General features: G+C 34.0%; 1 protein-coding gene across 1 annotated transcript; it reads left to right on the top strand.

Moving 5' to 3' along the window:
* Positions 1-55,825: 55,825 nt before the first annotated feature.
* LOC131065403 (wall-associated receptor kinase 17-like) lies at positions 55,826-58,271 on the top strand. The gene is made up of 4 exons (XM_057999900.2): positions 55,826-56,384; positions 56,512-56,702; positions 56,759-56,975; positions 57,070-58,271. Exons 1-4 carry the CDS (start codon positions 55,826-55,828, stop codon positions 58,269-58,271), a joined length of 2,169 nt encoding a protein of 722 aa, XP_057855883.2.
* Positions 58,272-72,089: the final 13,818 nt, after the last annotated feature.

The raw sequence follows: 72,089 nt of genomic DNA, 5'->3' as shown, positions 1-72,089 counted from the left end.
TTGTAATGCCAAATTTTGTATAAAATCCCATGAGATGATTTGTAAGACATTTTTTTTGTATATTCAAATAGCCAAGAGTTGATTTGACCATATTTAGAGGCAAAATTTTGAATAATATGTGACAATGTTTTGTGACTATGTTTTGCGTCTATCTTTTGTGACTATGTTTTGAGTTTATGTGATGTGATAATGTCAATCATGACCATTATTGATAAATTCAATCATGAGCATTCTTGATTCTTGTATAATCATTGAGAATTATTTGAGTCATTATCCGGTCATAGGAGTCATAGATTGAGTCTAGATATAATTTGAGCAAAAATTGTCATTATTGGGTATAACTCTCAACATTCTGACGCTTTGGGATGTAGGAGAGGAGCATCCCTAATGTAAACCTACCCACCCGAACACGCTTGTGATGTCAGTTTGTGCACATGATGAACAAAATCAATTCTAGTCTATCTTGCAATTTTGCATTGCATGCAACTGACGATTTTTGCAGCAGGCGAAAACATGCCACCAATTGAAAATGCCTTCGAGTCATCAAAAATAGAGATAGGACATTGTAGAGGAGCCTCACCTGACCCCATAGGTTCAAAATGATTGGTCATATATGTTGTGGATTAGAAGAAACAATCCATCAAACTTTGACAATTTTTTGGACTCGGGGCACTTGAGAGATCACGTCGGTAGGGTATGACTCTCAACGTTCCAATGCTTTGGGATGCAAAAGAGGAGCATACCTAGTGTAAAACTAACCACCTAGATGCACTTGTGATATCAGTTTGTGCACATGATAAATCAAATCAATTCTAGCCTATCTTGCAACTTTGCATTGCATGCAACTGACGGTTTTGCAGGAGGCAAAAAAATGCTACCAATTGAAAATGGCTCCAAGTTATCAAAAAATGAGATAGGACATTGTAGAGGAGCCTTATGTGACCTCACAAGTTTGAAAGGATCAGTCATATGTCTCCTAGATTGGAAGAAATAGTCCGTCAAATTTTGACAATTTGTTTGGACTCAGGGCACTTGAGAGATCGCACCGGTAGGTTATGACTCTTGATGTTATGGCGCTTTCGGATGCATGAGAGGAGCATGAATAGCATGAACCTTCCCACCTAGATGTGCTTGTGATCTCGGTTTGTGCACACGTTGAACTGAATCAATTCTAGCCTATTTTACAACTTTGCATTGCATGCAACTGACGATTTTTGCAGCAGGCAAAAAAATGCTACTAATTGAAAATGGCTTCGATTTGTAAAAAACTGAGATAGGACATTTTAGAGAAGCCTCATGCAACTCCACAGGTTCAAATGGATCAATCATATATTTTATAGATTAGAAGAAACAATCCGTCAAATTTTACCATTTTTTTGGACTTGGGGCACTTGAGAGATCGCGCAAGTAGGGTATGACTCTCGACGTTCTGACACTTTGGGATGTATGAGAGGAGAATGCCTAGCATAAAACTACCCACCCAAACACACTCGTGATGTCAGTTTGTGCAGACGACAAACCAAATCAATTTTAGCATATCTTGCAACTTTGCATTGTATGCAACTGATGGTTTTTTCAGCAGGCGAAAAAATTACCAATTGAAAATGGCTTCGATTCATCAAAAACCAAGATAGGCCATTGTAGAGGAGCTTAACACAACCCCATAGGTTCAAATGGATTGATCATATGTGTCATGGATTAGAAGAAACAATTTGTCAAAGTTTGACAATTTTTTGGACTCAAGGCACTTGAGAGATCACGTCGGTAGGGTATGACTCTTGATGTTCCGATGCTTTGGGATGCACAAGAGGAGAATTCCTATGATAAAAATGCCCACCTAGACATTCTCATGCTGTCGGTTTGTGCAAACGACGAACCAAATCAATTCTATCCTATCTTGCAACTTTTTATTGCATGCAACTGATGGTTTTTGCAGCAGGTGAAAAAATGCTACCAATTGAAAATGGCTCTAAGTCCTCAAAAACTGAGATAGGCCATTCTAGAGGAGCCTCACATGAACCCACATGTTCAAATGGATTGATAATATGTATCCTGGATTGGAAGAAACAATCCATCAAATTTTGACAATTTTTTGGATTCGAGGCACTTGAGAGATCGTGCCAGTAGGGTATGACTCTTGACATTTTGTTGCTTTGGGATGCATGAGAGGAGTATGCCAAGCATAAACCAACCCACCCAAACATGCTTGTGATGTCAATTTGTTCACATGAGAACCAAAATTTGACCATTGCGAGCATGAGGGTGCTCTCGCACCACACACATTGTTTTTTATATTCATATTGTTGATTACATAGGCAAATATTCATTTAAATTTATAAAAGGGAAACCACCAAATAAATTGAATGCACAATAATGAACTGAATACAAGGAGTTTTGTAGGGTTAATTCAACATTTTAGAAATTTTATCAAATCATATTCCATGATTGCAATGTTTTATATCATAGATTTTTGTTGTTTATATTCATATTGTTGATTACTTAGGAAAATGATCAATTAAGTTTATAAAAGGACAACCATGAAATACAACGAATACACAATAATGAAATCCATACAGATTTATTGGATCGAATATCAACATTTATATATATATATATTGAAAAAAGGCATGTCTGCCAAGTCAATACAAGTATTACAAAAATGTGGCATATGCCATGTCCAAACCAATATACAATAAAAATGTAGAATATATCTACATGTATTGGTCATTCTATGACCACAACTAACACTATATGATCCTAAACTTATGGTGGATCATCAAAATCTAGCCTCTTTGATGCAGTACGCGACTCTGTAGATGGCTGCAAAACTAGAATTCAAAAGCCAAGTTAGAATTCTTTTGTAGAAAATAGTTAACAATTAACAACATAACTATGCATTTAACTATAATTCCTTTGCAATTTCAATGTATATTACCTCATCAGCTGATCTCGGAGCTAATGTCTTCGCTTTCCTCTCCTTGTCACTCTTAGGAGTTTTCTTGAAGACAAACTTAAAAGGGTCCACGTTATGGCCGAACTATGAAGGGGCCTATTGTAGATTAAATGTACAATTAATACAATGTACTAACATAAATACATAAAAAACACTTAAAAGCTATAATATAGAGAACAATGATGTACCGGTGCCTGAGATGCTTCTTCAATGGACTGTGGATGGCTCACCATTGATGGAGAAACTGTCGCTATTACCTATACAAAAAATTATAAAATATTAAATATAATTAATATAATGATAAGTATTGTAGGTTAAAAACAATTAATGTAATATATGAAACAAAAGTGTACCAGATCCAAAGATGCTTCTCTAGTGCATGGAGGAGGGCTCACCATTGATGAAGCAGCTATGGATATTTCCTGTATGAAAAAATACAAGATTATAATTTATCACAAGTTCACATGTACACGTGCATATAATCATGAAATCAAGAAAGTAAAGTAGAGATACATACCTCTGCCCTCTCTTGATCCACGGGCGAATCAGGTCCATTCAACAAATCCACATAGCTCAATGGCCACTGTACATGTAAAATAAACAAAAAATACTAATCAATCTCCAAACTCGAACTAAGACTTGATTTCAACATTTTCAAACAATTGTACAACTAAAAATGTGTTCAATTACCTTCTTCCCACATTTTGGCATCTTCGAGGAATTCTTTTTCTTAGGACGAAGCCTAGATGCAGAGGGGGTACCCTAAAAAAAAATTAACATGAGATATTAGTACAAATAATATATTAAACATAATTTAAAAAATCTAAAATGAAATGACTTTCATATTCCATCAAAACAATACATAAAAAAGGTTGTACAAAATATGATACTGTATACCTTTGTAGGCCAAAATTGATCACTGAGAGCGTGATGTCATCAATCTAGCACATTTGGTCCCCTATCAACACCTACAAACCAGAAATTAGACCAAGCATTAAAGATAGTTAGTATATCTTGTAATTTTTTTGAATTCAAAGTGTACTATTCTATTTTAACATGTTACAAAATTTATACCTCAGGCATCAAAGTTGTAGCTATAGTAACTGTATGAGGAGTATGGGATACCACTTCTGCATCTTGAAATACATATTATTTGTCTCAATTTAAATCAATGTATAAATGAAAATTTATTTATGTAATTACAAATTTAAAATGATTGATAAATAAAATGCTATGAATTCAAATCAACTTACCTGTGTTTGTCACTGATGGGCAAACACCATGTTCATCAACTCCTCTATCAGCACCAAATCCTCAGTTGTGCAGGCCTAACATCCACTCCCAAAAATTGTGCACAAATGAGATGTGGATTCATTTGCAACAGCCGTGTCATCTGTCCCTGAGCATATCCCCAAGCAACTGACACACATATGTTGAATGGGCTCTCTCTCGCCACATAGAGAAACTAATGGCTCATTATCTAGTATAAGAGGGTGTGCTAACAATGTCCCATGCTAGATGATGGCATCACTCAATGTTGTGGCAGTCTGAAGAGTCTGTAGCTCCATCGACTCTTTCAGCTCTAGTGGGACTACCTGATGCACCTTGGGTTTGGGTGCTAGGGAGCGACGACTCTCCAAGGCTACTCGCCTATGGGCTCCATGTCTATCTTGCGCAGGGCTGCCACCTCTACCATGGAACTCTCTCATGTCAAAATAGTTTGGCCACACATTGAGGACAAACTCATAGTATACTTTTCTCAAAAATGCAATGGCATATCATAATTATTCCAAGGTGGATCATCAAAGACCATCCACCACCTCTACCAAAAAAGATTCTTCATCTACACATTGGTACACCAATGTATGGGAAACTTCTTTGCATTAAGAGGTAACGACTCACCAGTTTTAGGATCAACAAAAAGGGCACATATTTGCTGTTTACTAATATTTTTGTTTTTCACTCCCTTGTATGATAACCCATCAGCATAGTATTCACGACACCTATCCCTAAAGTTTCCCCATTTTGTAATTTGTGTGGAAACGGTTGTGGCACCATTAGCTAATGTTTCTAGGCTAGTGGCGAGGGGTTTATGATGCTCAAGATCAAATGTTTTCAATTTATTAATCAATTTATTTATTTTCGACATGTTTTACCCTAACTGATTAATCAATTGCTCCTGTGTTTTAGGTGTGCGGTCAAAAGGAGGAACTGGAGGTGTATCTTGTGGGTTTTTTTCCATGATTTTTAGGAGGTGCATTTTGTTGTTCTTGTTGTGGATTATCAAAATCGGGTTTTTGAAACAAAAAAATGAAAAATCTACTCAAAATTAACGAAATTAAATTCAAAACGTAAAACAAATTGAATAAATGGGAAAGAAAGACAAAAATTAAGAAAAACTAACCTTGATCCATATTGTGTAGAGGAGAAATGAGGCAACCCATTTGTGGTTTCATGGAGGAAATGGAGGAAAAAATGTCATGGTCATAGGAAAATAAGACCCAGTTTTTTTTTTTAAATTTTTTTTGATAGGTACCACATACGCAGTTCTTTAGGGCTTATGAGCACATACGCACTCACTTTTCTAAAAATAGTGCACACACGCTTGCTTTCCTAAAATTAGTGTGTACGCGCTCACTTTCCTAAAAGCATCGCATACGCGCTACCTTTTTAGGCTCGGGAACAACGGACCTAAGCACGTATGGGGTGATTTCAAATTTTATAACCGCGTATGCGCTACTTGTTTTTTCATTTTTTTTTGGGTGGTGTCCACTTTTCTGACCACCATTTTTGTTCACATACCCTGTTTCCTTAATCATTGTTCAGTCCTGTGTATGAGTGGGAAGGATTTTATCCTTATCCGATCCTGCTCATCTTGATTCTAGTCAATTTCCAAAATTAGGGTCCCCTAAATGGTCTATGTATACTGAGGGTCCAGCAAATCCTCTCCCCTATCTTTGACTTCTAAGATGTTCATCTACAATCCAAAAGAAATTATCAAATGAATAGTGAACCGAGAGAAGATTATTTTACGCACTTCAAATTCATCAGCACAATCTGCGTAGAAATCCTCCAGTTGAGGTACATGAAGAACCCATCCCTAAGAACCAAATGCTCTTGTGCATATCCTTTACCATCAAAGTTTTTTTAGAGAGCATAATATTTGAGGTTTAACTTTTTAAAATCAACCTCCAAAATTACTGCATTTGACATAGTTTTGCAAATGTAATGTCTTAGCTCCATCGGGAATACAACTCTAGAATTCCTCTTTCCTACAGTCTTTTTGTTAATATGGGTTAATTGTCGGCAGATTTCTATCAACATGAACTGGTTCAATGCATATCTGGGAAGTCTCATGGATTCACCTTTGAAGCCACCAACACTAACATTAGTGAACCAGGAAAACTAAATGAAGTAACTCCCATAAGAGCTAACCAATTGCTTTACTTCCTCAGACATTCATTGGTTCACATTTCCTTGCAGCTGGACAATCAGTCTACCAACAAAATAATCATGAACTTGTCTATAACTTTCATGACATTTGTTCACCTATAAATGCGAGTAATAATCATAAATGATCATGTTGTCAACAAAAGTTTCATGATATAGTCCAGGCCATGGCCTAATGAAGGCTGGGTAGTAAAACATATATGAAGACATGTAAAAATTCTTGCTTCTAAAAATATTGCTCAAACCTTCATGTAGCCCATCTGCAATCATACTTGCCTAGTAAATTTACTTGTTCTGATCTAAAATTACTTGGATAAAGAAATACATCCAATCCTCCCAAAAGAAGGCTTGTTGGCTACCTTTAACCCTATGTAACAAAATTACAATTTCTCTAACGTCCTCTATCAAATGTTCTTGGGTTAAGGGTTTCAGAAGGCTTGAACCACCCTTTTGAAATTTTAACAACCAATTCCTAGCTATAACACTTTTGTACTGGGGTTTCTTTTCATTAAAATGGCTATAGGAAGAGGTGATTGTCTAGTTCTCATAGGCTTCACCAGTAGGAATTTTAAATATGGCCATAATGGTTTCTCTATCAACATTTAATAAGACCCCACCATTAGCATCCCTAATGTACCTGCACTTTGTATCCTACTGATTCATACACTCCAAAACCAGTTATGGACATTGTAAAACATGCAGGATGATGATGGCTTCTATGAGACCACTATCTACAATTCTTTGTATCATGGGATAATCGACACGATTTTTAGCTAGAGATGTATCCCCAAACTCCAAAAGAGAACTAATTAGACAAGCCTCAACGACCATTTTGGGAGGTGTCGGCCTCAATCTGACAACTCTACTACTTCAACACTATACAAAGGCAAGAAAATAAACCCAGAACCAGTACAACAAGAAATTGAGTAAACCCTCTTTTCAATGTGAAAGAAAGAGATAGCCAAGACTGAAATCACTTGTCATACACTGCATCATTACTGAGCTTGAGAAGCAGAGAATTACCTTCTTTCCTTGAGCTGCTTGTTTACTAATTTGGCTTCTCAATCAAGATTTAAAGTACATTGATATGATTAACATGAAATTCGGTGACACAATCTCCATACTTGTCATGCATGTGAGGTAACTTTTTAAAAGACAATCCTTGACGCATGCATTAATTACACATCACCTCGTAATATTACCCATCAGAGTAATGATTACCTTTTAGGCTTAACTAGAGTTGTAAACATAACCCCTTTTATTTCCATTTGGGAAATGATAGAAGGGATTTATGTTTCTTTATCTTCTCTCATAAATTTATCTTTAACATAAAATTCGGTGACACAATCTCCATACTTGTCATGCATGTGAGGTAACTTTTTAAAAGACAATCGTTGATGCATGCATTAATTACACATCACCTCGTAATAGTACCCATCAGAGTAATGATTACCTTTTAGGCTTAACTAGAGTTGTAAACATAACCCCTTTTATTTCCATTTGGGAAATGATAGAAGGGATTTATGTTTCTTTATCTTCTCTATCGACATTTAATAAGACCCCACCATTAGCATCCCTAATGTACCTGTACTTTGTATCCTACTGATTCATACACTCCAAAACCAGTTATGGACATTGTAAAACATACAGGATGATGATGCCTTCTATGAGACCACTATCTACAATTCTTTGTATCATGGGATAATCGACACGATTTTTAGCTAGAGATGTATCCCCAAACTCCAAAAGAGAACTAATTAGACAAGCCTCGACGACCATTTTGGGAGGTGTCGGCCTCAATCTGACAACTCTACTACTTCAACACTATACAAAGGCAAGAAAATAAACCCAGAACCAGTACAACAAGAAATTGAGTAAACCCTCTTTTCAATGTGAAAGAAATAGATAGCCAAGACTGAAATCACTTGTCATACACTACGTCATTACTGAGCTTGAGAAGCAGAGAATTACCTTCTTTACTTGAGCTGCTTGTTTACTAATTTGGCTTCTCAATCAAGATTTAAAGTACATTGATATGATTAACATGAAATTCAGTGACACAATCTCCATACTTGTCATGCATGTGAGGTAACTTTTTAAAAGATAATCATTGACGCATGCATTAATTACACATCACCTCGTAATATTACCCATCAGAGTAATGATTACCTTTTAGGCTTAACTAGAGTTGTAAACATAACCCCTTTTATTTCCATTTGGGAAATGATAGAAGGGATTTATGTTTCTTTATCTTCTCTCATAAATTTATCTTTAACATGAAATTCGGTGACACAATCTCCATACTTGTCATGCATGTGAGGTAACTTTTTAAAAGACAATCGTTGACGCATGCACTAATTACACATCACCTCGTAATATTACCCATCAGAGTAATGATTACCTTTTAGGCTTAACTAGAGTTGTAAACATAACCCCTTTTATTTCCATTTGGGAAATGATAGAAGGGATTTATGTTTCTTTATCTTCTCTCATAAATTTATCTTTAATATAAATTCTTTCTCTAGCTTTTGTTTTGTTCTCCTTATCTCTAATATAAGTTCTTTCTGTTATTTTTCTTCATAACTCCATAATTTCTGATTGTCAACAATTGAGATACTATTTTTGTCATAAGGATTGATTTAATTATTTGGTATTGCATTACTAATATCCCTTTTCTTTCTAGGCTCCAACTCCACTCTATTCAATTCTTTTATTTTGACACTTTTGCATATTCTTGCGTTGGAAAGCAAGTTCACCTCTGTATTTATTTCTTGTTTACCATTTGTGAGGCCTCACCTCGACTCAGTCTGACATTCAGTGGATTTTATATTTTAGACTGTTATGGATACTTTATTTTGATGCATTTTGAGACTTAGAACTTATATGATTTCAGGATTTGGATAACATTGCTATGATTTGTTGATTTACTTACATGCTTTATGAGATAGAACACTACATGATTATTAGATAGAATGATATTGCAATGATAGATGTCGTTATTGAATTTGCAGGACTTTACTTTGAATATAGAACTATGATGTATGTTTAGTTTTTGTGAATTCGGATGAAATTTGCTTATGTGAATTTGCTTGATAAAGATGTATTCAATCTGTGCAGATGAAAATTGTATGCAAGTAATGATGTGTATTGTTATATTACTGAATTATATTATATTTGGATATTTGGAAGTACTAATGTGTAAATTGAGATGCGCAGGAAATTTACCATGTGACCATGGAAAATTACGGAGAATCAAACCTAGACTTATGTATGTTCGTAAGCCAGGGTTTGTCTATTTGGAGAGACAACACCCCATTTGTGTTGTATTTTATTCGTATCAGTATATGCTACATGAGTGTTAAGTGTTAATTAAATTTAATGTGTAAAAACCACGAGAGACAATCTCATGTTTTATTTTTGTAAAAGTGTTTTATTAGTGTCACTTGACACATGTGTATTTAAATTTAAATGTTTTATTTTGTCTCTTGGTGGGAAAGTGTTTAATTATAGTTTTCTTAAATAAATTAATGTGTTGTCATAAATACTTTGGGAATATAATATTTGGAGTGGTCAACTTATGTTTGACCCGAAAATAAACTTCAGAGGGGTTTAAAATGGGTTAAATGAACACCTAGGGGTAGTTTAATAGGGTTTCCTAAAGCCCATAAGGTATACCTAGGGGTTAGGGGTAATTTTAGGCAAGTTTCTACTTTATAATGATCTTTTTAATGCTTTAAAAATTGGTTTTTTTGAGTTGAGCGAAAATTGAAAATTGAAGTTAAATCAAATCAAGATTTTTCCTTTTGGAAGGAGAGTCTTTTTGCATTTTGCTTTCTTTCTTCTTTTTGTTTTTTTTTAGAATCCTGTGAGAACTCAGAGAGTGAGCTTCTTAAGGAAGATTTTTGGGAATAGCAGGGTAATCACCCACTCTCCATTTTTGGAGACAGAAGAAAATTTGGAAAGAAAATAATGTTATGGAATAGAGAAATTGAATAAGGGTAGAAGGAAAAAGATTTGTGGATTGGGCAGCTCTTCATCAGATATCATAATAACCTTTGGGCAGATTAAGGTTGGTTTCAATTATTATTTGTAATGTCTTCTTCTTGTTTATGTATGGAAGTTGTTTGTATAAGAAATCTGTGTTCTTGAAAGTTTATGTTTGAAAATCTCTTGGTATTTTTGCTTTATGAAAATGTTGTGTTTTGGGAGTTTTCTCAAGATCTCTTACTCTTGGGAGAGAAGAGGATCTTGAGGGTGGTAGCAGTGACAGCCCTCGAGTGAGAGAATCTCTTTTGAGAGCGATCACAAGGGATCTTTGTGTGACCCTTGCTGCATGGCCTGTTTGTGCAATGGGGGTCATAAGGAGGGATATAAGGCTAGAATGCCTTTGGGGGGCATAAGGAATAAGGGGTTGATATTCTTGATATTTTTATTGTGCAATGAGGTGGCTTCTTGTTTATTTCATACTTACAGTTCTCCTCAGGGTATTGGTCCACTACCACCCTTTGAAAATGTTCATCACTAGAGTGTGGTGTTGTGAAAGCCTAGTTGGGAATGTGTCTGAAAAGAATCTGTATGCAATGCTTTCTATGTGTTTGCCTGTTTGTTACCCGTCTAGGAATTGGTTCTCCGAGCTCGGGGGTGGCTACTAGTTAGCCTAGGCTGGGAGGTGAGCACTCCGTGGTCATATTTGTGTTTTCTATTATGCAGGAAAATCAGATGAAAGAGAATAGGAACCATGAAAAGACACTGAAGATTATTATGGAAGATATTTAAATTCAGTTGCAGATGTTTGTTTAAAGTTGTTATACAAATATGCCTCATTCATAGTAAAGAGAAGCAAGTTGTAATTTGTGAAAGTAGACTTGAAGTTTTATTGTTGTGACTATTCAGAGAAACATCCTGTAAATTGGTAGAATATCTTAGAGTTGTTTTTTAAAAAAAAGAAAAGCTTGTTTATTTCTACTTCTGGTTGATGGTAAAATTTAAAGTTATTTTGTGTTGCATGCAAAAGCTTCTTGTATTTTGGAAAGAAATAAAAGAATAGATTTCAATTAAATTTTATCTGTATTTTTACTTGTGGCAAAATAGAAGTTTATTTATGCTGAAAGATTTTAAGTAATTTAATGGAAAAAGATGTTTTATGTAAATATTTTATTAGAAAAAAAAAATCAATGAAATTCTTTTTATTCCAGAAAAGTATATTGTATCTTTTTAAAAAGTATTCTAAATTGTTTTTTCAGTTATCATTGATTTAAAAAGCTTATTTTATATATATATATATATTTCTGATTAAACTTAATGTTTTTCCCTTTATTATAATAGTTTTAAAAAAAAATTCGCATGTAAATCTCTTTTAAAAAAATATATATATATTCATATTGAAATATTTTCACCATTTTTAACTATGGATATAAATTTATATAAATATAAATATATATATATATATATATATAAATTTATATATATATATATTTATATATTATATATTTTAAAAAAAAAAAAATTAAAAATAAAAGGGGGAGAATGTGTGAGGGTCCTCGCGGACTCCACTGTGTGTACGCATAGTGGAGGGCCACGCGGCACCCACTGTGTGCACACATAGTGGAGCCGCTTTCGGCTCCCACTGTGTGGGCACATAATGGACGGCCACGGCCGCCACTGTGTGGCTACACAGTGGGGAGCCGCTAGCGGTGCCCACTGTGTGGGCACACAGTGGTGCCGCGGCGCCCACTGTGCGCTCACACAATGGCGCACGGCTCTCTCCCACCTTCAATCTCCCGTGACCTGCACAAAAAAAAAGATTTCATGGCCGCCAAGGGTTTCGGCCCAGCAAGTTAATTCCCTGTTAAAAAAAATATATATGGATTAAACCCTAGCCCGGATGGGGCTAGGGCAATTTGGTTTTAAAAATAAATATGTTAATTAGTTTAGATAATATATGTGTGAGAAATTAGAACCCTAATTAGGGTTGGGGGGAAAAATGGATTAAATTTAGGAGGTTAAAATGGTTTTTGAATTAGAATTAAAATATTTAACATATATGTAAAATATATATATATATATATATGTATCCATATATATACATATGGGTATATATATATGTATATATATGAATTTTGATCATAATTTTGGATAAGTATTTAAATTATATATATATATATATATATATATATATATATATATATATAAAATCCTGGTTTTTATTTGGAATAAATAATAAAGAGAAATTTATAAATGGTTGATTAGGCTATATAGACATATTGGAGATTAAATTAAATTTCCCCTCCTATTTCCTTTAGCTTGATTAATTTAATAAACCTATTGACTAGGTATCTCTTGGAGATAGAATTATACCAGTTAGTTTTTCCGCAATTAAAATTAAACAATTTATCGATGCTTAGTTCATTTCAGAATTAGCTCGAATTTAATAATGGAAATTTCATTAACGCTTGTTGCAAGAGGGAACTTGTTAATTAAATTAGTATGTTTTAAAAAAAAATTTGTTCCGTTTTTGCCCTAAATTTTGGGCATGACACCATTCAAAAACATCTACTTTTTTAGATGCTAGTCTTGACTCCCAGACATTCCTTCAAACATACTTATGCCTCCTTGATCCTCATCTGAAGTCTCTTTTCTTTTAGAAATGTCAAATAAATATTTTGATGAGAATTTTTTGGTCCTATTTCCACCTTTCATCCATAATTTTTCCCCATTTTATGCTTAGGCGAGTAAATCAGTTTGGCATCCCTCCATAAATCTATGAAATTGATGGTAAAAAGATTCTCCTCCCAATTCCATGGCATTTTTTGGTCCAAGAAAGAAAAATCCTCGAAAGAAAACTATAACCTTTTTGCTTCTACTATTTGGACCCTGTCACATCCCTTATTATTTTTAATATTTATTTAATATATATTTATTAATTTTTCCTCTAGATTCTAGTTTTAAAATAAAATAAGAAATTATACTTATCTGATTTATGATTTTCCTTTAAATTTAAAAAAAACAAAATAAAATAAAGATTTTTATTTAAATTATTATTGTTAAAAACTTTATTATTATGTATTAATTATTTTAAGAAGATTCTATAATACACATCAATATCGGTCTGCTTCTAAAACGGTGATCACCCCCTTTGTGTCAAAGAATCATAAACTTTCTGAAAGATATGAAATACGTAAGTGAATAAATTAATATCAAGTCTGTAGTAGTATGTTAGCATATTAAGTTTCACTCCTTTTTAACGGAAGTCAAAAGAACAAAAAAATATAGTGAATAGATTTTATTTAACGAATTATTGTTTGATACTTTAAAATTTAAAGAATGTTCTATCATGCATTTCTGAAGTCTATGTGGAAGTAATAAGAGGTCTGCAATTGTATTGCATCTTTCTTTTTAAACACGAGAGAAAAAAAAGGGCTTTAGTAATATGCTTTTAGCTTTTCATGCAAAACTAATAAATAAGCAAATCTTTAAACATTTACTTTTAAAAAATAATGCTTTTAGTTACTTAACAAGTAAAATATTTAAGAACAACATGCTCTCTTTAAAATAATGATTTACTTTTTTAAAAAAACAATAATAATAAAGGAATGCATTAGATGGTTAAGTTTTTTGTTTTTTTAAATTAGTAAATATGTAATTTTAACTCAAAATTCACTTTCAATATTTTTAAGTTGTGAATTAGTTTTTCTCTGTGAATGTTAATGGTTTCTTTTAGAAAATGGATATTTTAAAAAGGTCTTATATGGAATTAATTTTTGTTTTAGTTCTTTATTTGGAGTATTTTTAAACATATGTGATATTATTAATATGCATTAGTAATTTATGAATAATGGAAAGTAATATGGAACAATTCTTATGATGATTGACTAATGGATATGGAGACTGTAGGTGAAGAGTTGAAGTCTTAAACTAGTATCTTTTAGCATTGATAAGATGCTAAATTTTGCTTCCCTTACTAATGACATTTGACTCCCTAAATTTAGTCTATAATATCTTTTATTAAACAATGTGATTGAATTAGATTTCAAATCTTTAAGGGGATATCAAGTAGATATTGTTGTCCATAATTCACTTGAATACCTTTGAGTGCTTTGTTTACTTAATGTTTGAATATCTCTAGTTTGAAGAAAGATGAAACTAACTTATGATTATGTGTACAATATATACTGAAGTGTGATCTTTTGTGATTTTTTTATGATTGATTAAAAGGTATGTTGAAGTTACGTCTCAGAATCACTAGCCATGATGTTCTCTCCATAGAAGTCTCATGTAATTAATTAATATTTGTAAAATGATGTGAGTGTATTGATTTTATGTGAGAGAAAATCATCAATTAGAAAAGAATGGATGCATTTTTTTGTTTCTTGTTTGTTTGAGATGGCACTAAGATCTTGGAAATAATTTTGGATAGTTAAGCAAGGATTGTTGATCCTGTCTTTACATGTGCGTTATATGCATCTTGTGTGTCATGCCATCCTTACATTAGTGTAGAATATAGATATATCATGTTAGTCACACAATTCCATTACTCCTACCAGTATCATATTGCTAGTCTTCTTCGTGTTGGGATAGGTATCTTTCATGTCATGAAATATTTCAGAGAAGTGTAACTAGTTCGTGGTAGGGTGGAAATGCACTCCGGCAATGTTCTCGCTCATGATGTGTTTGAGGGATCTACGGATGTCAAAATTTCTTGTCAGTGTGGTCATCATGATTTGATCCTTGTTCATTTATTGTATTTTACCTCACGGTATATTGCAAAGGTGTATGTTTCCTTATGTTTTATCTTGTAACAACTTATGTACTTCAAATTTAATATGTCAAAATATGTAATTTCATGTCTCTAACCTTGTATATCTAGACACGTGGCAATGATATATTCTTAATTATGTGTATTTTGTGAACTATGTTATTTTAAAATTTGGTGGTCTTTACATTTGGTATCAGAGCTCTAGGTTCCATACTAGGGCCATGAGTTCACTATGTTAAAAGTTGCGACAGTTGATCACATAACCCTCTAGTTAAATTTCTTAGCGTATTTATGTGTAATTCCTAGAGATTGAGTCAATAGTTGAATCACTATGTATCAATTTGAGTAGTGTGGGAGATAGCATCCTACATGTTCTTGTCCCTAACAAGAAGGGAAGGTGTCCCTTGCTTGAAACCCCTTACAGTAACCACTTTCATGGGCGAAACCCTTTTTGCATATAAGTTCTAGCTAAGATTTTATAGGTATATGTATAATGTGATTATTTGATTTCTCTTATTTGATTTACAAAGGTTAGATAGAACCTTTAAATTCTTGTTATACTTGTGCACTTTATTAATTATTGTGATTGTGCAATTTCTTTGCTTAAATAACACATCTCTCAATGATGATTGAAAACATGAATTGCATTGTGTGAGGGATGCATTTGTGGTGAAGAGTAATGATTGTACTTTTGCAAGATATGACAATTAAGATGTTTTATTCATGCTTGTATTAATACTAATGTGGAAGCATATTGCCTGTGTGATGCAAGAAAACTGTGACTTTCTGTGATTAATCATTGAAGAAAATATTTATGATATCAAATCTGCATTAGTTTCTGTGGAAAAGAAATTGGCATATCAAATTCATGAGATTGAAACTCATTGGGAAAATTTGTGAAGTTATTTGCATGATTCATTTTACAAAGGTGTATGAAATTTTAGAAGGCAATAAATGAAAATGATAGACATATAAAGGATTAGGATGCATGATCAAATGATGGATGATTGTTGCATAAAAAATATTTGTGGAATGACCATGTTCTCTAGTGCATCTTGGATGCAAGGTGTCATGTAGATACTACTCCCTTGATGTGACTAGTGTTAGTCACATAGCATTTATGTGAAACTATTGTAGCATGTTTGATGCTTCTTTTCTATTATTGATGAAAAATTTTGAATTATTATGAGCGCTAGCTGTGAATTTTTTATTTTTAATTTGTTTTTAACTTTTCTTGTGAGAACTAATCACCATAATTTTCTCATTTATCTATTATGTGATTCTTGAACACACCTTATTTTCTGTTGATTTCCTCGCTTTTGTAATTTCAAGTTGGAAACCATTTACTTTCCATTTGTGATTTCTTTTACACTTTGGTGGTGGCTAGATTTGTGACGTATGTTGCTAGTCCTCATATGTAATTTTGATGTTCTCTATCATGTTCTAGATGAACATTGATAAATTGTTTAAGGGAGTAGATAGCGGAGAACATGTCAAATCTAAACGAGTATATATATTTATGCAAAAGGATTGAATCAGTATTGAAATATGCAAAAGAAATTAAAAACAATAAAAATTATACTAAATATTATTCGGATATTTATTCGGGAGGGGTTAATTTTTATGTCTATGAGGGATGATTATGAAATATAGTGCTTGATATGGGCTAACTAGGGAAGGGTCATTTTTCACCTCCCCAATAGGGTAATGATGGTCATCATTATTATTTATTTTTCTCCCTGCCATAACACCCATAACACATGTAGTTAATTCAACCAGGATGGATTGGTAGTTCTACATGAATGCATATGGTTCTATTCCTGCGAGCTGGTACCGACTTGTTAGGGAGCTCCTGTTGGCAATTTGGAGGAATTGATTATGTGTTGCATTGATGTTTTATCATTGATGTCAACACTAGTTGTTTTGTTGTTTACTGGCTTCAGATAGAGTTGTTGGATTAAGATATTGATCTAGAGACCATCTCCAATATTCTCAGATTTGGTCTGGCTCGTGGTATTGGCTTGGATTGGTTATTCATGTGTTCCCAATGTGTTTCACATTAAATTGGTTTAGGATTTGATTATCTGGATGCTATCATTTATTCTAGTAAGCCTTTTGGTCACCGATAAGAGTTTTACTGGCTATGCTTTGATGAAGATCTTTTGATGAATCTAATAAGTGGTGTTGGTGCGGCTTCTAGAAGGTTATCAGGATGCAGATGGTTATCTTTTTCGTGTTCTAGTTGTTCATGGTGTTTCATTTGTCTTATGGCGACCTATTTTAGGTCTGGTCCTATTCTGCTAGGTTATGGATCGATTTGTGTAACGTGATGGTTTATGCTCTCGATGCGTCACCAGTTGGATTTATTGTTTTGATTATGTTGTTTTGATCTTAGGACAACTTGGTTTATCATTGGTTTGCGGGATTATGTAACAGATCTATTGTATTATCTTTTAGGTGGATGACCTAATTGTTTAGGTCTTGGGTTGGTATAAATAGGATGTAAGATCTCTTTGTCGATTATCACATGGTATATGGGTTTATGGGATATGAAATTACCTATGTGCGAATAATGTTCTAATCATATGCAAAGCTTTTGGTCAATCATAGGTGATCGGATTGAGTTTGTGAAGGAGGTTTAAGACCTCTGATATTGAGCTTAACTGAAACTATACTTAGGCATAGGAGATGATATTCTTGTAGTTCACTCATCTTTCCAAATTATAGTATGAATTTATTTGTAGTTAGTGAGGTTGCTTTTGTGATGAGAAGTATGCTCTAGGTAGTGCACCTTTCGGCATGTGCAAGCCCCTCTTATTATAATCACATACTTGTTGTAGAAGTATTATCTAACTATGGGTAGGCTTCCCACCATGGTTTTTCGCTTTACTAGGTTTTCCATGTACAAATCTTGGTGTTATGTGTTATGGATGGTTGGTTAATTGTGCTATAATTTATGTTTATACTTAACTATTACATCTTCTATTCTAGTATTTGGTTTATGCCTTCCAATAGAGGGTTTTGTGAGCTTAAAGTTTTATAATCCGTTGACAACTGATTCACCCTCCCCTCTCAATTGTCCACTAGTTATCCTAAAAAATTGGTATGAGAGCTTAGTCCTCTTTTACAGAAGCTTAACTGCTTGAGGAAGATCCTGTGGCAACTAATAATTCAACTACATTTTTTTTCTAGAGAGAAACCCCTAAGCTTGATTCAACAAATTAGAGAGTATGGAAGATTTAGATGGAAACTCATTTGAGATGTATTGGGAAAGAAATTTGGGAGATCATAGAGAAAGGCTATACTCCTCATAATCCGGCATCTGGAAATCCTCCTCTAGCAAGCCTAGATAAGGATATTGAAAATGGTTGTAGAGATAGAGAAGCACTCTGGAGTGCACTTTATAATTACCAGATTATGCGATTAACTAACCAATCTAATGCGAAGTCTATATGGGATAAGTTTGAAGATTTGAATGAAGGTGATCCTACTGTTAAAATTGCTAAAATTGATGGTTACCAGGTAGGGTATGAGAACCTCAAGATGGAAGAAGATGAAAGGATTATTTCTTTCATGGAAAGAGTTAATGAAATTGTTATGGGAATTCAATGTTGTGGTGGATCTTTAAGTGAAGATGAGATCATTTATAAAGTTTTGAGAGATTTGCCACCAACTTACAAGATGAAGGCTACTGCAATTAATGAGTTGAGAACAATGGCTAAAACTTATGTTAACTGGGATACTTTGGTTGGAAAATTGTCTGCTTTTGAGCTTGAATAATTTAGTCCCCAAGGAACTGCAAAGACTTAATTTGATTTTCATACACCTACACCATCAACTAGCAAGAGTGATTGGAAAGATTTATATGAGAAGTTACTAGATGAAATGAAGAAAGAAGATGAAGAGTCTGAGAAACTAGAAGCCCTATTTGCTCAAAGAGTACCTAAAGGTCTTGCTGGAATTAAGTATGAAGGAAAATCACCTTTTAAATATTTTACATATAATAAGATAGGTCATTTTGCATCTAGATGTCCTGAGAGGAATTCAAGATTTGAAGAAAGAGCTAGAAGATTGTTTAGGCCTAACCATGACTATCAAAACAAGCATAAGTACAAGAGAAACAAAGACAAATCATATTACTATGCAGATGATGAAGGTGTAACTGATTCTGATGATGAACCGACATAAGATTTGACTAGTGGATCTGGTAGTGGTAAGGAATGGTTATTTTTGGCTATTAAGGAAGATGCTCCGATACCTATTATTCAAAATGAGGAAAAGGCCCTTGCCGCTAAAATTGAAGATGATGATCAATCAATGATAGACAATGGTTGTTCACATCATATGACTATAAATAAAAGGAATTTTTTTATCTTTGCAAATATTTGATGGTGGATAGGTTAGATTTGGAGATGACAAAGCATGCATGATCAGAGGAAGAGGAACTATATCTTTGGATGGTAAGAATAGTACTAATAATGTTTATTATATTGAAGGTTTAAGGCATAATATTTTGAGTGTAGGACAATTGGTGGATAAGGGATTTCAATTATAGTTCAAGGATGGAAAATGCAAAATCATTAATAGATCTGGTTTGGAGATTGCAACCAGTACACAGACTAAAGGTAACATCTTTCATTTGAATTCTCGTGAGAAGACATGTTTGATTGCACAAATTGATGCGAGCTGGATATGGCATACAAGGTTGTGTCATGTGAATTTTGATTACATTGTAAAGTTTGGTTCAACTAAGGTTGTTAGAGATATACCTAAGATTGTGAAGACCTATAATCCGGTATGTAAGGAATGTCAATTGGGAAAGTAGGTCATAACTTATTTTAAGAGTATAAAAGATAAATCTAATGCTTTTCTTGATCTTATTCATATTGATTTATGTGGTCCTACTAGAGTTAAGAGTTTTCAAGGTGAGAGATATTTTATGCTAATCATTGATGACTATTCTAAGGGAGAAATTTGAAGCTTTTGAAAAGTTTAAGATCTTTAAAGCTAAATTTGAGATAGAGACAGGGTTGAAGATTAAATGCTTAAGGTCAGATCAGGGTGCTAAATTCACATCTGGTGAATTTAACAATAATTGTGAGCTTAGCAGAATGGTGTTGCGGAAAGAAAGAACATAACTATCTTGGATGTGGATATAACTATGATGATGGAAGCTAATCTACCTCATATTAATTGGAGAGAATCTATGAGTGCAATGGTATACACATTCAATAAAGTTCATATCAAAGGAGACACCGATAAGACACCTTATGAGTTATGGTTTGGTCATACAACTTCAGTTAAGTATTTCAGAATCTTTGGTAGTAAATGATATACCAAAAGAGATGATTACATTGGAAAGTTTGATCTTAGCTATGATGAAGGGATATTTCCTGGTTATTCTAATGAAAGAAAAGCATATATATGTTATAACAAGAGATTGCACAGAATTGTGGAAAGTGCTAATGTCAAGGTGGATGAGCTATGCAAAGGTAAAATTAGAACTTATGAGAGAGAACTGAAAGTGGAGATGATCATAACTGAACTAGTAGCACCTATACCAGAATAGAATGTTGAACTACTTACTCTAGTAGTATCAGAAAATTCAACAGTGACTGAAGATCGGAGCAGGGAAACATAAAGTTAGAAGACTCCTCAGTATATAAGGTTAAATCATTCAGAAGATCTAATCATTGGATACAAGAACAAAGGAGTGATGACTCAAAGAAGGTTGGCAACTGATGAGGTATGTTTAATTTCTCAAGTTGAACCAACATCAGTTATTGAAGCTTGTAAAGATGAATGTTTGATGAAAGCTATGGAAGAGGAATTAGATCAAATTGAAAAGAACAACACATGGACTTTATTTCCCTAGCCTAAAAATAAGAATGTTATTGGAACTAAATGGGTTTTCAGGAATAAATTGAATGAGGATGGACAAGTTGTGAGGAATAAGGATAGATTGGTATGTAAAGGATATTTTTAGAAGGAAGGAATTCATTATGATGAGACTTTTTCTCTAGTAGTTAGGATTGAAGTTATGAGATTATTTCTTGCTTATGCTGCCCATAAGAAATACAAGGTTTTATTAAATGGATGTTAAATGTGCATTTTTTAATAGAGATCTTGAAGAGGAAGTTTATATTGAGAAACCTGATGGTTTTTCACTTTCAGATGATAAAAACATGGTTTGCAAGTTAAGGAAAGTGCTATATGGTTTGAAACAAGCCCCTAGAGCTTGGTATAATAGATTGGCCAAATAGATTTTGAAGCTTGGTTTCACTAAAGGAAATGTTGATAGTAACTTATATTATAAGATCACCGATGATGACATATTGATTATTGAAGTATTTGTTAATGATATCATTTTTGGAGGTGAGGATAAGTTATGTATGAAATTCTTTGAAAATATGAAGAATGAATTTGAGATGTCTATGATTGGGGAGATGAATTTTTTGTTAGGTTTGCAGATAACTCAGAATGATAAAGGTATTTTCATCTATCAAACTAAGTATGCTAGAGAGTTGCTGAAGAAATTTGGTATGGAAAATTCTAAACTGGTTGGTACCCCTATGGCTACAAGTGAGAAATTGACAAAGAAAGATGTATCAGCTCCAGTAAATCCTACAAGGTATAAATCTATCATTGGAGGTTTGTTATATCTAACTCAGACTAGACCAGATATAATAAATGTTGTTTGTATTGTATCAAGATATCATAGTGATCCTAGAGAGATTCATAAGTGTGCGATGAAAAGGATTTTTAGGTATTTGCAAAGAAACACTGAGTATGGTTTGTGGTATCCTAAAGATGATGACTTTACACTATGTGCATATACATATGTTGACTAGGCTAGAGATGTTTATGACCATAAGAGCACATCTACTGGAGCTTTCTTTCTTGGAAAGAAACTTGTTTCATGGATCAGCAAGAAGTAATCATGCACTTCTTTATCTACTATTGAAGCTGAGTATGTTTTTGCTGCTACTAACTATACACAAGTTTTATGGATGAAGAAAATGTTGAAGGATATAAGGTTCGATTGCAATGAATAGGTAGTTATTCACTATGTTAACTTTGTTGCTATTGATATATCAAACAATCTAGTTATTCATTCTAAGACTAAGCATATTTCTATCAAGTATAATTTTCTCAAGGAGAAGGTGGAAGCAAATGAAGTGAGACTGGTTTATGTGAGCACTAAAGAGTAGATTGTAGATATCTTCACTAAACCTTTTCCTAAGGAATCATTTGAGTACTTCCTAGACAGATTGGGAGTTTCTGCCCCTCTAGTAGAGACTTGAGTGATGTTGATTGGCATCAGTGTGGTATGCATTTATTAGTGCTAACATTCATTCCAGATTGATATTTTGATGCTACTACCCAAGGGGAGTAGTCAGCTATGTGGTTCAGAGGTTGTATGATTTTTATTTAATATTTATGTCAGATTTATGGCATTGATGTCAAAGGGGGAGAGATATATGTGAAAAATAGAGATTTACAATGATATCATTCTCAAGGGGAGTTTGGTTTTTGGTTCAGAACTTCATTATCATATCATCTTGGAGAGTTTGTTGGATGTATTCCATTGGGGGAGACTTGTTTGGCATTTTCTTGGCACTTGGATATTTTTCACATCTAGTGTTGCCATCAATGCCAAAGGGAGAGATTGTTGGCAATTCAGAGGAATTGATTATGTGTTGCATTGATTTTTTGTCATTGATGTCAACACTAGTTATTTTGTTGTCTAACGGCTTCTGGTAGAGTGGTTGGCTTAAGATATTGATCTAGAGACCATCTCCGGTATTATTCGGTTTGGTTTGGCTTGTGGTATTGGTTTGGATTGGTTATTTATGTGTTCCTGATGCATATCACATTTAGTTAGTTTGGGATTAGATGATCTAGATGCTATTATTTGTTCTAGTAAGCCTTTTGGTCACTGATAAGGGCTTTACCGACAACACTTTGATGAAGATCTTTTGATGAATCTGATAAGTAGTGTTGGTGTGGCTTCTAGAAGGTTATCAGGATGTTGATGGCTATCATGTTCATGTTCCAGTTGTTCATGGTGTTTCATTTGGGTTATGGCGACCTATTTTAGGTCTGGTCCTATTCTACTAGGTTATGGACTTGTTTGTGTATTGTGTTGGTTGATGCTCTCGATGCATCAGTAGTTGGATTTATTGTTTTGATTATATTTTTTCGATCTTAAGCCGACTTGATTTATCATTAGTTTGTGGGATTACGTAACAAATCTATTTTATTATCTTTTAGGTGGCCGACCTAATTGTTTAGGTCTTGGGTTGGTATAAGGATGATGTAAGATATCTTTGTAGATTATGACATGTATGTGGGTTTATGGGATATGAAATTTACCCGTGTGCGAATAATGTTGTAATCATATGTAGAGGTTTTGGTCAATCATAGGTGATCGGATTGGGTTTTTGAAAGAGGTTTAAGACCTCTGGTATTAAGCTTAACCAAAACTATACTCAAGCATAGGAGATATTGTTCTTGTAGTTCACTCATCTTTCTGGATTGTAGTCTAGATTTCTTTATAGTTAATGAGGCTCCGTTTGTAATGAGTAGTGTGCTATAGGAAGTGTGGCTTCTTGTATGTGCAGGCCTCTCTTATTGTAATCACATACTTGCTGTAGAAGTATTATCTGACTATGAGTAGGCTTCCCACTGTGGTTTTTCCCTTTGCTAGGTTTTCCACCTATAAATCTTCGTGTTACGTGCTATCGATGGTTGCTTAATTGTGTTGTAATTTATGTTTATCCAACTGTTACATATGCTATTCTGGTATTTGGTTTATGCATTCGGGTAGAAGGTTTTTTGAGCTTAAAGTTTTATAATCTGTTGACAACTGACTCACCACCCCCCTCTTAGTTGTCCATCGGTTATCCTAACAACTCCGTCATGAGGGACGAGAGCTTATGGGAATCTGGGAATCTTATGCTTCATTTGGTTGGGTAGATAAAATGTCTGGGTCATATGTCTATCATCCGGTTTGCGAGAGGAGGTTATCCAGGTCAAATAGAGATGAAACATCCGAAGATAGATGAAATCAGAGATTCCAGATAAATTTTATGGAATAATTAAAGATGTATATTTTATCTTATTGTGAAAGACCAGAATGGTCATCTATAAAAATTATGTAAAAGACCTACTAGGTCACATGATGTAATGCGTTAGGAAGTCGCCATGCAATGTAACTAACAAAAGAAAGAAGAGAAAAAACTTCTAACATACTAACCCACTAACATGCATGATTTACTTTATGTAGTTTAGTTTATCTTTTTTGCATGCATGCATGGTTGTGTTTAATTTTCAATTAGTTGATTTAATTATGGTTTATGCATATTATTTAATGTTCACATGCACTTTACTTTTGTTACTTTTATTGCATGCATATTTAGTTTCACATGTTAAACATGAATTGCATAGATGTTAAGTTCCCTTATTTATTATTTGCATGTCAGTTAACTTAAACATTGTATGTGCATTAATGACAATTTAACTTTAATTGTAACTGTGAGTATGCATGGAAGATCTCTAACACATATATGTACCTTGTAAGGGTACGTATGAATGTTTTATCAAGTTATGATCTAGCTTAAGGCTAGACCTCATTAAAATTTATAATTCTTAAATGATTAAATTTTGACTTTGAATGTTGAATATCAAAATGATCTTTACATGAGGTATTGATATTTTTGAATGAGATAAATTTAGTGCAAGTGTGTATAAGGACATGTCATGAATATTAGTGAGAATTTCATAACAACTTAGCCAACTTATCAAACTAATCAGGTATGGTAAGCACGGGTATGTGTGTACATTAATGTTATTTTTTATAGTTATAGAAATTGAATGGTAGTAATGGGATACACACACTAAGAATTTTTCATTGAAATGATTATTTTATGAATGTGCATGCTTTCATATATGAATATGTGTGCTATCATGGAAGTTATATTGCATTTAGTTGATAAAAAGGTATTTTTTATGTTTAGTATGAGCAATGTTAAGTTGTTTTGGATATGATGATAAAATCTTGAATGATGCATGGGATGATGCATGTTTTTAGGGGAGAAGTATGTCACATCCCTTATTATTTTCAATTTATTATTAAATTGATTATGTGTTATTTTCTTCTTGGAAATCTTGGAGATTTAGTGCATCTTCCTCCTTAGGTGCTTTAGGTGGTCTTGCATTCCTTTGGAAAGATGCTTGTGTGGAATTCTCTTTAATTACTTCCTCATCTAATTAGATGCTTGGACTTGTTAAGAGTAGGATATCAAATTCTAAATTTTGGCTTTGTAATGTTTATGGCCCAACTGAGGTTTTGGAAAAAAGGAAACTTTGGGAGATTTTAGCTTCAGTTGCATTTCCTTTTCAAGATGCCTTATTGATTTTTGGGGGTGATTTTAATGCTATTGCTGGTTTAGATGAGAAGGCTAGGGGAATCCTCCCTAGTAAGCATATTATCTCAGATTTTTATCACTTTATCAATACCTTGAATTTTGTAGATTGTAAACTTCTTAATGGTCCATTCACATGGACTAACATGCGGAGAGATTTCTATCAAATCGTTGAAAGATTGGACCGGTTTTTGGTTTTCCAAAAATTGATTTAATTCTAGTCAGGATTTTGTTTCCTTAGTTCTCCCCTTCACTGGGATGGATCATTTCCCTATTTTGTTTTCTCTTCTTGAGGATAGGGCCCCTAGGAAACTACCTTTCAAGTTTGAGACAATGTGGCTTAAGGACCAATCTTTTTTGCCTTCATTAAAACAATGGTGGCTTTCTGCCCTGCATATCCCTAGGTCTAGGATGTACTAGATTGTTAAGAAATTGGCTTTCTTAAAACATTCGATTAGAAGTTGGAATGTTGTACACTTTAAGATTATTTTTGGTGAAAAGGAAAGGATTCAGGAAGAAATTGAGCAGCTAAATAAGAGTAGCATTAGTTCAGGTATGTCCTCTTTTTCTTATGATAGGCTTAAATCTTTAAACTCTCAATTGGGTGAGATTCTAGCTAGGGAAGAATATTATTGGACGCAGAAATCTAGGGATCTTTGGTTATTAGAGGGGGATAGAAATACCAAGCTTTTCCATTCTTCTACTAAGCTTAAGAGACAACGCAATATAATTTTGTGTATTGTTGATTCTAGTGGGAAAAGTCTATTTGATGAGGGTGATATTGCCTCTAAAGCCGTTAGGTTCTTTAAGTCTTTGCTTATGGCTGAGCTTGTAGCATTAGATAATGCTTTTGTTAATTTGATCCCCCCTCTAGTCACTCAAGAGGATAATAAGATGCTTATGGCTCCCTTCTCTTTGGAGGAGCTAAAAGAGGTAGTCTTTTCCATGCATCCAGAAAAGGCTCCGGGTCCAGATGGTTTTACAGCTTTATTTTTTCATAAGTGTTGGGATTTTATAGGAAAGGATGTCTTGCTAGCCCTGGAAGAGTCTAGGACAATTTTGAGACAACTCAATGCTACCCTTATTGTTATTATTCCAAAAGTGGATAATCCTAGCTCTTTTTCTGAGTTTCATCCTATTGGCCTATGTACTACTTTATATAAGATTTTTACCAAGGTAATTTCAATTAGGCTGTCTAGGCTTCTTCCTCAGATAGTTTTCATGGAGTAGGGTGGCTTTGTTCCTGGTAGGGAAACCTCCGAAGGTGCGATTGCAGCTCATGAAATTTTGCACTCCATTTTGCAACAAAAGGTTTCAGCGATGATCTTAAACTAGACATGCTTAAAGCTTATGATCACGTTAACTGGTAGTCCCTTGTTGTTGTCTTGAATCACCTTGGTTTTTCATGGTGTTGGGTTAAATGAGTGTTTTCATGCATATCCTATGCTCATTTCTCAGTGTTGATCAATGGCTCTCCTTCGGGGTTCTTTGCTTCCTCTCGAGGAATTAGGCAAGGGGATCCTCTCTCCTCTTTTTTGTTTATACTTTTGGCTGAGGTGTTAAGTAGGGCCATTTCTAATGCTACAACATCTAGATTATGGTTAGGAATCAAAATTAATGGCATTCCTTCTTCACAATCCCATTGCTTGTTTGTTGATGATACGCTTCTATTTGGGGTTGCCTCTTTGAGAGAAGCTAGAGTTATAAAGAAAATTATTTCTGATTATGCTGCATTTTCTGGTCAGAAAGTTAATAACCAGAAATCTGAGGTTTTCTTTTTGAATGTCTCCCCTCTAATTAGAAATAGACTCATTCATTTTGGGGGCTTTTAAGTAGGGACCTTTCCTTGCAAGCATCTAGGTTTTCCTTTTTTCTTGGGCTCAGAAAAGACCTCCTTTTGGGATAAAGTTGTTCATGCGATCACTTCCAAAATCTCTTCCTAGAATCATAAGTGGCTTACGATGGGTGGTAAGATTCTTTTAATTAAATCAGTTCTGAATGCCATCCCTACATATTTTTTGTCTATTTTGAAGGCTCCCCCTAAAGTTTTCAAGGATATTAAGACTTCCCTAAGGTTATTTTTTTGGAATGATAATGTTGGGGGTAGAAAGAAGATTCCTCTTCTAGCATGGGACAATATCTGTCATCTTAAAGAACTGGGAGGTGCAGGTATTCATGATTTAGTAGCCCAAAATAAGGCCCTGGGAGCTAAACTGGTGTGGAAGTTATATGCAGACCCTTTGAATAAATGGGCTTCCATTATGCTTGCTAAGTATTTAAGAGGAGCTCCTAGAGAATGGATTTTTATGGCTACATCTCTTCCAAAGGGTTCTGCATTTTGGAACTTTCTAGTTTCTTGCAAAATGCTTATTTTACCACACCTTTCTTGGGTTCTTCATAATGGGAAAAAGGCCCAATTTTGGGATGAAGTCTTGAATAGCATCCTTCTTTTTCAGCTATTCGGGATTAGTCCCCTTTGCCTGATATCTTATCGGATCTTTGGGGGGATTTTGTTGCAGACTATTTTGATGTTGATTCTACAGGTCCATATCTAGTAGCTAAATGGAAGGATATTCCTCCCTTACCCATTGATAATGATCTCAAAGTTTCTTTTATGGCATAACTTCAGAAAAGACCTCTTCTATTTCAAGATAAGGAGGATACCTTGGTTTGGACTAAGAGTGCCTCGGGTACTTAGTAAAAGAGGGGTATAATTCTTTGCCTCAGGCTTCTTCGACCTCCCTCTCCTGGCCTACTAAACTGTTTTGGCATCTGACTTGTCTTTCTAAAGCAGGGTCTTTTGCTTGGTTGGCAGTCCAAGATAAAGTTTTTACTGGGATGAGATTGGACAGGCTTGGGATTACAACGGTATTCCCTTGTGTTTTCTGTGGCTATTGTATGGAAACCATGGATCATATTTTTTTGCTCTATCCTTTTGCTTGAGAATGTTGGTACTGGCTCTTTGGAATGCTTGGCTTCTCTTATTCTCTTAGCCCTAATCTATTGTCACATTTCATGGCTTGGCCCTTGTTGTATTCATCTTCTTTTTATTCATCTCTTTGGATTGTGGCACCTTCTCTTGTGGTCTAGAGTATTTGGCTAGAAAGGAATTCCAGAATTTTTAAACATAAATTTGCTACACTTGAAGAAGTTCTTGGCAAGGTTCAATCCTCCATTTGTGAGGTGGTGCTTTCTTACTGTTAGGATTCCCATAGATACTAAGAGGGGGGCATGAATCAGTATCTAACCAGTTAATAGATTTTCTTAACTTAAAACATGTAGAGCATATTAATATAGTGTACCGGTAAATAGAAAGTAATGCAATAAATAGAGATAAAACAACCACATGAAAAAGAACACCATAACACAAGAATTTAATGAGGAAACCTGGTGTGGGAAAAACCTCGATGGGATTTGTGACCCACAATATTCACTTACTAGCCAATAAGAGAGTATTACTGCTACTAGAGGGGCCTGCACATGCAGGAAGGCCAATTGCCTAGAGCTCACTACTCAAATACAAAATAGGAAGTCTCACTGACTAACAAAATGGATTGTATAAATCCAGTGTCTTGTACTGCTTCAAAGTAGCATCTATAATTCCAGATCAAGTACCGGTTTCGGCTCTTCTTCTTACATAAACCCTTAACCTATAATTTGCATAATAGGTCTACCTTATTTCACCTAATTACATTCTTCTTAATTACACAAAATGTTCTACAATGATCTCTCTTATATAAGAGTCATTTTACAACTTGCCAAGTCGGCTTACAATGATTTTACAAATAATAAACAAAATATATTACAACAAAAATCTTGTCGGCCTCTGTGTCGGTATGCTTCCTTTCACTGCTAGTATCGGTGTAGAGTTTGATCTTGCTAGTTTCGGTGGAATGCCTTGCCGACGTCATAGGATTGTAAGGTTGCCATCAATGACAAAATATTTAATCACCTACAATGTCTCATTGGAGTGTGCATATGCCAACAATCTACCCCTTTGGCATTAATGGCAACACTCATGAGAAAATTTCAAAAGTGTATCCAAAACTTGTAATCCAAAAATTGTTTCCAAAAATGTGTACTAAAAATATATGAGCTCCCCTTGAGCAGATAAGTCTTTCGTAGATTATTTTCTCATACTACTACTCCCCCTTTGGCATCAATGACAAAGGTTGTCAAGGTGTCAATAGAGTTGTAGTTTTTTTGTCTCAACCTTGTAATTGGGTGGTTACAATTTGAAAAAGATCCACCAAAACCAAATTTATGCTATCCATAAACTTCTTACTGTCTTTTATTGTTGCCTCTATTCTTTGAACTGTACTAGTGAGGTGCTGCATATGCTCTGTCGGTGTTTTTTGTCCTTGTACTAATGCCTCAAATATTTCCTTCCTCAAGAATGCTAGATAGTCCAGCCTTGGACTTAGTCTCAGTCTAATATTTTTAGCCTTGTTTATTATTCTCTCCTTTTCTCTCTCTACCTTCAATAACTCTTCCTCAAAACCTATTATCTTTTGCTCAAAAACTGATAATGTATCAGGTGAATTAACAAAATTGTCAGCAAGTTTATTTATTTCTTCTTGTACCTTGATCATTTTCTTATCTATGTCAACTGTTTAAAAGTTTGTCTTGCAAGTATCTTTGTATAGAGTTTTAAATTCCTTCAATGAGTTACATAGTTCTGGTAGAAGTGTGTCAAATTCCCTAGTACACTTCTTTATTTGATCCTCAAAGAATTTTTGTTTTTCAATTTCCAACCTATCTTTGAATGCCTGTTCCTTTATTTGTTCAACTCTCACTGTGTTGTCAGTAATATACTTTGACAAAGTGTCAAGTTGACTCAAAGAATCCTTATTATCTATGTTGCATTTTGGAGCTATCATCTTCAAAATTGGTATTGTGTCATCTATAGATTTATAAGCTTGTGAACTGCAATTAGTTATTTTCTTCAAAGAATCTAAAAGAACTTCAGTTACATTGGTTGATTTGTAGTCTACTGAGGAGGAACCAACATTTTGAATTTTGTCGGTGGAGGAAGTGACCATGCTTGTAGTGACCTCTGGTAGGTCAGTCTGTGTTTCCATTTCCTTAAGCAAGGGTTTTTGTTTCTCTCTTGTTGACGGTGGCACTGTTTCCACATGAACCTGTTCCTGTTCCAGAGCCTATTGCTTTGCTTGTCTCTCTGTCTATTGATCTGTTTCAGTCTCTATCAAAGTCTCTATCTGTTTCCCTATGCTATCATCTTCAACTTTTCCTTCACTATTATCAATGTTGTCAGTTGGTGGTGGCTCACTAGCCATGTCAGTCTTACCGGTTGTGTCTTTATCTACCACAATGTTGACCTTTTGAGTATCAACATAAACTATGTATAGTATCTCTAAATTAGGATTAGTATCCTCTTGTGATACATCCATACTGTCATCTGTCGGTTGGTCTTCTATTGTTGTTACCGGTGGAGTAATCAGAGGCGGTGGGGATAAGTTATCTTTTATTTTGATACTAGGAGGTCCACCAACCTTTCCTTTACCCTTATCTTTGTCCTTTTGATAGACTTTGATAGGCTTGGGGTTCTTGTATTCTTCCTACTTTTCCTTCTCCACAAGGAATATATCCCATCCATTTTTTGTTTCTTCTGTTACCTCATTTACTCTTCCTGCCATTAGTGCAATATGTCGGTCTGCAGTAGAGAATACTGACCAGTTGGCCTTTGCAATTAGATCATCTATTTCTTTTGTTTGCTTTCACCCATGTTGTTGAACAAGTTTGATAAATGTTTCCCTACCAGTATGTCAAATCCAAGGTTCTTGATACCTATACCGGGCACCATTTTGGTTATGTGTAGCATTAAGCATACAAGTAAGTTGCCAAATCTAAATGTTCCTTTCTTATCCTTCTTGATCTTCCCTAAATTGTCAATCAATTCATCCTTTAACCATTCAAATACATCAATTTTTACATTATCCTTAACCATATCATGTGCACTTTTTATGCATAAACTGGAAACTAAGTTAAGTCGGTTTGCATGTGTTGCTTTGTAACCTAAAATCATGCTAACAAATCTCACATTTATGTCGGTCACATCATTAACCCTTAGAGACCTTCTGTCAGATGTTGTACCAGTTAGGTTCATTACCAGGTCATTTGAGACCTTCTTTGTCTTGTCTGGTCTGTTACTAGTGGAAGGTAACCCTATTATAGCTTTCACAGCTTCCTTGGTAATTTTATGAATTGAATCTAGCCAAAAGAATTCTCCATGTACCTTGCTCAATACTATCCTTATCACTTGGTTGGGGAATTCCAGAATGCAGAGGATCTCTATGAATCCTAGGATTTCAACAATTTTGTGTTCAGGGTTTACATTTCTGGAGTCATCACATATGACAGTTTTGTACATGTTTTTGACTTCTTCATCTCCTAATTCTTCTATATGGCAATGGATATAAATTCTAGGGTCTTCTGCAAAAACAACTCCTTTGGGAATTTGGGAAAAAGCACCTACATTTTCATCCTTTTAGCTATCTTGAGAACTAACTGAAATATGGGCCTAGGGTGTTTGATTACCTCAACCACATTAGGGTTTGCTATGAATTCAAGTACAGAAGAGGATGCCATGATTATAAATACCTTTTTCTTCCTTTGGAAGGATTGATTACTGAAATGCTTTGCCTCTTTCCTTGAAAGGCCTTAGCTTTGGAAATTTCACGCTCTTTGAATGTTTGAATGCTCGGTGAAGTGAAATGGAGCCAAAAACAATAATTTATAATGTCAATCTGCCAACTACCATATTTAATGCATGCCGGTTAAGTAATCACTTAACATAACTAACGGTACAGAAGTAATTTCAACTTCTTACCATCAACCGAGGGAATAATAGCATATGTCTCATTGATTGCCAAACCCTCAAATAAATTTCTTCAATTTGATTAAGAGACTCCTACCGGTGGAGTGCTACTCTGTTTTGCTGGTGGAGTGCTACTTTGTCTTGCTGGTGGAGTGTTGCTTGGTTCTACCAGTGGAGGAGTATTCCCAACACCATTTAGTTCTGATTTCCTGATCCATTGTTTTGAGAATTCCTACTTAACTTCTTCAACTTTTTCTTTTCCTTTCAAACTAGAACCTTTGTTGTCTACCGGTGAGGACTTGCTTCTACAAAATTTAACAATATGCCCAATTTTGTTACATGCATAACAAGTCACATTATTTCTCTGAATAGCCTTTCCATACCTATGCCGGTTTGTGTTCTGTATTGATTAGATAAGTGTCCAAATCTTCCACAAACATAACATCTCACATTCATTATGCAATTCTCAGAGTTATGACCAACTTTGTTGCATTTTGAACATTGACCAGTGGGGGTGTTGGTATTCTGATAGTTTCTAGATCTACAATCATTTTCTCTATGACCATACTTGTTACAGTTAAAGCATTTTCCATTGAATTTATAAGTAGTAGGTTGTCTTACGGGTTTGCTATGATACTGTGTGTTTTGTAGTACTGGAGCTTTCACCAACTTCAAAGCCAATTCCACAAGTGTCACCTTTAGGTTTTTGATTCTTCAGCAAGTTACCAAGTTCTTCTGATCTTTTCTTGAATTTCTCTTTATGTTGATTTGTAGTATCTAGTTATCTTTCTAAGACTTCTTTCTGCCTCATTAGTTCATTTGAGTCATTCTGAGCATGCATCAGATCTGTCTTCAACAAATCATTTTCATAGCTAAGTCTTGTGTTCTCATTTGCAGCATCACTTAGTCTTCTAGTCAAATATTCTTCATTCTTCTTTCTATCTTCAATTTCTTTACAGAATCTCATAGTCATATCCTGCGTCTCATTCTTTGTTTTCATGTTCTCTTGTTTCAGCTTGTTTATCATATCATTAAGAGTTTCTTTTTCATCATTCTCATTTTGCATCTTTTCACAAAGTTCTCTTCTCTTGTTTCTTGAAATAGTAAGATTTTCTTGAAGTGCTTGAATAATATCCTGAGCAGCCTTTAGATCATCTTCAAGTTTGATATTTTTCTATTTTTCTGCATCATAGTCTGAGAGAGCTCCTTCAAGTTACTTCATGAAGTTTTCCATCTCTACTGGTGTCAAGATCTTCCTCAAGTTGTTAGGCTTCTAAAAATAGAGGACTAGGCGCTAATACCAATTGTTAGGATTCCCACAGATACTGAGACGGGGGGGGTCAATCAATATCTAACCGCTTAATATATTTTCTTAACTTAAAACATGTAGAGCATATTAATATAGTGTATCGGTAAATAGAAAGTAATGCAATAAATAGAGATAAAAACAACCACATGAAAAACACACCATAACATAAGGATTTAACGAGGAAACCCGGTGTGGGAAAAACCTCAGTGGGATTTGTGACCCACAATATTCACTTACTGGCCAATAAGAGAATATTACTACTACAAGAGGGGCCTGCACATCCAGGAAGGCCAATTGCCTAGAGCTCACTGCTCAAATACAAAATAGGAAGTCTCATTGACTTACAAAATGGATTGTATAAATCCAGTGTCTTGTACTGCTTCAAAGTAGCATCTATAATGCCAGATCAAGTACTGGTTTATGCTCTACTTCTTACATAAACCCTTAACCTATAATTCACATAATAGGTCTGCCTTATTTCACCTAAATAAATTCTTCTTACTTACACGAAATGTTCTACAATGATATCTCTTATATAAGAGTCATTTTACAACTTGCCAAGTCAGCTTACAATGATTTTACAAATAATAAACAAAATATATTACAACAAAAATCCTGTCGGCCTCTGTGTCGGTATGCTTCCTTTCATTGTCGATGCCGATGATCTGAGTACCGGCGTAGAGTCTGATCTTGCTAGTGCCGGTAGAATGCCTTGCCAATGTCATAGGATTGTAAGGTTGCCATCAATGACAAAACCTTCAATCACCTACAATGTCTCATTGGAGTGTGCATATGCCAACACTTACATCCATAAAAATTTAGATTACCTGAGGTCTTTTTCTCATTGGGATAATTGGGTAACTTGGAAATGGGGCTCTCTTCATCTGATGCCCTCTCATGGGGCTATACCAGCTGGTTTATCTTCTCTTGTCAAGTGTAGGATGGCCAAATGGAGTCCTCCCCCTAGTTTTCTTTCAATCTTAATTTCGATGGGGCTCATATGGGTAATTCGGGAAGGTTTGGTATTGGAGTGGTCATTTTTTATCAAATTCTTCTAAGATTATTAAAGCTGTGGGAAAATATATTGGTTAGAGCTCTAATAATGTAGCCAAATTTCAGGCATTATCCTTTGGTCTTGATCTCGCTATCTCTTTGAATATTAAAGACATTGTTATTGAAGGAGACTCAATGTTATATGGAGATCAATGTCACTGTGGATTTCTTGGCCAATAAGGTTGTTGCTGAGGGTGCTGACTTCTTAGAGGTTCTTCCTTCGGACATTCCAGCCTCTTGTATTAGGATTCTCTCTTAGTGAGAATTGGGTCTTACCTAGAAGCCTTCCTCATTTTCTATGTTGGATGTGGTTTTCTTTGATAAATATCAGATGTGAGGGTGGTGTTTTGCCTTATGACAACATCTATGTTGTTGGTATTTTCGATAAGAATCTCCTCATGGAGCCTGGAGGATGTGGTGGCTACTCTTGCTGGTGTTCTATCTCTCATTCTTTTTATAGAATTGTGTTGTAGTCTTCTTCCTACTCCTTGTTGGGTGTGGTTTTTCTTTTGCATATGGCTATAGGGAGGATGTTGTCCTGCCTTATGGAAACATCTTTGTTGTGGGTATATTCGATAAGTATCTCCTCATTGAGCATGGAGGATGAAATGACTAATTTTATTTGGCTGGTACCCTATTTTTTTTGCATTTGTTTTGTGCCTCGGGCTTATTTACTATTTGGAGATTGGGTGGTAATTCTTCTTTGTCCAATTTATGTTCTAGTTAGGTGTTTATGGTTTGGGACTGGGTTCAATTTGATGATGTTTTATGCTTAGGATTGGCGGATGATTCGGGCTCATATGGTGTTGTGTCTTAGATTCTCTAAGGCATTGTGTCTAGTGATAATGGCTTCTATTGTGTTATTATTTTTGCACTATCTTACAGTCATTAGTTCATTATGTTTTAAGGTGCGAGCATGGTGATTGTTCGGCTGGGGTTTGGGTAATGAATGGGGGTTGTGCTGGCTTCATCATTTCTTAGTCAACCGAAGTCATGTTTGTTCAATTTCTTTTGCGATCTTCTCGTTTCATGATTGGGGGTGATGTGTGAGGGGGTTGTGTTTCTTCTTCATGATTATGCTTCATCACTGGTTGATCATCATCCGCTGAGCTCCTGCATTTTCTGCTTATTATCTTGGCTTACTTTTCTTGTGAGCTGCCTTTCCATGATTTTAAGGGCTAATCATGTTTTCGATGTCTCTTCAAATTTTAAGCTTCTTTTATTTATATTTGCAGATGCTGGTAGTTTTGGTATCCTTTTTTTCTTTAGTATTAGTTTTTACTAACACAAAATGCTCTGTTTTCTTTGGAGAGTAGTTGTTAAAATTGGTGGTTGGTGGATGTTTTTGAGGAATTGAAAAACACAGATAGATTGGTGTTTCAGATGGTTTCTCATCCAGCTGCTATTCCTTTCGTTGTTGCTTTGGATTACCTTATGGCTCGATCTTATTCTTCTTCCTCGGGGTCTTCAACATCCCCCTCTTCTCCTTATCTGCATTGTCATATATTTGCTCACCATTTTTGTTCTGGCAGGTTCACTTATCATAGGTTCTTTTTTGGTTGTCAGTTTCATTCTAATCAGAGGATTGTAAACATGTGCTTCTTAGACAGGATGGTTCCAGTTTTGGTTGATATAGGTTATGTTAGGATTTATGATAGACCCAAAGATACTGAGAGGGGGGGGGTGAATCAGTATCTAACAGGTTAACAAAAAATTTAACCCTACTAAGTATTTTGCATTCCAAAATAGTGTACCAGTAAACAAGAATTAATGCAGTAAATATGAACAGTAAAGACAAGATAAAAAACACACCATAACACAAGATGTTTAACGAGGAAACCCAGTGTGGGAAAAACCTCGGTGGAATTTGTGACCCACAATATTCATTCACTAGCCAATGAATAGATATTACTTACAAGAGGGGCCTGCACATGTAGGAAGGCCAATTGCCTAGAGCTCACTGCTCAATTACAAAAGGGAAGTCTCACTGACTTACAAATTGGATTATGAAAATCCAATAGAATGTACTGCTATAATTTAGCATCTGCTATGCTAGGCTCAATACCGGTTTAGGCTCATACAATAACCAAAAATGCTTATACAAAATCTGTCTTAATATTAGCTCATCATGTTCATCCTATCTATTATCTATGCAAATGATTTACAAGATCTCATACTTATATATGAGTCTATTACAATATACCATGTCAACTTACAAAAAGATATTTACAATTAAATACAAAATACAAAAGTTGTTCCTGTCGGCAAGGGTGCCAATGAACATTACTATCATTGTCAGTGAAGTGTCTGTCAGTGTCGGTTCCTGTCAGTGTCGTAGGATTTCAAGGTTATCATCAATGACAACACCTTCAATCACCTTTAACTACCATTAGAGTGTGCAATGCCAACAATCTCCCCCTTTGGAATTGATGGAAACACTCATGAGAAAAATCCAAAAATCTGTATCCAAAAATGAAGTCCAAAAATTTTACCACAATGTGTGCTCCCCCTGAGAAGATGATCTCTTCTAAAAGTCATTTTTCTCTGTCCTACTACTCCCCCTTTGACATCAATGACAAAGGTTGTCAAAATTGCCAAATGAGTCGAGTCTTCAATTTGAACCTTGTAACCAGTTGGTTACAATCTGCAATAAGTCTACTAAAACCAAATTCAATCTCTGAGTAAACCTGTTACTATCCTTCAAAGTTGCCTCTGTTCTCTGAATAGTACCAGTGAGATGATGCATTTTCTCTTCTAGTGTCTTTTGTCCTTGAATTAGTACCTCAGAGATCTCTTTCCTTAGAGAGATGAGGTTATCTAACTTTGGACTAAGTATACATTTTAGCTCTTTGGCTTTTCCCTTTATTCTTTTCTTCTCTTTCTCTAACTTCTCCAGTTTTTCCTCAAATCTAGCAATTTCTTGTTCAATAACTGATATTGGTTTAGATGAACCAATGATATTATCAGCTATGTCATTAATCTCCTTTTAAACTTTGCTGATTTCCTTGTCAATATCGACTGTCAAAACATTTGTCTTACAAGTGTCTCTGTACAGTTCCTTGAACTCCATAATTGTTTTATTCAGTGCTAGTAAAAGAGTGTCAATGTGTTCCATGCACTTCTTTATTGTTTCTTCGAAGAATTTCTCTCTTTTATTCTCCATTTTCTCCTTAAATATTCATTTATTTTATCTGTAGTCAGTATATTGCCAGTAATATATTTTGACAATGTGTCTAACTGACTCAAAGAATCCTTATTATCTACATTGCATTTGGGTGCAATTAACTTAAGAATAGGAATTGTATCATCTATTGCCTTATATGCCAATGCATTACAATCTATAATTTTCTTTATTGAATCCAAGAGTACTTTAGTCACATTGGTGGGTCTAAATTTTGTCATTGAAGTATTGGATAGATAGCCAATTACCTTCAAAATCTCTATGCTACCGGTGGGAGTAACCACTTTTCTTTTCTCGGCCTCTGGTGGGTCAGTTTGTGTTTGCATTTCCACTAGCAAAGTTTTTGACTTTTTAGTGGTTGTCGGTGGCACTGTCTTAGTGTGTACCTGTGAAACAACCTGTTTCTCTGCGTGTGTCTTTACTTGTTTTGCAGTGTTATCTACCGGTATCTATGTTTGTTTTTCTGCATTGTCCACTACCGATATCTTAATTGTTGTCTCTGTTGGTTTCTCAATGCTTGCATTAGTGTTATCAGTAACCATGCCACTAACCAAGGGATCAACTGAATGTTCAATTTCCTCTGACCTCTCTATTTGACTCTCAACCCCAATCTCAATGTTTTCAGCTGGTTTCTCAGTAGCAACATCATTTTTCTTTTCCTCAGTGATTTCTTTATCAACTACAATATTAACCTCCTGAGTGTCAATGTTCATCTTGTACAAAATTTCAGACACAGACTTTGTGTCTTCATGTGGTGTTTCCACATTCTCAGTAGCCAATGTACTATCAGTTTGTACTGGTGGAGTAACTGAAGGTGGTGGTAGGTTATCAGTCACTTTTATATTGGGTAGTCTACCTACCTTGCCTTTTCCCTTGTCCTTTTGATATACCTTGAAAATTTTAGGTCTTTTAAGTTCTTCTTGTTATTCTTTCTCAACAAAGAAAATGTCCCATTTGTCAGATGTCTCTTCTAAAATTTCATTAAATCTGCTGGCCATTAGGCTCACATGTCAGTGTCCCCTTGAAAAGACTATTTTGTTTGCTTCACTGATTAGTTCGTCAATTTCTTCAACAGATTTTATCGGATGTACATCTAGCAGTTTCTCAATATTAATTTTCTTGTCAAGTTCCATAATTGCTAACCTCTTAGCATCTAACCGCCTATATAAATCACTAGGCTAGTCATCTACAACCTCTATTAGGACTTTCTTATAGATGTCAAGATGTAGAATGATGTTGTTCTGTATACTTTCTTTTTCATCATTTGTGAATGTATCATACAATTTTCTTACGTTGGATAAATTACCATCATCTGTTATTTCATTCAACAAGTTGTCCAGTGGTGGTATGACCTATTTTTGCTTTCTCCTTTTAGGTGTCAGCTTCTTTTTCGATGGTCTCACTGCCTGTTGCTTCTGACTTGGTGTTTTAGTTTTCTTGGGAGGAGGAGAGGGTATCCATGAGGGTTTTCTCTTCCTATCTACTCTTTTGAATTCAATAGGAATTTCACTATCAGAGGATGTACCAATGGGTGAGAGATGTGCCTCCGGTTGTAATCCTTCTAAGTCACTTTCCTTTATACTAGTGATATTCGTGACATTTTCTTTAATTTCCATAACTTGTTTAGATGCACTCCTTATGTATTTTTCTCTTCTCTTTCTTTGTTTCAATGTTTGTACATCACTTTCTATTGATTGTGTATTCCCAAAAACCTTTTCTTTTGGTTCTCTAGGGGCTTCTAGTAGGGCTTTGGCATAAGTTTCAATTATGTTTACATCTACCTCATATCCCATTTCTGTTACCCATATAGTTCTAGGAAGAACTGCCTCCATCATGATTTCATCCTTCTTGATTACAAAACATATTTCCTTCTCATATTTATCTACAATGCTTTGTGGTAATATTTCTCTTGTTTTCATTTTTGCTTTAAAGGCTTGGAAATACTCGGTGATATTGTTGTCCTTGACTATCCCCATACTAGAGAAGATATCTAACAATTGTTTTCCTACTGATATATCATAACCAAAGTCTTTCTTGCCAATACCGGGAACCTCTTTTGTATGATATAACATTAAACATAAAAGAAGATTGCCAAAACAAAAAAGTAACTTTCTTGTCTCCTTTGACCTTTTTCAAATTATCTATTAACTCATCCTTTAACCATTCACATACATCTATCTTTGCATCACTATTGACCATATCATATGCACTTTTAATACAAAGACTAGAAACAGAGTTGAGTCAGTTTGTATGGGTGGCCTTATAACCTAAAATCATACTTATGAATCTCACATTTATATATTTTACATCATTCACTCCCAGGGATAAGCTATCATAGGTTTCTCATGTTAATGTCATCACATTTTTATTAGGAACCTTTTTAGTTTTATCTAGCTTGCTACTAGTGGAGGGTAAGCCAGGCACTATCCTAACTGCTTCCTTAGTGATTTTGTGAATGGAGTCTAGCCAAAAGAATTCACCATGAACTCTGCTAAGCACAATCCTTACTACTTCCTTAGGAAATTTCAGGATGTGAAGCATTTCCACAAAAACTATGGTTTCAATAACCTTATGTTCGGATTTCACAATTCCACTTTCATCATAGATAACATTTTTATATATTTTCATTATTTCCTCTGAACCTAATTCCTCAATGTGGCAATGAATATATATTCTAGGGTCTTCTGCATATGCAACTCCTTTAGGGATTTTTCAAAAAGCACCTAGGGTATCATCTTGTTTCGCTACCTCAGGGATAATCTTGAAAATGGGCCTAGGGAATTTAACTACCTCTATAACAATAGGATTTCCAATAAATTCCAGAGTAGAGGAGGAAGCCATTGATAAATACCTTAATCTTCCTGATAGGCTTGGATGCTTGAAAGAATTTGCTTCACTTGTCGCTATGGATGCCTTCGCTCAAATTCTCGTTCTCTCTGAAAGTTTGAATTCTCGGTGAATGAAAAAGAGGGAAAATCACTAATTTATATTGTCTTTTCCTCCAACAACCACAATAAATGCTCGCTGGTTAAGTGAAACTTAACACATCTTTCGATAGAGAAGAAATCCATCTTCTCACCATCAACCAACGGTAAACTTGCATGATTTCCAATTTGTTGCAATACCTCCAAGGGTTACTTTTAAGTTGGATAAAGAGTCTCCTACCGGTGGAGTAATACTCTATTCTACCAATGAAGGAATAGTCTCATCAACATTTTGATCTGTATTTGTAATCCATTGTCTTGAAAATTCTTGCTTTACCTCATCAACCTTCTGTTTGCCTTTCAAACTGGGTCCTTTATTATTTGTCGGTGAAGTCTTGCTTCTATAAAATTTTGCAATATGTCCAATCTTGTTACAAGCATAACAAGTCACATTATTTTTCTAAATAGCCTTTCCATATCCTATGTCGGTTTATGTTCTGCATTGATTAGATAAGTGCCCAAATCTTCCACAAACATAACATCTTACATTCATTCTACAGTTTTCTAAATTGTGACCAATTTTGTTGCATTTGGAACATTGACCGGTGGGTGCATTAATGTTCTTATTGTTTCTAGATCTATATAGGTTTTCTCTATGACCATACTTGTTACAGTTAAAGCATCTCCCATTAAATTTGTAGGCATTGGGTTGTCTTGTCGGTTTACTGTGATCATGATTGTTTGCAGTACCGGAACTTTCACCAACTACAAATCCAAGTCCATTAGTGTCTCCATTAGGTTTCTAACTATTCAGCATACCATCAAGTTCTTCTTAACTTTTCTTGAATTTCTCTTTATGTTGATTTGCAGTAGCCAACTCATTTTTCAGAATTCCCTTCTATCTCATAAGTTCAGTTTTATCATGTTCCATGTGAATCAGATCTCTCTTCAACATATCATTTTCATGATTGAGTCTTAGATTTTCATTTCTAGCATCATTGAGTCTTCTAGTCAAGTCATATTCATTTCTTCTTTCTATCTTCAATGTCTTTACAAAATCGCATACTCATGTCTTGCATTTCATTCCTCAAGGTCATGTTTTCTTGCCTCATCTTACTTACAAGCTCATTAAGAGTTTACTTTTCATCATCATTACTCAGCATCTTATAATGAAGTTTTTTCTCTTATTTACGGCAATAGTGATATTCTCCTGTAGTCCTTGAATGAATTCTTGTACAGTCCTCAGATCATCTTCAAGTTTGATATTTTTCAACTTCTCTGTGTCATAGTCAACAAGAGCTCCTTCTAATTGCTTTCTTAAATTCTCCATCTATACCGGTGTCAGAATCTTCCTCAAGCTGTCAGACTTTTGAAAATAGAGGACCAAGCTCTGATACCAATTGTTAGGATTGATGATAGACCTAAAGATACTGAGAGGGGGGGGGGGGGGGTGAATTAGTATCTAGCCAGTTAATAAAATATTTCACCTTATTAAGTATTTTGCATTCCAAAATAGTGTACCAGTAAACAAGAATTAATGCAGTAAATATGAACAGTAAAGACAACTTAGAAAGCACACCATAACACAAGATGTTTAACGAGGAAACCTGGTGTGGAAAAAACCTCGGTGGGATTTGTGACCCACAATATTCACTCACTAGCCAATGAATGGATATTACTTACAAGAGGGGCATGCACATGTAGGAAGGCCAACTGCCTAGAGCTCACTACTCAATTACAAAAGGGAAGTCTCACTAACTTACAAACTGGATTATGAAAATCCAATAGAATGTACTACTATAATTCAGCATCTGCTATGCTAGGTTCAGTACCGGTTTAGGCTCATACAATAACCAAAAACCCTTATACAAACTCTGCCTTAATATTCGCTCATCATGCTCATCCTATCTATTATCTATCCAAATGATTTACAAGATCTCATACTTATATATGAGTCTGTTACAATATTCCATGTCGTCTTACAAAAAGATATTTACAATTAACTACAAAATACAAAAGTTGTTCCTGTCGATAGGGGTGCCGGTGAACATTATTATCGTTGTCAGTGAAGTGTGTGTCGGTGTCGGTGTCGGTGTCTGTCGGTGCCATAGGATTGCAAGGTTGCCATTAGAACACCTTCAATCACCTTTAACTACCATTAGAGTGTGCAATGCCAACAATCTCCCCCTTTGATATTGATGGCAATACTCAGGAGAAAAATCCAAAAATCTGTATCCAAAAATGAAGTCCAAAATTTTTACGAAAATGTGTGCTCCCCTCGAGCAGATGATCTCTTCTGAAAGTAATTTTCTTCTGTCCTGCTACTCCCCCTTTGACATCAATGACAAAGGTTGTCAAAATTGCCAAATAAGTGCAGTCTTCAATTTGAACCTTGTAACTGGTTGGTTACAATCTGCAATAAGTCTGCTAAAACCAAATTCAAGCTCTAAGTAAACCTGTTACTATCCTTCAAAGCTGCCTCTATTCTCCGAATAGTACTAGTGAGATGATGCATTTTCTCTTCCGGTGTCTTCTGTCCTTGAATTAGTGCCTTAGAGATCTCTTTCCTTAGAGAGACAAGGTTATCTATCTTTGGACTAAGTCTACATTTTAGCTCTTTGGCTTTTCCCTTTATTCTTTCCTTCTCTTTCTCTAACTTCTCTAGTTTTTCCTCAAATCCAGCAATTTCTCATTCAATAACTGATATTGGTTCAAATGAACCACTAATATTATCATCTATGTCATTAATCTCCTTTTGAACTTTGTTGATTTCCTTGTCAATATCCACTGTCAAAAGATTTGTCTTACCAGTGTCTCTGTACAATTCCTTGAACTCCATAATTGTTTTATCCAATGCCGATAAAAGAGTGTCAATGTATTCCATGCACTTCTTTATTGTTTCTTCAAATAATTTCTCTCTTTCCTTCTCCATTTTCCCCTTAAATGTTTCTTCATTTATTTGATCTACAGTTAGTTTATTGCCAGTAATATAATTTGACAATGTGTCTAACTGACTCAAAGAATCCTTATTATCTACATTGCATTTGGGTGCAATTAACTTAAGAATAGGAATTGTATCATCTATTACCTTATAGGCCAATGAATTACAATCCGTAATTTTCTTTATTGAATCCAAGAGTACTTCAAACACATTGGTGGGTCTAAATTTTGTCATTGAAGTACTAGAGGACTGGCCAATTACCTTCACAATCTCTATGCTGTCGATGGGAGTAACCACTTTGCTTGTCTTGGCCTCTGGTGGGTCAGTTTGTGTTTGCATTTCCACTAGCAACGGTTTTGACTTTTCAGTGGTTGTCGATGGCACTGTCTTAGTGTGTACCTATGAATCAACCTATTTCTCTGGTTGTTTCTCTGCTTGTTTTACAGTGTTATCTGCCGGTATCTCTATCTATTTTTGTGCATTGTCCACTACCAATATCTTAGTTGTTGTCTATGTTGGTTTCTCAATGCTTGCATTAGTGTTATCAGTAATCATGCCACTAACCAAGGGATCAACTAAATGTTCATTTTTCTCTGACCTCTCTATTTGAGTCTCAACCCCAATCTCAATGTTTTCAGCCGATTGCTTAGTAGCAACATCATTTTTCTTTTCCTCGGTGCTTTCTTTATCAACTACAATATTAACCTCCTGAGTGTCAATGTTCATCGTGTATAAAATTTCAGACTCAGGGTTTGTGTCTTCATGTGGTGTTTCCACATTCTCAGTAGTTAGTGTACTATCAGTTTGTATCGGTGGAGTAACTGAAGGTGGTGGTAGGTTATCAGTCACTTTTATATTGGGTAGTCCACCTAACTTGCCTTTTCCCTTGTCCTTTTGATATACCTTGAAAGTTTTAGGTCTTTTTAATTCTTCTTGTTTTTCTTTCTCAACAAAGAAAATGTCCCATTTGTGAGATGTCTCTTTTGAAATTTCATTAACTCTATCGGCCATTAGGCTCACATGTTAGTGTCTGCTTGAAAAGACTGGTTTGTTTGCTTCACTAATTAGTTCATCAATTTATTCAATAGATTTTACCGGATGTACAGAGCCTAGCAGTTTCTTAATTTTAATTTTCTTATCAAGTTCCATAATTGCTAACCTCTTAGCATCTAACCGCCTATATAAATCACTAGGCAAGTCATCTACAACCTCTATTAAGACTTTCTTATAGACGTAAAGATGTAGAATGATTTTGTTCTGTATACTTTCTTTCTTGTCATTTGTGAATGTATCATACAATTTGCTTTCATTGGATAAAATACCATCATCAGTTATTTCATTCAGCAAGTTGTCCAGTGGTGGTATGACTTGTTTTTGGTTTCTCCTTTTAGGTGTCAGCTTCTTTGTCGGTGATCTCACTGCCTGTTGCTTCTGCCTTGGTGTTCTAGTTTTCTTGGGAGGAGGAGAGGGTACCAATGAGGGTTTTCTCTTCCTATCTACTCTTTTGAATTCAACGGGAATTTCACTGTCAGAAGATGTACCAACCAGTGAGAGATGTGCCTCCAGTTGTAATCCTTCTAAGTCACTTTCCTTTATACCAGTGATATTCATGACATTTTCTTTAATTTCCATAACTTGTTTAGATGCACTCCTTATGTACTTTTAGCTTCTCTTTCTTTGTTTCAATGTTTGTACATCACTTTCTATTGATTGTGCATTCCCAAAAACCTTTTCTTCTGGTTCTCTAGGGACTTCTAGTAGGGCTTTGGCATAAGTTTCAATTATGTTTACATCTGCCTCATATCACATTTTTGTTACCCATATAGTTCTAGGAAGAACTGACTCCATCCAGATTTCATCCTTCTTGATTACAAAACATATTTCCTTCTCATATTTATCTACAATGGTTTGTGCTAATCTTTCTCTTATTTTCATTTTTGCTTTAAAGGCTTGGAAATACTCAGTGATATTGTTGTCCTTATCTATCCCCATACCAGAGAAGATATCTAACAGTTGTTTGCCTACCGGTATATCATTACCAAATTCTTTCTCGCCAGTACCGGGAACCTCTTTTGTAGGATATAGCATTAAAAATACAGAAGATTGCCAAAACGGAAAGTACCTTTCTTGTCTCGTTTGATCTTTTTTAGATTATCTATTAACTCATCCTTTAACCATTCACATACATCTATCTTTGCATCATTGTTGACCATAACATATGCACTTTTAATACAGAGACTGGAAACAGAGTTGAGCCGGTCTGCATGGGTGGCCTTATAACCTAAAATCATACTTATGAATCTAGCATTTACATATTTTACATCATTCGCTCTCAGGGATCTCCTATCATAGGTTTCTCCTATTAATGTCTTCATAGTGTTATTAGGAACCTTTTTAGTTTTATCTGGCCTGCTACCGATCGAGGGTAAGCCAGTCACTGTCCTGACTGCTTCCTTAGTGATTTTGTTGATGGAGTCTAGCCAAAAGAATTCACCATGAACTCTACTAAGCACAATCCTTACTCCTTCCTTAGGAAATTTCAGGATGTCAAGGATTTCCACAAAGCCTAGGGTTTCAATAGCCTTATGTTCGGATTTCACAATTCCACTTTCATCACAGATAACATTTTTATATATTTTCATTATTTCCTCTGAACCTAATTCCTCAATGTGGCAATGAATTTATATTCTAGGGTCTTCTACATATGCAACTCCTTTAGGGATTTTTGAAAAGCACCTAGGGTATCATCTTATTTCGATACCTCAGGGATAATCTTGAAAACAGGCCTAAGGCATTTAACTACCTCTATAATAGTAGGATTTGCAATAAATTTCGAAGCAGAGGAGGAAGCCATTGATAAATACCTTAATCTTCCTAATAGGTTTGGATGCTTGAAAGAATTTGCTTCACTTCTCGCTATGGATATCTTCGCTTGGATTTTCACGCTCTCTAAAAGTTTGAATAATCGATAAATGAAAAAGAGGAAAAATCACTTATTTATAATGTCTTTTCCTCCAACAACCACAATAAATGCTCGTTGGTTAAGTGAAACTTAACACATCTGCTAGTAGAGAAGAAATCCATCTTCTCACCATCAACTGAGGGTAAACTTGCATGATTTTCAATTTGTTGCAATACCCCCAAGGGTTACTTTTCAGTTGGATGAAGAGTCTCCTACCGGTGGAGTAATACTCTATTCTACCAATGAAGGAATAGTCTCATCAACATTCTGATCTATCTTTCTAATCCATTGTCTTGAAAATTCTTGCTTTACCTCATCAACCTTCACTTGCCTTTCAAACTGGGTCCTTTATTATTTGCCGGTGAAGTCTTGCTTCTACAAAATTTTCCATTATGTCCAATCTTGTTACAAGCATAACAAGTCACATTATTTTTCTAAATAGCCTTTCCATATCGTATGCCAGTTTGTGTTCTGCATTGATTAGATAAGTGCCCAAATCTTCCACAAACATAACATCTTACATTCATTCTACAGTTTTCTAAATTGCGACCAATTTTGTTGCATTTGGAACATTGACTGGTGGGTGCATTAATGTTCTTATTGTTTCTAGATCTATATAGGTTTTCTCTATGACCATACTTGTTACAGTTAAAGCATCTCCCATTAAATTTGTAGGCATTGGGTTGTCTTGTCGGTTTACTGTGATCATGATTGTTTGCAGTACTAGAACTTTCACCAACTTCAAATCCAAGTCCATTAGTGTCTCCATTAGGTTTCTGACTGTTCAACATACCATCAAGTTCTTCTTAACTTTTCTTGAATTTCTCTTTATGTTGATTTGCAGTAGCCAACTCATTTTTTAGAATTCCCTTTTGTCTCATAAGTTCAGTTTTATCATGTTCCATGTGAATCAGATCTATCTTCAACATATCATTTTCATGTTTGAGTCTTAGATTTTCATTTCTAGCATCATTGAGTCTTCTAGTCAAGTCATATTCATTTCTTCTTTCTATCTTCAATGTCTTTACAAAATCGCATAGTCATGTCTTGCATTTCATTCCTCAAGGTCATGTTTTCTTGCCTCATCTTGCTTACAAGCTCATTAAGAGTTTCCTTTTCATCATCATTACTTAGCATCTTATAATGAAGTTTTTTTCTCTTATTTATGGCAATAGTGATATTCTCTTGTAGTCCTTGAATGAATTCTTGTACAGTCCTCAGATCATCTTCAAGTTTGATATTTTTCAACTTCTCTGCATCATAGTCCACAAGAGCTCCTTCTAATTGCTTTCTTAAATTCTCCATCTGTACTGGTGTCAAAATCTTCCTCAAGCTGTCAAACTTTTGAAAATAGAGGACCAGGCTCTGATAGCAATTGTTAGGATTGATGATAGACCCAAAGATACTGAGAGGGGGGGTGAATCAGTATCTAATCGGTTAAAAGAATATTTAACCTTATTAAGTATTTTGCATTCCAAAATAGTGTATCGGTAAACAAGAATTAATGCAGTAAATATGAACAGTAAAGACAACATAGAAAGCACACCATAACACAAGATGTTTAACGAGGAAACCCGGTGTGGGAAAAACCTCAGTGGGATTTGTGATGCACAATATTCACTCACTAGCCAATGAATGGATATTACTTACAAGAGGGGCCTGCACATGCAGGAAGGCCAACTGCTTAGAGCTCACTACTCAATTATAAAAGGGAAGTCTCACCGACTTACAAATTGGATTATGAAAATCCAATAGAATGTACTACTATAATTCAACATCTTCTATGCCAGGTTCAATAGCGGTTTAGGCTCATACAATAACCAAAAACCCTTATACAAAATCTTCCTTAATATTCGCTCATAATGTTCGTCCTATCTATTATCTATCCAAATGATTTACAAGATCTCACACTTATACATGAGTCTATTACAATATGCCATGTTATCTTACAAAAAGATATTTACAATTAAATACAAAATACAAAAGTTGTTCCTATCGGCAGGGGTGCCGGTGAGCATTATTGTCGTTGCTAGTGAAGTGTGTGCTGGTGCTGGTGCATGTCGGTGCCATAGGATTGCAAGGTTGCCATGAATGACAACACCTTCAATCACCTTTAACTACCATTAGAGTGTGCAATGCCAACAGGTTAAAGGCACTTGTTCTATTTTGATAAGTTCTCTTCTGTATGTCGGTTAAGGCAGCTTCCTTTATATCTAATGTGGATGGTTATGTAATTGGGAGGGTTTTCTTGGGGAGCCTATGGGCTTTTGTAATGGGTAGATAGGCTTATTTTTTCTTGAGAAATACTGAAGGTTTTTCTTACTAGTTCTTTCCCTTCAGTGCTCTTTGAAGCAGACACATGGAAAAAACAAAATTATTAATATAATTTCAGTGATTTCATCCACTTTTATAAAAAAAAAAATTATTGTTTGATACTTTAAAATTTAAAGAATGTTCTATCATGCACTTAGAAGTCTATGTGGAAGTAATAAGAGGTCTGCAATTGTATTGCATCTTTCTTCTTAAACATGTAAATCCTCTTCATCACATGAGAGATTAAAAAAAGGGCTTTAGTAATATGCTTTAAGTTGTTCATGGAAAACTAATAAATAAGAAAATCTTTAAAAATTTACTTTTCAAAAACAATGATTTTAGTTACTTAAAAAGTAAATTATTTAAGAACAACATGCTCTCTTTTAAACAATGATTTACTTTTAAAAAAAATAATAATAATAAAGGAATGCATTAGATAGTTAAGTTTTGTTTTTTTTTAATTATATTTTAAATTAGTAAATATGTAATTTTAACTCAAAATTCACTTTCAATATTTTAAAGTTGTGAATTTGTTTTTCTGTGTGAATGTTAATGTTTCTTTTAGAAGATAGAAATTTTAAAAAGGTTTTATGTGGAATTAATTTTTGTTTTAGTTTTTTATTTGGACTATGTATAAAGACATGATATTATTAATATGCATCAATGATTTATGAATATTGGAAAGTAATATGAAACAATAGAAATAAATAAAAATTTATATTAAACGTTAGTATATTTATTATGATGACTGACTAATGGATATGGAGACTTTAGGTCAAGAATTGAAGTCTTAAACTAGTATCTTTTGGCATTGATAAGATGTTAAATTTTTCTTCTCTTACTAAAGACATTTGACTCGCTAAATTTAGTCTATAATATCTTTTATTAAACAATGTGATTGAATTAGATTTCAAATCTTTAAGGGGATGTCAAGTAGATATTGTTGTCCATAATTCACCTGAATAGATTTGAGTGCTTTGTTTACTTAATGTTTGAAGATTTCTAGTTTGAAGAAAGATGAAACTAACTTATGATTATGTGTACAATACATACTGAAGTGTGATCTTTTGTGAGTTTTCTTTTTTTTGATTGATTAAAAGCTATGTTGAAGTTACTTCTCAAAATCGCTAGCCATGATGTGCTCTCCTTAGAAGTCTCATGTAATTAATTAATATTTGTAGAATGATGTGAGTGTATTGATTTTATGTGAGAGAAAATCATCAATTAGAAAAGAATGGTTGCATTCTTGTGTTTCTTGTGTGTTTGAGATGGAACTAAGATCTTGGAAATGATTTTGGATAGTTAAGAAAGGATTGTTGATCATGTCTTTACATGTGCGTTAGATGCATCTTGTATGTCATGTCATCATTACATTACTGTAGAATATAGATATATCATGTTAGTCACACAATTCCATTACTCTTGCTAGTATCATATTTCTAGTTTTCTTCGTGTTGGTTTGGGTATCTTTCGTGTCATGAAAGATTCCGAGGAAGTGTACTAATTTGTGGTCGGGTGGAAACGCACTCCAACAATGTTATCACCCATGATGTGTTCGAAGGATCTATGGATGTCAAAATTTCTTGTCAGGGTGGTCATCATGATTTGATCCTTGTACATTTATTGTATTTTACCTTGTGGTCTATTGCAAAGGTGTATGTTTCCTTATATTTTATCTTTTAGTTCAACTTATGTGCTTCAAATTTAATATGTCAAAATTTGTAATTTCATGTTTCTAACCTTGTATATCTAGACATGTGGCAATGATATATTCTTAATTATGTGTATTTTGTGAATTGTGTTATTTTGAAATTTGGTGTTCTTTACAAAACCATTTCTTATGCTTGAAGAAAGAAGAAAATTTTAATTTTCTCTTTTGTTTTATATACCATTACAAACCATCTTGAGTATTGTTGGCCTAACATATTTTCTAGAAAACTCTTCTATCAAACTAATGGTTTCCAATCCCCTTTCTCAAGACTTATAGAGCTTTTAAATCTTGCACATATTCTTGTCTCCACCTACCATATATAAAATAACCTCCCTCGCTTTGAAATCTTGCACATATTCTTGTCTCCACCTACCATATATAAAATAATCCCCCTTCTAATTGAATGGAGGTGACAATTAAACACTCCTCATGGAATGTGATAGATTGATCTTGCAGAGTTATCCCTCTGATCTTCCTAGCAAAATTTTGGCAATTGGAGATAATACCACATAGAGGGTCCCAGAGGGTTTTCCCAAGGAAATTGAATATATTGCTTGAAAAGTTTTGTCTTGGATATGATAAACTATATTCTTCTTAATGTTCTCAGAGAATTTATGGAACACCAGACACACAAGTTCAGAGTATTTAATTTCTATCGCCGGAAAAAGATCTAAAGCTTATTTCCCTTCAGGAAATGAGAAGTGTTGTTAAGGAAAATATGGTTGAAAGGGGTCTGGTTCAAAGTGTTCTAGAATAATAGAGTAAGGAGGATATTGACAGACATAAATGGAGTGATTTCACAAATGACAAATGCTACAGATTGATCTTGGCTCTTCATAAACTAATTTTTGGTCCCATAGTCTATTTTTGGAGTGGATTTGTAATAATAAGGGAAAAGACTTGGTAGTGTCCATAAGAAGACAAATATTAACTAGGAGATTCACGTTATCAAAGAAGGTCATATCATTTTGATAAATATTCCCTCTATTTCCAATAGATTCTAAAATATAAATCTCCCTATATTCTAATGGAAGGCTATGTAATTGAATCCACATAGGAATGAATTTTATGGTAGCAAATGCAGGATTAAAATTAGGAATCCAAGCTTGTATATGAAAACTTGAGCATTCATAGAACTAATATTGTATTCGAAACACTGAATCTCTCCTTTGTTTAGAGTTAAATATTACAACAAAGAGTCATTTTCCTTGATCTATAAAGAAAATATCATTAACACCAACCCAATTTTCTTCTACCCATTTAAATAAAGCTTTCTTATCTAGAGAAAAATCCTAGAAATTACATGTCAAAGCTCGTTGTCAAAGATCTTGAATCTATGTAGATAATATTTCTTATGAAAAAGTGATCCTCAATTCCTTGTTCATGTCTAATTTCCTTTGAGGCTTTTCCAATGATGATGCTTTTCCCAACAGAGATCTTCAGGCCTCTTCTTCTAATGAATTTTCCTTTGTCCATTATGTTTCCAAAGATGATGCATCTCCCATCAATAGGATCTGATCTAATATGCCTCTTCCAATAGAGAGTTATGGTGCTTTGGCACCCATAGATTCCTTCTTGGAGGGTTCCAAGTTTTTTTTTACTAAGAAATATGTTTCTGGGTCTTCTCCTCAATGGTCCTTTCTCAGTTTTAGGACTTTCTTGATAGATTGAACAAGCCCTATGGGCTATAGGAATGTTGTTTGGAAATGATGAAAGAATAGTCACCTTTCCATTATTCCATGTCTTGTGAGAATAATTCCATGGAGGAAGAGATTTATATTTGAATTTTTTCCTTAAATACTTTCCAGCTTGAATCTTGGCATTTGTTTTTCATGGCCCTAACTCTATCTTGTTTGTCGAAAACCTTAAAACATCATTCCTTTCTTTAGAAATTTTCCAAAACTCTAAAGGCAAACACTTCTTCGGCAAGGGGGGATTGAATGGGTTCCCCAAAGACATGGTTGAATGTTGTTTGGTAAAGATATTAGAACCCTTTCATTGTTGCCAAAATTTCTATTTTGCTCATCTTTTTGATCTTGAGCTTGACTCCTTGCTAACCATGTCTTTCCTAAAGCTTATTTTTGCTACACCAGTATACTTCTTTGCAACCTTACCAAGGTTCTAGCGCCCGCAAAGCCTCACCAACTGAGATCCACCCTATGAAAACCGCTCTGCATATTATATTCGGATATTATTTTAATATTTTTTATTAAACTCTTCTTCAGAGAAAAAAACTATTAAGAATACATTATTATTATATATAATATCATTATATTATTATTATATTAATTAGTAATATTAGATTGAAATAATTATGATGTTAACTTATTGCATGATGGAGAGAAGATAGAGTTGAGTGATTAGTTAAACTTAGAGTGAGTGGTAGTTGAGAGGTGCATGTGATGATATAAGTAGTAATAAATAATTAAAAATAATTTAATTTAATTAAACAAATAATAATAAAGTGTCCTTTTTCTTTTCATGCATCTAAGTGTCATAAACATCTAATTAAATGTAGATGTTTTTAGATCCATATGTAAGTGTAATATGTCTTAGGATACTGATTTACAGGGGTGAAAAAAATTGTTATCCAAGGTCTATAATATCTTTACAAAAAAATTCTTCCACATCAATGTGACAATTTAAAAATCTCATTTATCCTTGAAATCGTTAACATATTTTTAATTGTCAAAATCTAACTAAATTCTATATTTAAATTTATTTTGTTTTTGTATTTTTAAATTATCACGAGATTGATATTTTTTTAATTATTTATCTTTCAGTTACAAAATATCAGATTTCATTCTATTTCGCATTAAAAAACGTTGAATATCCTCTCTTTGCAAAATAAATTATTAAAATTTTAGGATGCTTTCACGTTGCAATTTTCTTTATTATTTACATCATTGTCCTTTCAATAAAAGATCTTGAAGAGTAGTCAGCATTGAGAAGTAGGCATTTACCTACGTATTTAATATTAGTTGGTAATTATAAAAAAAGGTTTAGATCTATCATCTAATATATTTTAAACCTTTCTATCGATTGACTTCTTGGACATCTTTACTCATTTTGAATTTAAAAACTCGTTGTCGATATCATTTAAATGGTTTAAGTTTTTTCCCTTGGCCTCTTCAATAAGGTTAGTATATAAATTAGTAAAGAGGACTTTGATCACCCACTTCAATAATATTGATATCATCTTAGAATTGAGTATAGATAAATAGGTATAAATAGGTAAATTTAAATGTGTTAGGTAGAATGTGGTCTATGTTTTTTAAATATTAATTAAAAAAATAGTAATAAATATAAAAATTATTAAAAAATATATGTATGTATATTGAAGTTAATAGTCTAATTTTAATAAATTTTATAAAGATTTTATTTTTACTAAAAATTTGCATTACATAAAATTTCAGTTTTTATTAAATAATGAAATAATAATAAAAATTTGATGAAAAATTAATATACCTCACTAATTTACATCATCTTTAAATTCTTGATAGATTGTTTAATATAATTGATAGAATCTGTTAGTGGAGATAAAATATCTTGAATTGTAGCCCATCAAATAGAAGCAATGGAACATGCATTATTCTACTTTCACCTTAACTTAAATAATGAAATAATAATAACAGTTTGATGAAAACTAATAAACATGACCATTATTTTAAGTTTTAAAATTATAGATTAAATTTACAAAGAAATAACAAAAATTACTAATTTACATCATCTTTAAAATCTTGACAGATTATTTGATATAATTGATAGCATTTATTAATGAAGGTAAAAAAATCTTGATTTGTAGACCATCAAATATAAGAAGTGAAACATGCACTATTCTACTTTCAGCCCTACTTAATAAATTTATTAGGATGCATTCCATCTCTAAATAATTCATATCTATAGACAACAATGTTATGTAAGGTCTAGAATATATTTTCAACAAATTTCTATCACATCAATCAAACAACTTAAAATTTAAATTGATTACTAACATCATGACCATTTATATGATCTTCAAAATCCAAATAAATTCTACATTTAAATTTATTTATTTTAACCTTTTTGAGATGATATTGTTTTATTAATTATATTCCTTTGAATTAAAAAAGTCAATATTAGATTTTTTTTCTCCTTTACATTCAGGAAACATTACAAACCTTTTTCTTGTAAAATAAATTATTAAATTTTATTATTTCAAAATAGAAAGCTTGAGTCCTTTCATTAGAATTATCTTTGTTACATATGGAAGTCTATGCAGAAGCTCACCTACATGTAAACTTATTACAAAACCTGTGGAAAAATCTACTCTAAAGTGAATTGCGGTTGGAGATGGTACTTCATCACAATCACTCCATTAATTGTTTCAGCTGATCTTGTCATCACTTTATCCTCCAGTCAACATCATTAACGTCACTCAAGTTTCTATATAATGAATGAGTTTATAATTGATATGCACTCCTTGATGAGTCCATCTCCACACTATGTTAGTCTTTGTCTGAACAGAAGCTCAAATGATAATGTTGATTATAATCTTGTATTAGGTTGGTTTGCTTAATATAAATTGTTTCTAGTTTTATATCTGCTTTCCTTCAATTCCAACAACTAGTTTTGTATCAAGAGTTTATGTTTTCAAAATAAAAAAGCATTTGCATAAAATGACTTTAATATAAAATTATTATGAAATATTATAGTTCACTATATAGAGATATAAAAATATAAAGATATAAAGATATAAATATTAATATCTATTTAATCCAATTAGAATATCGATTTCTATTTAATAAAAATACTTTAATTATGATTTTCTTTACATTGTGGTTTTCCTTTCACGGTTTTCTAGAGATTCATTTTCCATCATACATAATTGTTCTTGGAAACAAATCATCTGAACAATAATCTGCACCATAGCAAGTCTTTCGCAAAGTCTGCTATGATGTCTGTTTGGAATAAAGTCGTTTTGAAGACTAGTTAACGTCTTTTTGTTGTTGGAAGGATTCAAACAAAAATGTTGATGCATTGTGGAGTTTTGGTTCGCTTTGTAATTTGTCTCTGTTTGGCGAGCTTTACTGCTGGAAAATGTAATCCTGAAATGTGTGGATCAATTAATGTGAGTTATCCTTTCTGGATTAACAATGATGCTTGTGGATACCCTGGTTTTCAGATCACTTGCGGTGACAAAGATATTGGCATACCCTGGTTGGCCCCCTTCCTTTATGGCGCTAGTAGTGGTAATAATTCTGAACCATATGACGCTATTCTGGAGATCGATTATACGGGTTACCTTGTCATAAACTCTTTTAATATTTATGCTGAATCGTGTGAAGCAAATAGCAGTGGAGCAAGCTACTATGATCTACCTTCAGATGGGCCTTTCACTATTTCAAACTCCAATAGGTTCATTGTTGTCGGCTGCGATACATTCGGTAACTACAGTTTTGGGGGTTTGGGAGAGGTGGGGTGCGTATCAAAATGTGACTCTCAAAACGATCGACCATACTGCCGCTACGGTTGTTGCGAAATTAACCTTCCAAATAATCAGCAGTCGATAAATTTCACCGGCGGAGGTGTGTTTCCTTTGCTCGATTCTGCTACCAAAAAATATCATAACGAATGTGGTTTCTCCACCATATTCGACCCCTCGACCTTCAAGATTCTCGACAATAATTCAAATCAATTTTTTGGAAAAGGAAGGCAGGCTTCTTATGGTCTCCGCCTTAACTGGGGGATCGGCCTTCAGAATTGTTCCATGGCTAAACCAACTACAAATTATTCTTGCTCTTCCTAAGCAGAATGCATTGACTCCCCTTCCGGAAAAGGATATGTATGCAGATGTCTTCCTGGATATGAAGGACATGGTTACTTCAAAGGCACAGATTGTACAGGTATAACCTCCGTGTCTTTCCTAATTAATATCATATGTTCTTTCTCAAACTTCAAGGCTTTTAATCCTAGTGATGATGACTGTTCAGACATAAACGAGTGCAGTGATAGGAAGTTGAATATGTGCGTTGGAGCAGAGGGAGGAGGAATATGCCTGAATTCAGTAGGTTCCTACAACTGTTCGTGTGTAAAGGGATATGAAGGAGATGGCTTTAGAAATGGGACAAGATGCATCTACACAAGTTCAAATCGTGCTGTCTTTCCTGCAATCATAGGTAATGAAATATTATTTGTTTGCTTTAAGATATTAAAAATAGGTATAGTCTAACTATAATTTTATTTTAATGTGTGGTCTGGTAAAATACACAGGATCCGTCTCTTCGTTTGTCGTTGTCTGTTTAGCAGGATCTATTGTGGTTTGGTGGCTAAAGAAACGCCACTTGAAAGTTGTGGAGGCCAAATATTTTCAGCAGTTGCAGCAACACATCGCTTCCAGAGTGGGTAGAGAAAGCTTGAGAATGTTTTCTGCCAAAGAATTGACAAGAACTTCTAATAATTATTCAAAGGAAATGGTGTTGGGAAGTGGCGGCTTCGGAACTGTGTTTAAAGGCATTCTATTGGATGGTACTCTCGTGGCCATTAAAAAGTCCAAGCAAGCTTTGAATCTAGAGGATGACCATGAGTTTCTTAACGAAGTTTCAATTCTCTCCCAAATAAATCACAGAAACATAGTGAAATTGTTAGGCTGCTGCATCCATACTAAATTTCCATTGTTGGTATCTGAATTCGTTACAAATGGAACTCTGTTTGAACATTTACACTCGAAAGAAAGTTATTTGGCATGGGCTTCACGTCTGCAGATTGCAATCGAGACAGCAGAGGCTTCGGCATATTTACACTCTGGAGCATCTCAACCCATTTTCCATCGGGATGTAAAATCGTGTAATATTCTTCTGAATGAGAGGCTCTCTCCCAAACTTGCAGACTTCGGGATTTCTCGTCTCATCTCCGCTTCCAACGATACATATCTCACCACTAATATAATGAGCACAAGAGGTTACTTAGATCCTGAGTACTTCCAAACGTATCAACTCACCGAGAAAAGCGATGAATACAGTTTTGGTGTAGTCCTGGTTGAGCTTTTAACATCTCTCAAACCTATCTCCACAGAAAGAGCCAGCGAGGAGTGGAATTTATCTTATCTTTTCCTGTCCAGACTTAATGACAACCGCCGCACAGAAATCTTGGACAGCAAAGTATTGAAGGAGGAAAACCTCCAACAGATGGAAGATATGGGAAGGTTAGCAAGAGAATGCCTTCATTTGGAAAGGAGGAAAAGGCCGCTGATGAAAGAAGTCGTGGAGGAACTTTTCTGGATAAGAGGTGGGACAAGAAAGACAAAATTCCATGACAGTGTAAACTGCGACGATGCTATATTTGAGCAGACAACAATTTCCAGAAAAACGCCACAAAATTCATATGAATTCAGGAGTTACACTTTTCCATCTACAGCTGGGAGTACGTCGGAAGAACCATCCACTGCACTGATTGAGATGTCGACCCTGCCTTAATAGGTTCACTTCTAAGGAGAGCATTTGTAGTCTATGTTTGATGCAAACCGACTCGTGAGAATTAGTAAGTTGTACTACAAACTTATTCCTCAGAAATAAGAGGCATTACAATTCTATTTTCTATGTTTAGAAATAGCTTTAAGTGGCCCAGGAACGTGGATACTAAAAATAGATAGAGTCCTATTAGGACTAAGTGTCTTGATTAGCAAAGAGAGGGCTATTAAACTGAAGATTGGTAACGAGTAAAGGGGAAATAGAGAGGAGAATTATTCTTCCAGTCTTTGTAAATATTATCAGAGTTAAATGAAAACTTATCATCTGTACTCGGTATAAGGGTTCTTATCTATGCTTTGTTTTTGTTTGTTGATAACCTTATCTCTCTGCTTTTACACAGTGGATGATCTTCCTTTCTGTTTGCATGTATTTTGGAAGGTATGTAATGTTTCAGATTATCTTCCTTTCTCTTTGCATGTATTTTTGGAAGGTATGTAATGTTTCAGATTATGGATTGATCAGATGAGCCATTGCATCAATGTTGAAATATGCGATTCCTTCCAAAATACTGCACATCTTGTTCAGTAACTTTTATTAGTAACTATTGAGTTTTCAAATGTAATATATCAGCCAAATATCCTAAAAGTTCTAAATCTCTTAAAAGTTTTTAAGATCTGTATATAATGAGGCATCATGTAATGTGTTTATATGATCTTACAATCAAGCGATGAAGCGATAATGATTAGAAATTAGTGAGTGCAGTATTTAGGAATTTTATATTTGCAATCTTTTATGTTTAAGATGAATAGAATTAAGCTTGCTAAAGCCTTCTAAATTAGCATTCTAATTTTATGGGTATTGTATTTTTTAAGTTTGCGTTTTTAAATGAGTATTCTTTTACTTCTAACCTCCCACATTTAATAATAGAATAATAATAGGATTCCTAGTTATCTATAATGTGGTTTAAGGGGAGGTGTTAGAAATAAGCCATAGACTGATGATAGGCTAGTCAAAGAGTGGTCAGTAATTTAGTTGGTAGAACATTTAAAAAAAACAAATAAAAGATCTTAAATTCAAATCCCAACTGATACATATGAACTATAGCTCAACATCTCATATCAAAATTATCAAAACTAAATTAGATCAAGGATTTGAAAGGATGTAGACATATCAAAGTTCATATTGCTCAAATAAGGATTGCAGAACTTAGAAAAGTTCACTGCTAATTGTGAAGAAGTCACCAAAGAATGTTTGTCCAACTGTTGATTGGATATGAAGCAAAGATCCAAAGTACTCGGAAGAAATTGCCAAGGAATAAAGAAAGCTATAAGACACATTGGAGCGACAATAAGAAGAAGAGGATGATTCGAATAAGATAAACAAAATTGTGCAAATTTTCAGTAGCAACTGTTAGGAATAGGCTGTTGATTGGATTTTACAAGTCAATATTTTAGAATCCAAGAAGTCATAGAAAGTTTTAAGAAGAGATCATATAGATATTGAAGAGGAGATTGTAGTGCTTAGAAAGAGGCCGTTGTAAAAGGAAATCAAGGTCATAATTGGCATTGGGTATTCGGTGATAAAGATGGAATCATAGATCTTGAAGAAGCTAGCACCAGATAAGCTTAAAAGGAGTTGATATTTAGGGGTTGTTGCTGTTGAAATTTAAAAAACAACAATATTAAGTGGTTAATATTTGAGCTGTAATCCATAGTTCAATTGGTTGAAATCAAATGTAGAAGCTGAGGGTTAATTTTTTTCCCAAAATCAAGCCACCACCATTTTGTTTTTAGCTTTGTTCATAAACTCCTAAAATCAATCATTACCAAGAGAAGTGGAGAACACAACAATAATAGGACGAAAAATTGCCCAGTCAACAACGAAGGTAGACGCCATGTCCAGAATCTACTGCTACTAATATAGTAAAGAAGCTATCCCCTGTTTGAGGAGATAACAGTCATCTTAAACTTTACCAATCATTTCCAAAAGAGGAGCTACAAGAATACTAAAGAAGCCGCCAACCTAGTATTAGAGAACATTACAAAACTCCTCATGAAGTTAAATGGAATCGCATATTTTTTTGAAGATATAATTACAAGGTGTGTAGAACAACTTATACACGCTACTAATCTAGACATAACAATTAAAAAGTGTGAATCTGCTTTCTCGAGAAAAATCCTAAGAGTACGGAAGCAGTAGATCCACACCAAGAAAGATTGCCACCACAACAAGAAATCAAGGAAGCTGTCACTAAGAAAGATCATTGAAAAGTGATCCTCTGAAAGTTGAAGCCATCATTGAAAAGTGATCCTCTGTCAAAGTAAAAGGAGATCATAGATTATAAACGGAAGCCACGGCCAATAGAATATAGGGTTTGCAGAAATGAGTATAGAGAGGCGTAGAAATAAAAGAAATGATTTTCTCTTCAAGGAGTTATAGCTCAAGAGATTGCTGAAGATCAAGAGAAGAAAGGTATTGGATGCACGAAGACTAAAGTAACTCCACAACAACTGTAAAAGTAAATTCCAATTTTTTTTCTCTCTTTATAAGAGAGGTCTGTTTTAAACTCTGAATTCTGGTGAGAAAGATCTCTTTTGAACTATTTTTTTTGGGATCTTGACTACCTTGAGGGGAATGCTCATTCATATAGGATTCTAGCATCTAGTCTTGTTAATCATCCTTACTCTTTCTTTTTTTTTAAATGAAGGGATGACATGGCTTGGGAATTTGATCTTAAAGGTGATTATTCTGTTTCACAAGGCTATCAAGCGCTAGAAGCTTAAAGAAATGGAATGGAGGATTTCTCTTGGTGGAGAAAGGTACGGTAAAAAATTTATTAATTTAAGTGTAACTTTTTTGTTTGGCTTCTTTATGAAAATAAATTTCTCACATGGGAGAACATTGGGAGATTCCCTCATCAGAATGCTTGGGTGTTGGGTTCAAGCAAACCAATAGTGCTAAATGTGCTTGTTGATGCAGATTTTGTCAAAGCTATTGCCAAAAATGATATGTGTGAACAAGGAGAGTATTGTCAATCAATGAAGCTCAAATGTATTTTTTCAAAAGATTTCATTTCAGGTGTCTTTTTTCTTAGTGTGGGAGCAAACAAGGTTGTTGATTTTGATGCTTTGAATGAAAAATATCAAACACACAGGGCTGTCTAGAAGTCTGTGTATATCCCAAGGCATAGAATAAGACAAGAAACTAATAAAGATCTCACAATTTGAGAAAGATCCCTTTAATTTGGATACCGTCGGAGAACTACTTGGTCAAGACAATTCATACTTTGCACATTGTAAGGGAAGAGGATGTCAAATTGAAGGTGTCCATCCATTTGATGTATATGGCTATACACATTTAGGATTTAATGGTGAACACACAATTTTATTTTGCATGATATTTAGGATAGAAGATGTATATACAAATGGTGGACATAAAGGTCAACAATAAGAATTTTTGTTTCAAATGCTTTCTCTTATAGTGTCACATGTTTTTGTATGCTAGTAGGGGTCTGTAACATAAAAGTTTACAAGCCAGAAGTGTTGATGAACATTGAACTATAAAACCTAAAACCTAAATTTCAAACCTTAGGCCTAACCCTTAACCTGATAATGACCCTTAGAAACTCCAAAATCTATATTGTAGAAAACTTTTAAAGCATCAAACATTATTTTATCTTGATATGGTCTAGAAGATTCCCTTATTAATCTAACCTATAACTCCCTCATTAGATATACTTCTACCATTGTTTTATAAACTAAACCATCCAATAGAGTAAAATTAAATTTAGATACATGATAATAAAAGGTCTTGGGTTCATAAGGTAAAATACTTTGAGGCTACACTCTCTCATTCCGAAGACTATTTATGGAGAATCCAATTTAGTAAAACTTGATATTATAATAATAATGTGGCTAGATAATTTTTTTAATTTTATTTACTTATTTAGTTTGATGTTCATTTATTTTAGAATACAATTACATTTTTGGTGTGAACAAAATGTGGAGGCATTTATGTTATTAGAAATTGTACTGTGGATTTGATCAACGTACTTTATATTTGACGTGAATTTAGTTGTACCTACTTATGTGGCACCCCATTAGTATTCTTTTCTTCTCTTATCCATATGTTGTAATTTTTGTTTTGAAAATAGTGGAATCTTATCATGTGCATTAAGGTCAAATAAAATCATCTATAAAAAGATTTTACATGTACATAGCCCTTAAAATTAACTTTTCAAAGAGTATAACATATAATATATTTTAAATTTTTTATTTTTAAAACAATATGTCAATTATAAGAAAGATGACCTCTATTTGAGACATTAAAATATACAAAATTAAATTCAAAAAATTGAACTACAATTTATTTTATTGTCTATATAATTTTAGTAAAAAATAAAATCAATGTTGATAAATGGATTAAAAAATGCATTATAGTATAACATAGGTAGTGATTTTTGTATATACCATTTAAAAAATTGCTAATAAAAATAAAATATAATTACAATTAAAAAATTTGATGGAAACTTATAAAAAAGGTAGTTGTTTCAATTTCTAAAAATTATAGATTAATCATATAGAAAAGTTGACAAAAATCACTAAATTTACATCATCTTTAAATTCTTGAAAATTTGTTTGATATAATGAATAGAATATATTGAATGTTAAAAAAAAATTATTTTGTTATCCATTAGATATAAAAAAATGAAATATGCTATCGTTTATATATTTGTGATCGTCAAAATCTATTTAAAATCTACATTAAAGTTTGTTTTACTTTTAATATTTGTTTTTAATTATCAATCTTGGATTATAAGATCTTGAAGTTAACCTTTGGTTGATCATTTGACTTTCAATTATAAAAATCAATACCATATTTTACATTAAAAGAACATCAACAACTTTTGACTTTGTAAAAATAAATTGTTTAATTCCTCGTTGTTGTTTTTATGGAATTCTTTATGATTACAATATTATTGAGATCGGTTATACAGGCTAACTTGTCATAGACTCCTTTCTTTATATGTCTCGTTGCGTGAAGCATAAGTAACCTTCAGATGGGCATTTCATAATTTCAAACTCCAATTGGTTCCTGCTTGTCGGTTGCAATACATTTTCCAGTTGTCAGTTTCAATACTAATAATTGGGCTCCACTGATTAAAGCGTTTTCTTAGAAAATACCCATCTAATATATTTTAAACGTTTCTATCGACCGACTTTTGGACATCTTAATTTATTTTGAATAAAAGAAATCACTGTCAAAATCACTTTAAGAGTCCAACTTCTTCTTTCTCTTTATTTTATCTGGACATTTTCAATATGGTCACTATCTAGAGTAGTTGAGGAAAGAGCTTGTTTACCTTCTTCCATAATATTCATATCACCTCAGCCTTCCTCTTTAGTATCAGATATTTGATACAGTTCATCATCTATTCTCTAAAATCTTCGAGGAAATTAGGGCCCATCTTCATATTATTTAAAGATCAATCTTCTCTTTAATATTCTCTTAAATTTTGGCATCATTCTAATCATATCCATACTAATTTGGGCATCTTCTAATATCTACATCTAATCAAATCATATAGCTTTCTGACTAATATAAAGCTCAATAATAGTATTGAACAGCAAATTTCAATAATTTATTAATTGATTCATGTTTGATAAATATTAATCTCCTGAATATTACAAACTTGGAGCATAAATCTCAAATAAAAAATTAAAATTGAAACTAACAAAAATTATAAACACTCAACCATAATAGGGGAATCCTTAACTATAAACTTTGAGTCCTAAAATCTAAACCCCAATGTAAATTGATTCAATCAATGTGGCTAGAAAACTTCTCTTAACCAAATGAAAATTAGGTCCTACCTATATAACCAAAAATGTGGAAAACATAACAATGCTTGCAACATGATAGTCCTTAACATTCTAATATTTTTCTTATCATCTTCCATTAAATTTGAAATAATAAATAATGAGAAACAAAAATAGACAAATAAATCTTAACATTGATCTCATAACATTGAATCTTGAACCTCAAATGTGAATTTGAAACCTAAAATGGTAAGCACTAGTTCTTAAAATAGATGTAACTAATTATAAACAATAATAAAAGAGCACCAAGAATAGTCTAATAAATATCAATGCTACTAATTGAATATCAAGCCAAAAATGTGAAAGTTGAATATTGAATGTGAACTCTTTAATCTTAAATTTGAACTCTTAACCCTAAATGCCAAAACATAGTGCCTAATGCTTAGCCATTATTTGCCATTCAATAATGAATCTTATCATTTAAACTTGAAAACAAGTAGTTGAATATAAACCAAATAATGGGAATTGAATGCGGATGAGTACTAAATCTAAATGGCAAACCCTACATGTATAACCATTGATATTGAATGCTTAACCTTGAATGTGAATGATGGACTAAATTCTAACATCTACATTTTAAACGTTAATTACTAAACATAGAAAACTAAATTTCAATGTGTCAGCCATTAACATTGAATATTGAACCTCAAATGTGAAACCTAAACCATAAATATAAAACGAACCTAGGGCTTAACCATTGAACTCTAAATGATGAAACATCACATTGAACCCTATACATAGACGATTGAGTGTAGCTAATTGATAATGATAATTGAGTAAAGACCACAAAGCATAGAGATTATCAAATATCAACATTGACCATTGAATATTAAACTCTTAAATCTAAACACCAAATATGAAACCTAAGCCCTTAACCTTGAACTCTAAACCTAAACCCTATAATCTTCACCTTAAACTTCAAATCCTACATTCTAACTATTGAATTCTATACTTTGACTATTGAACCATAAACTAAATTTCAAACATAAATGATGAGAACTAGAATTAGAACACTAAATATCAATGTTAAATTATAAATATTGAACACTTAATGCTAGAAAGTGAAACTTGAATAAGAGTCTTAAAAAAAAAAACCTTGAAAACTAAATGATGAAAACTTAATGTGAATCAATAAATCTTAAATTTGAACATTAAATGTTATAATCCTTAAGAATAAAACATGAACCTAAATCTTAAAATCTTAAAACCAAACTATACACCCCAAATTCTAATTACTAGGCCTTGATCCTTTAACCATAAATTATCAACCTTAACATCAAACTCTACACATAGAGAATTGAATTAAATTGTTGAATCAAAAAGTATAACCTATGAATTCTAAATGATGAATAAAACACAAACCACTAGATCTCAATGTTGAACATTGAATTTTCAAAGATGAACATCAAAGGTGAATCTGAACTCTAAACATTGAATCTTGATCTTTAGACATTAAATTTTAATACCTATGCATTAACACTAAATCCTATACACAAACAACTTGATCTACGCACTAAACAAAAATAGTTAAATATATGAAATAGCAAATTTTAATGCTAAGAAATAAATATACACTTTTAAAAATTAAATTTTAAACCTACAATATGAACCATAAACTCTTGATTTCTAAACCCTAAAATGTTAACCTTAAACTCTAAACTCTAAAATCCAAATTTTAAACCTTACAACTAACCTTTGAAACTTGAACAATAAACCTTAGAAACTCCAAATACTTTAGTTTACTATTTATCAATTAAACTTATCACTCCCTCCTTTAGATATAGTCTAAAATTATACTATAAACTAAACCATCAAATAGAATAGAATGACATTTAGAGACATGGTACTAAAATGTTTTCAATTGATAAGGTATAATAATTTTAAGATTGTACTCTTGGAATCCAAAATAGTAGAACATGACATTAAAAAAAGAATATGGATAAGAATATGAATTTTATTTATTCATTTTATTTTCGATTGATTTAGCTTTATGATATAGTTTAACGCTATGAGAAATGAGATCAGTTTTCTCTTTCACACGCAACACTTTAACGGCAATCTCTCAAGAATGTTTTGCAATATTCTAAAAAGAATTAGTCTACGCTTTTTCTTCACAAATAGAAACTTTAAATGACTACCAAACTACAGGAAATAACACCTTCAATGAATACATTGTTATCGGCATAGATCGATGCTTTCTTCATCCTTCAAACAACTTCCATTCATTTCATGGGCCATGTTCCTCAAACCTTATCAGATTAGTATGCTCTCGCAATATTCTTTTCAAACCCATTTAACTACTCAACAAGCCTAAGCGATTCCCAAGCACAAAACACTTGGAAGAAGCTACAGATTTTAGCACCTTGCCTTAAACTGCCTGTTGCAAAAAATTAGGCCATTTCTCATCACACGTGTGCGCTACACCGGGGGTCTTCTTCATACCGCAGCTGGGATACCATAGGAAAGAACAAAATACATAGATATCTTGATGATCCTTAAATGCATGTATACTAGTGCTTGCACCAAAACAAAGTGCAATGATTAGCTGATTGTAAAATAGACTTTAATCATTATGTTGGAGAGTATAAAATTAGGGTGTGAAAACTGTATTTATCAGTCATTTCAGATGCAATTGACACAAATTAATCTACCAGTTCTTAAACAACCTTTTCTAGTACTAAATAAATTTTTAAAGATTTAAATGTCTCAAATTTTGAACAAATATCATTATAGAGATACGTAACCATACATCCAATATCCAATAGTTCTAACATATTACTTTTATTCTATTTTATAGTGATTGTTGTTGTAGTCTTGCTTCTTCTTGCTTCCTAATGATTGTATATGGGTTGTTCTGCATTTTAGAGTACCTTTCAAACGAGAATCCAAGATCTATACAAAGACCGTCTAATGTTTTAACTCTGGATATGGCTGTAAATGTCAAGCCTTACCTTTCAATAGCTCCTATATCAATCGTTGCCTTCTGGAGTGTTAAGCCTTGGGATTTGTGGATTGTTATAGCCCACACCATATTAAGCGGGACCTGTTTTATGTTTCCTAGTGATATTGGAGTTATTGGTACAACTTTTGGATTTGTCGGATTCCATGATGGCCCAGTGTAGTTATTAATTCTTGTTATTGCATATGCTGGAATATCTTGTGGCTTGGTCCCATATTAATACACAATGTCGAGTACTTCACCTAGAGCCCCATTTATGAGGCCTACTTTGGTCCATATATTTGTTGTTAGCATTATTTACTGGCCTTTACATAATGGAAATTTCTTTTCAAGTTGTTCATCCTCAGATTCAACATTTGGCCAACTTCGAATGTTTGTTGCTTCGCTAATTGCAACTGGACGATTCAATTCTCGTAACATTTTTTTGTTATGGCTCCTTACCATGTCATTTGTAGGAAATAGGTGTATTGATTTGTTAAATAGTTCATTCTGAATGGGTGTAAGCTCCTTGCTTGTGCATGTCATCAATAATTGCCAATCATCTTGTTCTAGTTGTGCATTCCATATGTTGGTAAGGATTTGTCTAAATTGTGCTTGTGCTGGATCTCCACCTTGTTGACAAAATATTGTTTTTAAGGTTACGGTTGTCCTAAATAGGTTCCATGGTGCTATGGCACTTGAGTGTGAAGTGTAGATAGGCTTGTCCATTACAGGTGGTAACTGTGCAAGGTCGCCATTCAAAATTATGGATATCCCTCCAAATGGTAAATGTTGTCTATTTGGGAAAGCTTCACATAGCCTCATGTTTATTCATAGAAGTAGTTTTGGTCCTATGAAGCTCATCTCATCAATGAGAATGTATCGTACATATTTCATGTCTTCTTGGAGTACGGTCAATGTTTGGCCGTGTAATGGGTGCATATCTTTAATAGGGATTTTGAGTGTTGAGTGTATTATTGTTGTATTTATGTTAAATGTAGGTAATCCTGTTGGAGCTAGTATAAGGATTTGGCGGCTATAGGGAGTGTCTCCTTGAAGTGCATTCCTTATATAGCTGATCAGGTAAGATTTCCATGTGCCTATTGTTCCCTGGATAATCATATATAATGCTCCATTTGAAAGCCTGTTACTATGATTCATGATTATTGCCAATGTTTGTTTTTGATTTGATAATAAGGTATATTCCAGTACTTTGCCGATAGATGGTATAGGTTCATTTGGGCAATGATTTTTTGCCATGGTTATGAATTCTAATGCCATATCATGTAGATCATTCGGCACTGTAATTTCATCCCATTTGTAGATATGATCAAACTCATGCCTTTCGAGCATTTCATTTTCATCTAAGTCCATATGACTTGTTATTCCCATTCGTGAGAGTAATTCCCATTCTTGCATTTCCATTACTTTTTTGTGTTTATATCATCTTCACTATCTTCTTCTTGTTCAGTATTCGATTCCTATTCGGTGGTATGGTTTACATGCCATACATTATACTTATTTTAATTCATTGGATTCCAATTTGTGATTATTGTCTCCCCGTCAAGGCCTATCTCTTGTTCTATGTTTCGAAAGTGCTTGTATAGGAGTAACTCACTCCAGCAAAAGTTTTCAAAGATTTTTGAATCTTGTTTTGGAATGCTATAGAATTTTGGGAAAACATTCACAATGGCTTTTATTGTTCTCTGTTTCCATTTGCAACCTTTACGAGCTGCTACATAGGAGTAAGATCTTGTAGATTCTAATAGTGGTATGCTTTCCATTTCTGTTAGGCATTCCATATAAGAATCTAGGTAACTAATCTCCAACCTTCTTTCATTCCCTTTTGTTCTTATTCGATGTAGCACTTTTCGACCAACATTCAAGGTTGTGAATGTTCTATTACACACAACAAGGGGCAATTTTTGTTGCATATGGCATGTTTCTTGTGCACCAATATCGCGTTCAACCAAAAGTTTTGTCATGAATTTCCTATATGCGGTTACTGCAACGTCTCCTATTCATTGGCTCATGGATATTCTTGTTAGCATATCTTTGCAACTCTCTGAGGCCCTTTCTGCTTTTAATGCATATTTGGCAATGTATTTTAAGAAGAATTGTCATGACACAACATGTTGGCAATCAATATTGGCTCTCCAGATTGAGATTATTTTTGGACTATGTATATTTAGTCGATCATCATTTCTTGCAGGTTTATACTCCTTTGTGCCATTTGTGTCACGTAATAATGTGGAGGTTTCTTGCTCTTTCCATGTCGCTTTGTATCGACAGTCTAGTTTTTTGCCTTTCTTACGTAAGAAGGTACCCTCTTTGCATTTTGTGTGTCGTTGGACTCAATTAATTATATTATCATAGTCTTCTAACATATTTGTGGCTAATATTTCAGATGTAGTTAGTAGGCATGGATCATCACGGGGTGAGCGATGTATTGTATTATTTCTCATTAATACATTTTGCGTGTTCCAAGCGCTAACCATACTGATCAAAGAATGTTATTACCTTTCTAACCTCCTCATTGTTTTCCCAATCAAGATTGTCCATGTCTAGTGCATCTTGGAGCCAAAGGAATCCATGTATATGGGTCGTTCCTCGATGTTGTCATTCATATGTGTACTAGTAGTCTTTTGCATTCAGGTTTTTCTCAATGACTTCTTCATGAAAGATAGTAAATCATTGATGCAAGTATAATGATGTAGTATGTGGGTTATTGATCACATTTTGTAGATGGTTCTTGTTTGATTGCATTGCCAGAGTCATGTCATCTATCAGTAGTTGCTACAAATCTAGCCACTTTGTGTCAGCTGCACTTAGTGTGAAGAATAGTGTGGGTGATCCTATTTGGTTAATTATATTGGATAATTCAGAGCGACACTTGTTCCACTATGGCCTTGTCCCTCTCATTGATGACCCAAAATGCATAAGCTCTTCATCTAATTGTGTGTCTGGGAGAGTTTTGAGGTGTGCACGAAGGTTTTCAATAGTGGTTGGTATGTTCTCTTCTACATTTTTCTTGATGAAGATTGTCGCAAGTGTTGAAATGTGGCGACTGATCAGCAAAGTATTGTACACTCAGCACGTATGAAAACCAACATTGTAATAAAACCCTACATTGTAATAATAGTGGCTGGTATGTTCTTTTCTACATTTTTTTTTGCCGTTTTTTGTTGATGAAAACCGACATTGTAATAAAACCCTAAAAAGGCTGACTTTGTTTGTTGCCCTAAAAATGCATGTTATAAGTGGCTAGGATGCTTAAGGCATGGTAATGTTGATGTACTATTTTTGTTGGATAATAAGAAAGATTGGATGGCTATGTATGATGGACGTAACCCATTTTGGGTGAACCACATTAAATCTTTGTGTTATCTGTGTCCTGTTTTATTTCTTCATCTTTTGTATTTAAATTTGCATATAATTGTTAGTTCATATTTGATTCGAATCTGCTTGAAACCCTAACAATTGGTATCAGAGCGAGGTTTTCTGTAAATTGGCAAGACTTTCAGATTTGAGTGGGAGCAATGGAGGATTCCAAATTCAAGGTCGAAAAGTTTAATGGCCAAAATTATCAGTTATGGAAAATGCAGATGGAGGAATACCTGTATCAAAAGGATTTGTGGTGGTCATTAGAAGGAAAGGCAAAGAAAGTGACCACAATGTCAGATGAAGAATGGGACATTTTAGATAGAAAGGCACTGGGATCCATTCGATTATGCCTTGCACCATCTGTAGCTTTCAATATAACAGAAGCAAAAACGGCTATAGATTTGATGGCAACATTGGCTAAGTTGTATGAGAAACCCTCGACTTTGAATAAGGTATTTCTTATGAAGCGTTTGTTTAATTTGAAAATAAGTGAGGGAGGATCTGTAGCGGAGCACTTAAATGAATTTAATACAATTACCAGTCAATTGTCTTCGGTAAAAACTACCTTTGCCGAAGAGGTTAGGGCTCTCTTGATTTTATGTTCTTTGCCAGAAAGCTGGAATAGTTTGGTTATGGTTGTAAGTAACTTTGTCTCTGGTAAAAATACTTTGGTATTTGACGATATTGTTGGTGTTATCCTAAGCGAGGAAATGCAAAGGAAAAGCATAGGTGAGACTCCAGCATCATCGAGTAGTGTTTTGAATGTGGAGAACAGAGGAAGATCAAAGGAAAGAGGAAAAGGCCCTTGGAATGACAAGTCACGAGGGAAGTCAAAGAAAGGACGCTCTCAATCTAGAGGAAAGAAAGATTGCTGGTACTGCAGAAAGCCTGGTCATCTAAAGAAAGATTGTTGGTCTCGGAAAAACAAAGAAGGAGAGAAAAATGAAAATGACAGTAAGGAAGCTAATATTGCAAGTAATACTTTACAAGATGCTTTAATCTTATGTTTGGATAATGTAAATGATTCCTGGGTAATAGATTCTGGGGCTTCATTTCATGCTACACCCCATAGAAAACATTTTCTAGATTATGTTCAAGGTGAATTTGGACAGGTATATTTGGGTGATGATGAGCCCTGTCAAATTGTTGGAAAAGGAAAGATAAAGATCAAGTTGCAGAATGGTAATGACTGGTTTCTCTAGGAGGTAAGACATGTTCCTAACTTAAGAAGAAATTTAATTTCTGTAGGGCAACTAGGTAGTTAAGGTTGCATAGTTACCTTCTCAGATAGTATTTGGAAGGTTAGTAAAGGATCATTAGTAGTAGCTAAAGGTGCGAAGGTAGGCACATTATATTTGTGTACTGGTAACACTTACTCTACCTTAGCTGCTACAGATAAAGTTACTATAGGGACAACAACAATAGATGTTGCAAGAATAGATTTGATAATGTGGCACCATAGGCTTGGGCACATGAGTGAGAAAGGGATGAAAATCCTTCACTCCAAAAATCTATTGTCAGGACTAAAGAAGATTGATTTAGAGTTATGTGAAAACTGTGTTTATGGCAAATAGAAAAGAGTCAGATTTCTCAAGGTTGGGAAAGAGAAGAAGAGTGAGAAGT

The sequence above is a fragment of the Cryptomeria japonica genome, chromosome 5 (assembly GCF_030272615.1).
Source record: "Cryptomeria japonica chromosome 5, Sugi_1.0, whole genome shotgun sequence".
Lineage (NCBI taxonomy): Eukaryota > Viridiplantae > Streptophyta > Pinopsida > Cupressales > Cupressaceae > Cryptomeria > Cryptomeria japonica.
This window is presented reverse-complemented; position numbering and strand designations above follow the sequence as displayed.

Coding starts and splice junctions, on each gene's coding strand:
- LOC131065403 (XM_057999900.2), top strand. CDS start 55,826: ATGTTGATGCATTGTGGAGTTTTGGTTCGCTTTGTAATTTGTCTCTGT. Junction 56,385..56,511: donor GATAAATTTCACCGGCGGAG/GTGTGTTTCCTT, acceptor TGGAAAAGGAAG/GCAGGCTTCTTATGGTCTCC. Junction 56,976..57,069: donor TGTCTTTCCTGCAATCATAG/GTAATGAAATAT, acceptor TAAAATACACAG/GATCCGTCTCTTCGTTTGTC.